At 41.1% G+C, this 72089-nt stretch overlaps 2 protein-coding genes and 2 long non-coding RNA genes across 4 annotated transcripts; 3 read left to right on the forward strand and 1 right to left on the reverse strand.

The window, feature by feature from the left end:
- The first annotated feature begins 1820 nt into the window (after positions 1-1820).
- LOC115776606 (uncharacterized) lies at positions 1821-4459 on the forward strand. Its single transcript, XR_004019484.1, has 3 exons — positions 1821-1986; positions 2101-2171; positions 4293-4459. It is a non-coding gene; the product is annotated as an uncharacterized LOC115776606 (long non-coding RNA).
- A 7892-nt stretch (positions 4460-12351) lies between these two features.
- On the reverse strand, positions 12352-20773 carry LOC115776605 (uncharacterized). The gene is made up of 4 exons (XR_004019483.1): positions 20682-20773; positions 18120-18218; positions 17252-17338; positions 12352-12485 (listed from the first exon to the last, which is right to left on the reverse strand). It is a non-coding gene; the product is annotated as an uncharacterized LOC115776605 (long non-coding RNA).
- Positions 20774-26801: 6028 nt separating this feature from the next.
- On the forward strand, positions 26802-55934 carry LOC115776618 (CD226 antigen-like). Its single transcript, XM_030724343.1, has 4 exons — positions 26802-27002; positions 28500-28856; positions 55150-55506; positions 55744-55934. The coding sequence occupies exons 1-4, from the start codon at positions 26936-26938 to the stop codon at positions 55932-55934; spliced, it is 972 nt and encodes a 323-aa protein (XP_030580203.1). The 5' UTR covers positions 26802-26935.
- Positions 55935-61481: 5547 nt separating this feature from the next.
- Positions 61482-64441, forward strand: LOC115776597 (programmed cell death 1 ligand 1-like). The gene is made up of 3 exons (XM_030724328.1): positions 61482-61766; positions 63339-63707; positions 63945-64441. Exons 1-3 carry the CDS (start codon positions 61691-61693, stop codon positions 64133-64135), a joined length of 636 nt encoding a protein of 211 aa, XP_030580188.1. The 5' UTR covers positions 61482-61690; the 3' UTR covers positions 64136-64441.
- The last annotated feature ends 7648 nt before the right edge of the window (positions 64442-72089 follow it).

The following is a 72089-nucleotide window of genomic DNA, read 5'->3' on the forward strand; positions in this document are numbered from 1 at the left end:
AAATGAAATGTGCTGTAAGCAGTTCTATCAGTGTCTGTGGATGGAAGTCTGATCTCACAGCAGTCAGCAGCTCATTTTTCATCATTGACTTTTATTTTGAAATCAAAGCATGAAGCGAGCCTTGATGAATGTTTTCATTGGCATTAACACAAACACAATCCACCATTTCTCTTTAGTTCTGATCTCACTGCTGAGCTGCACCACAGACCAAGGTCAGTAACCTTCTTCTGTCTGTTTCTCTCCTTTAAATGCTTTTTCACCATCAATGCTTTCAGTCGGGATCTTGCTTTCAGCAGTTGGTGTTGAGCACAATAACTCACCATTATGACTGTGGAGAACAGGCTGCTGTTGCTCACATTTGTTCTGCACTTTGAGACGTCAGGCTTCACTAATTTAAACGACTGGATCCTCATGTGTTGAAGTTCAGTCACATTTAATCTGACAGAAAAACAATCACTGAATTTATTTTAGGTTTAGAGTTTTGTGTATAACTCAGATCCCCTCGGTCTTTCCCTGTATACCATCGTTGCAATTTCACGGTACACACAAGCTCTTGCTTTGATATGTCGTCATGTATGTGTGTCTGTATGTGTGTGTGTATATATATATACATATATATATATATATACATATATATATATATATATATATATATATATATATATATATATATATATATATATATATATATATATATATATATATATATATATATATATATATAAAATGGATGTGTCTCTATGCTCTTTCCTCTTATTTCTTCTGTGTTCTCCCTTCTAACCTTGTTTCTCTCTGTTGTCTTTTCACTCTTTCCTTCCTGCCTTTCAGACCTGGCAGTCATATTCTGTGGACAATAATAGAAATGAATGAATAAATGAAATAAAAAGATAAGCATGAATAAAAGTAGCCTATAGAGAACTTACAGAGCTCTTCTTGTAAAAGCAAATTGGCAAATTGGTACAACAACAAATTCGGATCATGATTGTGAAAACTGTCAGACTAAATAACAAAAAGTTTAGATTTTAAAAACGTTGTCTTTTTAATCCATGAATTTTGGATTATATTAATTAACAACAATAAAATTATAATCATGCTTTTTTCACTGTAACCCTCACAGCTCATCTGACTGTGAGTCCCAGCAGCTCTCAGTTCTTTAAAAATGACTTTGTGTCTCTGAGCTGTGAGGAGGACGACAGCTCTGCTGGATGGACTCTGAGGAGAAACACAAGCAAAGACACCAGTAGTCAGTGTACACATTGGTGGGGATTGGCAGGTGTTTCTTCCTGTTACTTGTATGTTGTTCCCAAATGGGACAGTGGAGTTTACTGGTGTGAGTCCAGAGAGGGTGCCATCAGTAACATGGTTAAGCTCACAGTCTCTGGTAAGCTGAGTGTGTGGAGTTAGTGTTGATGAAGCTGTGTGTAAATGGATGAAATGCTGTAGTTTGTCTCTGTGTTGAGGTGGATCAGTGATCCTGCAGAGTCCTGTCCTCCCTGTGATGGAGGGAGATGACGTCACTCTGCTCTGTCAAACAAAGACCACTCCCTCCAACCTCCCAGCTGCTTTCTATAAAGATGGCTCCCTCATCAGGAAGCAGCCTACAGGTCACATGACCATCCAGCATGTTTCCAGGTCTGATGAAGGCCTCTACAAGTGTGACATCAGCGGTCATGGAGAGTCTCCATCCAGCTGGATCACTGTCACAGGTGACACACTCACCTGTCTGTGTTTCTGCAGGTTTCAACATTCACAATGTGACCATAACTTAATGACTGTGTTTGCTTTATTTAGAGAGAAACACCACCACACCTCCACCTCCATCCACACCTCCACCTACATCCAAACCTGCACCCACACCTCCACCTACATCTACATCACTCTCCTCTCCTGTTCTCTCTGTGATGCTGTTGCTTAAATCAGTCTGTATCGGGGTCCTGCTGCTGTTACTGGTTCAAATGGTGAGACGTGTTTGTAGGAAACCTGAAGGTGAGACTCAGACTTCTGGATTTTTCTCTTTCAGACTTTGTTTTTCAGAATAAAATTATTGTAAATGATTGTGTAAATGTAAATTAATTTGCTCTTCATTCTGGTTCCTTTCAGCCGATGGGGGAGAAGTTGGAGAGATGACATCAAAATCTCAAATCATCAGCAGCCAATCAGAGGAAGCAGAGGTAAAGTTTGATGGGTTCATGTTCATGTTCAAAGCAAAGATCAAACTTGGTTTGCAGCTCAGAGATTTACTTTGATACTAAGATGCAGCTTAAACAGGTCAGTGTGCTGAAACACATACAGCAGCCTGCAGTAGTTACCACTGTTGCCGAAAGCTTCCTGGTTTGAACCTCCTGGTTGGTTGGTGCCTTTCTGTGAGCACTTTGATGTTCTCCCCTCTGTGAGTTCTCTCTGAGCTTCCAGAGTCATGAGTGTGAGCTTCATGGTAGGTTCTAAACTGGCCATCGGTGAGGAAGACTGTTTAGTTGTCTGTCTCTCTTTGTTAGTTGTGTTTGTAGATCATAAAGCACCTTAATTCAACTGTTTGTTGTGATGAGGCGCTTTATAAATAAAATAAAACTGAATTGAATCAGTGAGTGCTGTTCTTCTGAGCTTGTCTGCGTCTGTGGTTAGTCTGTTAACAGAAGCTAACGTCTCTGTGGTCGTCATGTTTCCTGGTTCTCGCTCAGGTTTTGCTGCAGGACTCTACGTTCATCCTGTTTCAGCAGCTTTGATGTTAGCAGTTAGCAGCTCTGTGCTCAGTCACTTCAAATGCTTCACAGCAGCAGAATTTTTGAAAAAAGGAAAAAAAACTGTCACTCTTTCATGTCTACTTCAGTGCCTCTCACCCCCCTGTTCACCTTTTTTATTCTCCATGTTTCTGCCTCAGCCAGCGTGGTGTTTAGCATGTTTGCATGTTCTCCCCGTCTCTGTGTGGGTTTTCTCTGGATTCCTCCCACAGTCCAAAGACCTGCAGTTACTGGGGTTAGGTTAATTGGTGATTCTAAATTGCCCATAGGTGTGAAAGAGAGTGTGAGTGTTGTCTGTCTCTCTGTGTTCACCCTGCGACAGGCTGGTGACCTGTACAGGTGTACCCTGCCTTTCACCCTATGATAGCTGGGATAGGCTGCAGCTCACTGTGTGTCAGTCTTTTAGCTTCAGTCCATCCTCTGATGCTTCATCTTCACATTTTCCTCGTTTCACTCCATCTTTGACTGCAGAGCTAAACTCAACCTCACAGTTTTTGCATCACAAGGAGGAGAATTATTACTGTTCTTCAGCATCATATCAAGAAAAAGATCATAAATGATGAAGATTCACGTTTAATATAATTTTTCACAAATATTTGCTCTTGACTAATGATCAGAAACATTTTGCTCTACAGCAATAATCTGGGTTAGATGCTGGAATTTGTCTTTGGATATTGTACAAAAACTGGGAGCATAAAATTTGAGTTGTTTTGCTCTCATAGTTATAATAACAGTGTTACCATCTGCACGTCTGTGTCACAGTGAGACATTAGAACTCTGCATGAAAATCAAACCTGTTTCTAACATCTCAAACTCTGCATGTGAAACTACAGCAGCTACTTCCTCTTGTTTCCACTGAACTGAGGGTGCACAAAGTGATAAAGTGCAGATCTGTTTGATACTTTGTGGTTTCTCTTCTTCTGATCTTAATCACAAATTACCAAATATAACTGGTGATTTTTTCCAAAACAAAACAGAGCTGCAGAAAGTTTGTTTGTGATGTTTGTGTGAGGGTGGAGCCATGAAGGAGCACCACAGTCTAAAATCAGGCTGCCACACAGCCAGTGATGAAGGGTTAGGGTTATTAAACGCTCACAGAAAAGCTGATATTGAAATAAAGAGCAGGTAAAGGAATCAGAGGGGATTAAATGCTGCAACAGTTCACATGATAACTGAGATTAATGTTCATATTTACAGCTGCAGAGTCACCACTCTGCTCAGACTAACACTTCCTGCTGAGGTTCTTTCACATTAAAACTCACTGATGAACAAAAGCAGCAAGACCTTTAATGTGACAGCTGTGGAGGAAGTGCTGCATTTCACTGATGGCAGTTTGATGTTGTTCAGGGAGGTGTGTGAGTCAGCTGATGTGAGTCTTAATGAGTCCGTGCAGGAAGCAGTTTCTACCTGAAAGGTGTTACAGGAAGAATGAGCTTTATATTATTGAACTCTGATTGGTTTGATGTGTTCAGTGTCGTCTCCTCATTCTGTCACTTTGCTGTATGAAACCTGTTTTTCTCATGTTGTTTGAACTGTGTGTGTTTGTGTGTTCAGACTTTAAACCAGAGCCAGACGTCATCGACTCCTCACTGAAGCTCCACCAGTCCAACCACTGGAATCCAGCTGCTGCTCTCTGACTGCTGCACACACACCTGAGGACACTGACTTGGAGATATTCTGTGTTTTCTTCTCAATATATTAATCTTGTACAACCACAGAGGCACAGAAAGTCTAATGAGAACAGGATGATTTTTGTAAAGAAAATGTAGAAACTCAATAAACTGTCTCACTCGTTCTTCTCGTGTGGTTTTGTGGGTTTCAGAAAGATCTTTGAGGGCAAATGTGAACTGTTGGTCTTGATACACAAAGCAGATACAGAGGAACAAACATTAAACCATAACTGCAGCCTAAAAGCAGGAACATCAGTCTGTGTTTAGAAACTTAAAACATTCAGAACAAAGTGTGAGTGAATGTTTGAAGAGTTTGGATTGAAGGAAACTAAAATTGTGAGACTTTATATATCTGATGTTTTGTTATTGGACTTCTGTGCAGACCACAGTTTGTCCATAACAAACACCATGTTTGAACACAAGGATGTCCATAAGTGCACGTGGCACCAGGACACCCTAGGTCACAGGTCGATGATCATTTTATAATCGTATCATCAGATCTGCAGCCGGATGTTCTAGACACTCGGGTGAAGAGAGGAGCTGAGCTGCCACCTGATCACCACCTGGTGTTGAGTTGGATCAGGTGGAGATGGTGGACAGACCCAGCACACCTAAACTTACCATGAGGGTGTGCTGGAAACATCTGGATAAGCCCCCAGTCCCTGAGATCTTCAACTCCCACCTCCAGCAGAACTTCAACAGCATTCCGAGGGAGGCTATGGACACTGAGTCTGAATGGACCATGTTCCTCACCTCCATTGTTGAGGCTGCTGCTCAGAGCTGTGGCTGCAAGGTGGTTGATGCCTATCGTGTTGTAATCCCTGAACTAGATGGTGGTCACTGGAGGTGAAGAGAGCATCAAGCTGAAGGAGGAGTATCATCAGGCTTGGTTGGCCTGTGGGACTCTGGAAACAGCTGATGGCTACCGGCAGGAATTAGAACGCAGCTCGGGCGGGGACCAATGCAAAAATTTGGGTGTGGGAGGAGTTTGGTGAGACCATGGGAAAATACTTTTGGACGTCCTCGAAATGATTCTGTCAAACTGTCAGGTGATGAGGAAGCACTGCTCTACTCACACGGTGTTTAGTGCAGGTGGGACTCTCCTGAGGATTTAATATAGGATACAGATAGGATAGGATACAAAAATTGAAGCCAATTATTAGCCCCCCCCCCCCCCCCCCCATGCTAACAGTCAGCTGTGCACTCTGTTTGAGGCTGCTGTGATAAACATGGAGGAAAGGCAAAATGCTCCTTTTGTGTCTTTTTAAATAAATTTGAATGTATTAATAATTGTTTCCTCCTTTCATATTTCCTGAGTTGCTCTGAGTCGTGTCTTAGTCCCTCTTCAGGAGCTGAGAGTAGAAGAGGAGAGAAAGAGTCACAGAGAGGAGACGAGGGAACAGAATGAGACAAAGCTTCATTTTACAGCTGCATTTTAGGATCTCAGGTGTTCATCACATGTTTCTATTTAGAGACACTTTAATTATATTCTCAGCAGTGATGATGGAGTTTGTTTTCACTTAATATTTACAGTTTTTTCCTCCTGTGACATTAAAGGTCAGAGGTCAGATGAAACTGAAGCGCCTCTGCTGCCACCTACTGGCTTTTGTTATTATGTGACTGATGCCTTCATACACAGTGCATACACTCACTGGCCACTTTATTAGGCACACTTTGCTGATCCTGTCCTGGACACCTTTTCCTTCAGAGCCTGCTTTAATTCTTCATGGCTTTGATTCAAAGAGGAGCTGGAAACACTCCTCAGACCTTTTGGTCCACACTGATGTGACAACATCACACAGCTGCTGCCAGTGGCGGTTTCTGATATGGGCGACATGGGCAGCCGCCCAGGGCGGCATTTCATCTAGGGCGGCATGACCGCCCCCCTCCCCCCAACGCATTGCGATCGCCGCAGCAGCGCCTACCGCACTGCTCCACTTGTGGGATAATGGGCGCCCTCTGCTTGCTGTGTATTGCATGTAGCTTTCTGCCATGGTCAGACAGGTTGTAACAGAAGAAAAAGGGCAGGCGGGGGATTCTCTCTCTGTCTCGCTGTCACTGCTTCACTCGATCGTCACACACACAGCGCTGCCCCGCCCCCTTCTCCTCTCAGCCTGGGGTGCGAGTCGAGTGAAGCAGTGATGGCGTGAGAGTGAGACTGTCAGCCGGGTTCATTCATTCATGCCTGTACAGTTTGGGCCTGGTTACAGCCAACAGTAACCGCTGAATTATAAATAAAGGCGACTTTTGCTGGCAGTCTCTCGCCAAACCTTTCATCCTCACGGACACTGCCATATCAAGATTAACGCGAAGTGTATGTCCTAATATTGAAAAGTTTTGCGAGATCTCGCAAAAGTAACTCAGGATCTCGCAAAACTTTTGCGAGATATGCAAAACTGACTCTTTTTTTTTTTTTTTCCTCCCATGTTCCACAGAATGAATCTGTGCGTCTAATAAAATTAGATGCACACAACTGATAGAACACAAAGCCAATTTCATTTATAATACTGTAAATATGGTCATTAAATCACAGTATTTGTGTGAACCCGAATCCTGATAAAAAAAATAACACAAATACGAATCTAGACAGTTTGGACATATGTTGGTGGATGGCGCAGTGTTGCCAGATTGGGCAGCTTGTGAACACATTGGGGTGGAATATTATATAGATATTTCTATATAATTATAAAATTATATAGATATATAATTTTACAATAAAAACTTCCTAAAAACCTACCAAATATGGTGAAAAGCAGCCAAAATTTTAACAAGTTACCCAAAGCTTGTATATTTAAATATATATCACACCTGGTGCTATTAACATGAGTTTCAGTGGAGGTTTTGTTGTGTTGGGCTGGCAACTGTCAGTCAGATCTGACAACCCTGGGGATGGGCGGTGGTGGTGGCGAATTGTGGCAGATGGAAAGGAAAAGGTCAAAGCCATCAGGTGCACAGTTTAGGAAAAAGAGAAAAGAAGAAGAGGAGAAACAAGCAAAGATAAAGGTAAGCAGAAGCTGTGTAATATTTCAGTTTCTTCCATGTTTTTTCAAATAAAAATTTAAAAGAAGGCCCTGTGACAGGCTGGCGACCTGTTCAGGGTGTACCCTGCCTCTCGCCCTATGACAGCTGGGATAGGCTCCAGCCCCCCCGCGACCCTGACCAGGATAAGCGGAAGCGAATGGATGGATGGATGGAAATTTAAAAAGAAATTCTGAGTGTGCCTGTGATGGTGGGGGGACCTTCTGTTAAAGCCTGTCTGTCAGACCATGGCAGAAAGCTACATACACCACACAGCAGTCGCTCATTACCCCCCCAAGTGTAGTAGTGCGCGATCGCTATTGTGTGTGTGTGTGTGTGGGGGGGGGGGGGGGCGCCGGCGGGGATGCTCGCCCAGGGCGCCAAACAGGCTAGGACCGCCACTGGCTGCTGCAGATTTGTTGGCTGCACATCCATGATGTGAACCTCTCATCCCACCACATCCCAAATATAGGATTTATAAGCATTCACTGTGTTTCAAATGTTAGAACTGTATTTATGATAAAGGTCCTGAAGGTGAAGTAAATGTGTAGCTTTTAAAGGCAAAATTTTTTATCTTATGTTGAAAGTAACTCTGAAAATGAATCTTAGAAATATGCAGCAGCTTTTCTGTGACATTGTGCTGGAAAAACTGAGTGTAAAATGTACAAAGTGACGGGATTCCTCCATCATTTGAACCAGTTTACCGTCCTGTCAGAGTCTGAAACTGGGCTGCAGATTATTCAGTGGTTGGAACATTTCAGTGTCACTAGAGGGCAGCATGATACCGTGTTTTAGGCATTAACAAGCATGGAAGATGTATCTGATGAGTACTTCACTGCCCATCTGGATATCTGACAATCTTCTGCTGCCCAACCAAACGTTTATCAGCAGCTCTGATCATCTCATGAACCTGAGAGGAAGAATTTCCTTCTTCGTGTTCAGGATTTTAAATGATCTGAAATAAATAAACGTGTCTTTTTCCTTTTAGTTTATAAACCTGTTTCTTACATATTTAGCTGAAATTTTAAATTGAATTGTTCTGTTTGTTTGTGAGCAGCTTCTTGCGCCCACCTGCAGTACCTTCACAGCCCACCAGGTGTTCACAGGTCGCACTGGCGCCATTCTGTGTTTGCGCTGGAGTGTACAACAAGTTTTCAAATCAGTTACTCATGTAATCAGTGTAGAAATACTCAGATGCAACTTTATTTGATGCTGGATGGTTTGCAAATGGAAAACCTTCACTCATCTCATCCAATAATAACACATGAATATGAAAAGTAGCAGAAGGTAAAACACAGCTGGAGTTACAGGATCAAACATCAGGAAACTGAAACAAAGTGGCTCATGTTTGCTCCTGATTGGTTTGTATGAATTCATAAAACAGGAAAAACTGCTGCTGCTCTGTCAGGAAAAATGAAAAGCACTGCTGTTGTTGTTCTTTGCAGGCCTGGTGGATTATAATGATCAGTAAAGTAAAGCACCTCCTTTTGCTGATGGTGGTTTATTTCATATAGAACGTGTGTCACACTATAATGATCACAGCTCAAACTTAGATGAGAAGAAACTGTAAAGAAAGTCACATGAAGGGAATTAAACGAGTCTCAGTCAGTGCAGTTGTTGGTGTGCTTTAGTGTCAGTCGATGGCGACACCACACTGTGTGGTTGGTGATTTTTCTGTGGAGGCTGCAGAAATGCAGCTGTTTACAATATTTAACTGAACTGAGTGTTCATTAATTCCATTTGATTAATGTGGCACAAATCTGACTTGGTTACATTTACAGACGGATAATTATTTGGGTCAGAATCAAAGATATTTGTAGCCTACAATAATACAAATGCTGCAGCCACATTAAATATTTATTCACCAAAATAAACGTGTTCCTAACACTGTGAGAGCAGAATTAAACTTAGGATTAAAAACCACTGAAGGTCAAACCCTGAAAGGTACATCAGGACAGTGACTGCATCACAAACTTCACCAAAGAAACAAGATTGAGAGAAAGCAGAGACAGAAGCTCTAGATAAACATCACTCATTAACGAGCACCAGGAGCTGCTCTGAAAACTAAAGGACACCACAAACCAAACTGCTGCTAACCTGCTGCTAACTGCAACGCTCATGTTTCCTGTTCAATCCATTTATCATTAAAGATCAGATTTATTCAAAATTACAACCTAAAATATTACCTACTTCAAGGTGCCCCCCCTCCTCCCACCCGAAAAAGCACACCCCATACAGTTGTAGTCAGGGCACCAGTGGTCACCTTTGGTATTGCAACAAGAAAAAAATTCCCTGCAGAACAGAAAGTGTTACTATGAAAATTTTATTGATTATTTGATATAAAGATTAAAATAAGAGTTCAGTATCCATGTAACAAATGTATCAGTATATAAGTAGATAAATATCATTTACAATAACTTAGTGAGTGCTCCCGCTTTATTAGTTATGTTAATAATTGATCTGTTCACACAAACAGAATGAATGCATAAACTTGTTCACATGCAAATATCACATTCATAAACTCATTAAATTCTTTCACAGCTCTATGGGACTATATTAATTTATGTTTTTCTCTGTCAGAAACTTGACTGATGTAAGTGATCATTATGGCCTCATTAACTGATTCAGATTGTGACTGAATTGAAACAGATCCTCTGAGGCTGAATGAGGACAGACGTCACAGATGACCTCACTACATCACCTGAGAGTCCAGCAGACCCTGAACCACAGCCATCAACAACACAGTAGCTGAGAGGCATGTGTGCAGCTTCCTAATCTGAAGAATATCTATCGATGGAGACGTCTTTACTTTAAACAGCATCTAAAGTTTCTTTGAAACAAAACTTTTTAACCACACTCACATTCGCACTTTGTTCTGAAGCTTTACTGTGAAGTTTCCATCCACTGAATGATGTTTTCAGTCTGCGGTTGTGGTTTTATTTATGTTTGTTCTTTGTTATCTGCTCTGCAGAGAGGCATGCATCGGTTAGCCACAGCAACTCACATTTTCCATTAGAGAACTTGGTGAAACCCACAGAACCACACAACAACAACAACACAACAAGTCAGACCAAAGTTTACTGAGCCTGCAGACACCAGATCACTGCTGTGGAGACGACAGCAGAGTCCCACAAGTTACTAAGTATATTAAATACACTGGAGTACATTTGTATATTATTTTTAGACTAGATATTGTTTATTTGTTGTTTTTATATTGGGAATTATGGGGAGTCTTCTTCGCACAGGAAGGTTAATTATGGAGTTCCACAGGGTTCTGTGCTAGGGCCTATTTTATTTACAATATACATGCTTCCCTTAGGGGAAGGAGGCAACAGTTTGTTGAGAATTGGTGCTATATAAATAAAAATGAATTTAATATATAAAAATATCTTGCTGTTCTGCCCATACTGAGACACTGAAAGGCAGGGTGGAAAATATTTTTAAAATGTTTTTACTCTTAATTTTTACATTTACATACAGCTACTAAAATTCTGAGGTTTTCTGTTTCTGTGGTTGTGTGAGTATATTTAATAAAAAGAACAAACAGAATATCCAGTTTACAGTGAATGTCCTTAGGTCTGAGGGCCTGTGTGGACCAGAAGCTGGATTCCAATGGTTGGACTGGCGGATTACTTCAGTGAGGAGTAGACCACGACTGGCTCTGGTGGAAACTCTGCAAACACAAACACACACACGCACCAATTTATCAGAACACAAACCACATCAGCTGTTCCACAACAATGGAAATCAGCTTTTCACATTAAAAGTCTTACAGTCAAACAGCTTTTAATGTGAAAGAGATTCGCAGGGAGTGTTCAGTTGTTCAATTCATTTTTATTTATATAGCGCCAAATAACCTCAAGACACTTTATATTGTAAGGTAAAGACCCTACAATAGTTACACAGAAAACTCAACAGTCAAACGACCCAGTATGACCAAGGACTTGGCAACAGTGGGAAGGAAAAATTCCCTTTTAAGAGGAAGAAACCTCCGGCATCTCAAAGGGAACATATTCAAATCTCTTGTTTTGTATGAACAGTGCAAATCCAAAGAAATTAAAACCTGAAAATACTTTCATCTGAACAAGTCAGAACACAAACAGCTGATCCAAGAAAGCTGCATCGATCGATCAAAGTGCAAAAACACAGAATACAGTGAGGTCGGGTCTCCACCCCAACAGCCTGATGTTTTAGACTTTTACCCAACTTCACTTCAAACTCTGCACACACTTCCTGTGCTCACACTGAACATTAATGCATAAAACTCATAAAATATGAGCAGAAATCCAAAGATTCTGCCCTCATCTCAGAAAAAGTCTTGATCCAAAGCCTAATATTTTTACTGAAATCAGCCTGTGAGTGAACCTTTTCTAAAGTGTTTGTGTATTTGGAGTCTGTGTGTTGTAGTTTGCACCAGTGCAGGAGATGCTCGGACAGGAAACATTCACATCATTACAAAGTTACCAAACAATCCGTTCAAATACAGCTGTGTAGGGAAAACTTTGGTTAAAGGCTGGGGGGGGGGGGGGGGGGGGGGGGGGGTTACTGGACATAACTTCAGTTCTATGAGTAGCTGCCTAAAAGGCTTCACTACTGGCTGCACGGGGTGGCCAGTCTTTAGTCATTGGTGGCTGACTAAAGACTGGCCACCCCCCAGCAGGATCAATAATATATTAATCCTGCTGTATGGTCATGACATTGGTTGTCACCTGCACCAACTGTGATGTTACCACAACCACAGTTTATATTGATGTTGAAGATGTGCCAGACTCAACAACAGAATAAAACATCTAAAAACTGACGTGACCTTTCTGGCCACTGGTGTAATTTATTGACTCTCTAAATCTCTTTGAACATGAGGTTTTCTAACTTTTCTAGCTCACATTTAAAAAATAATTTTAAAAAAAGGGTCCAGTTCAGCCTGTCAGGAAGTTCACTTGTTTTCTTTTTACTGAATGCGGAGCAGCTGTACCTCTGGGCCTGTTGGGTCTGATGGCTTTTTGTCCATAACTGACGTCTTCAGTTCTCACTGCTGAGTAGACTGCAGCTGGATCACACTCTGCACAATAAAACACACACAGAGGACATCACTGCAGAGTTATTATTTCCCAGGTTGCTTCATAAAAAGATTTCTTAGAAACGTTCAGCAGCTCTGTGGTCGTCGTTCCTGTTTTGGACAAACAATTATTTCTGGTCATTCGTCATTAACTCCGGAAGAAGACACTTGTTTTACCACAAACAGTCAAACAGACGCACTCTGTGTAGCTTCACACATCAGTTCAGTGGAAACAACAGGAGGAAGTAGCTGCTGCGGTTTTTCATGCTGACTTTAAAAATATTAATGTTCACACGTTTTTTCATGCAGAAAACACACAAGGTCCATTTCCTTCAGCTAAAGGTCAAAGGTCCAATGCGTCTATTTAACTGAAGACCTGTTAAGTTCTGTTTCTTGTTTTATATCAATATTCACCATCCAGTGATTACTGATGGAGCTCACTGAAAAACTTTATCAGCAGCTAAAACTAAACTAGGCTCCGCTGGACTTCAAGACTCTTAAACAGATCCATCAGTGTGAACTGGGAATCTAGTGTCAGTGCAGCCAAAGTGTTCACCTGATCATAATGGAAAAAGTGAGAGAGTTCCTCCATCATTCAAATGAGTCCTTTAGGGCCAGATTTGCTAAATAATGTGATGCAAGACTGGATACCAGAGCAGTAATAAAACCAAATCTGCATGAACCATCAGACGCTTTGATTGTGGACTGATCTCAGGAGGAAAGATTGTCTGTCTCTGTGTTAGCCCAGCAACGGCCTCCTGCAACCCTGAGTTGGATAAGAGGATGGATGGTCTGAGCCAATCATCAGACCCACGAGCAGCAGCAGAGAAGCCTGGAGGTGACGTCCATGTGTTTATATTTATGGTAGGAGGTATTCTAATAGCAGTGGAACAACCATAAAGACCAAATGGTTATTTTCCAGATACCAGCAGCTCAATTATTCCACCAAATATCAGGGGTTGGTTTTATGGTGGTGGAAAACTGATGAAGAATCTCACCCATTTTCCTTTTAAGCATTTCATGACTTCATGTTCTGTATGAACACAGACTAATTTCTGAACCCTCATTGGCCTCATACTCAAGAAAAGACTATGCCGCCGCTGCTGCATGTGAGCAAAGTGCTAACAGCAAAGAAATGGTTAAACAAACCAAAGGAAACAGTTCTGCTGACTAAGAGCTGCTAACTAGCAGCACAAACACACTGCTAAACAATATTCAGCAGTTTTATAAAGGAAGAATGGGCAGACGCACATCTTGATAAATGATGTGTCAGGTAATGCTACAACATCACCTGCTGTGTGAGGTGAAACGTGTGAGGATCCCACAGTTTAATGTATTTAAATACTTCATGATTTTTGCCCTGTGTAAATAAAGCTCGGCTGATTCTTTTATTTAAATGGGACGTAGATCAGCGCAATGCTGCATCAGCAGGTTCATATCTATGTCCACAGCTAACTTTATAAAGTAGTTAACAGCAACACTGAGCTGAAGACAGATCTATAAGATCTCAACCACCTGAAAACACAGCATTAACTGCAGTATAATGTTGCACCATATGAAGTGAATGAAATATGACAAAATTATTCTCACTAAAATCATTAAATATTCAAGATAATCATTTTGGACATAATTGTGTGAAACACAGGAAAGGGAAGAGTAAACTTGCACGGAGACTTTGTCGCACATACAAACACACACACACACACACACTCACACTCAAACACAAACACGGGTCTCACTAAAAAAGACTAAAGTAAAGTAAACAGTTTAAAGTTTCACTTCTTCTTCACAGGTCTATTGTTAAAATGAAAACCCCGAAGTGACTCAATTCAAACCAGACAACTGAAAATGCAGTAAAGGTTAAGTTGTCTAGATAAAATCATAGAAGCTAGGCTATTTGCTAATATTAGGTCTGTTTCCACTGATCTCAGAGCAGTGACAGCAGCCGGTGGAAGCAGTGTTGCCAAGTCCGCTTATTATAAGCGACTTTGGGCTTGTTTTTTTTTAAAGTAGCTTGCAAATCTCGTGAGTCGTGGGTTGCTGCTTTTTGGGCTTGTTTTTGAACGTGGTTATTTGGGTTTGACTTTCTTTCCGAGTGAAACTCGTTGAATATCTCTCGGCGCCCCATTATAAAGCAAAAGACGAGTGGTAGGTAGTTTGTCCCTTCCAAGCCCCCGTTTCCTGTTCATCGCTCCCAGGCGCACACCCAAACAAACACTGATAACAGCCCAGAGTGAGGAGGCAGCGCAAGAATGAACGGGGAAAATATAGAAAAAAATATAAAGAGTGGGAGAAAGAGAGCGCACTTAAAGAATGGATCCGAGCTCAGATGGGAGACAGAGGCGCTAAAAGTGGGTGTGCACTATCTGCAATGCATGGGGGCGCCGCACAAGAGGGGGCACCAAAACGATGCGGCGAGATTATTTCTGTAGTCGGCATTTTCTGTGTTTAACAGCTGTGCATATGATATGATCAGTATCAAAGGAATTCTGCAGATTTTGCAAGTGTGAAATATGTGCTCACCGTGCTGATTTAATTCAACATGCTAATACCTAGAAGCACACACACACACACACACACAAAAAACTGTACACCCTTCTCTTCTATGAGGCTAAGAAACATGGGTTACACTGCTCCAAAACACAATGAGACAAAAAAAAGAAACAATCTATACTGTTTAAAAGCGGCCTCAGTTTTACAAAATGTTGTGGGTTGCCAGTTGTTCTTATTTTGGGCTTGTTTTCATAGAGCTGGTTGTTTGTTTATATCGCAAGATCTGGCAACACTGGGTGGAAGCTTTTCTAGGCTGCTAATCTACTGTTGGCTCTGGTCTCCTCACGGCTCCATCCCTGTGCATCAGGGTCAATAACCTATTAATTCTAGTTTATACTCAGCACAGAGGTTGTTGTACGTGTTGACTATGATGCTGAGGTGTGCGCGACTCAAAGGGGAGAAAAACCAGGAGGAGAGAAATCTGTAAAAATCAGCACCGCTCATGTCTTCACCCCCAGGTGCACCAAGTTCTGCATCCCCCAGGATACAAGTGTGGAGGCGTGTATAACGTCAGAGTTTGCAAGGACATCACTGCAGGTAGTGAAGCCTCTAAAAGCACTGTCAGTATACAGGACGCGTGCTAAAAGAAGAGTTATTATTTATCAGGTAGCATCATGGAACGATTTCTTAGAACCTGTCAGCAGGTTTCAGAAGCTCTGTGGTCTCCTTTCCTGTTTCACACAAACACCAAGTACTTATGGTCAGTATCACAGTACCATCAATGTAATGCAAAGTCAGTCTTCACATGTACACATGGGTTCAGTGGAAACAACAGCAGGAAGTAGCTGCTGTGGTTTTACATACAAAACTGTTAATGTTACTAGCAAACACTTTCAGATGCAGAAAATGCACAAAGGCCATTTAAATTTTACTTATTACTTACATGCAGAGTTCTACTGACTTTTTTTTCTATTTAATTCTTAAAGAGCCATTAAAGAGTTCTATTTTTTATTTTATGCAAATATTGACCATCCAGTTATTACAGGAAGCTCGATGAAAGATTTTCTGGGGTGAACCAAACTAGACTCTGGTTTTGTTCTCTGGTTCTTGTTTGTCAGTGAAAAGATCTCAGTGTGATCTGATAATGTAGCTGGGAGGAAGCGCTGCCCGTCGGACACTCTGAGGTTACACGTATGTTCATGAAGAAGTTTTCAAACAGAAATGTTTCATCTATGAAGACAGTAACTGTGATAACTCTATAACTATTACAACTATAATAGTTATAGAGTTCTAATGTCTAAACCAGGGGTGGGCAAACTACGGCCCGTGGGCAACACCTGGCCCGTTGGTCTTTTTAATCCAGCCCGCTGAAGATTGGTACAGAACTGCCCAAATCAAATCATATCATAATTATGACTGATGTCGAGGATTCTGAGGATTGCTACAACAAAACTAACACCAGACTCCGATGCACTGGCATCGAAGTCCCACTAAAAGTAAATGTATTAACACTCTAATGCCTTTTTTATGTTAGATATGTACGTTAGATTAAACTCATTGTCATTGTGCGCACAAGGCACACAACGAAATGATGGTTCCAGATCACTCATCCACAGACAAGCATCTGCGGTCATGCAGCCAGAGACCAGCGCTATCGTTAGGCAATGTGGTTTAAGTGTCTTGCCCAAGGACACAATGCAGCACAGGGACAGGGGCTCGAACCTGCAACCTTCCAGCTGCAAAGCGAGTGCCTACCCACTGCATCACTGCCACTTGACAGTACATGCATCTGCTGCTGGCCCAGCCCATTCGTCAAATTTCAAAAAGTCAATGTGGCCCCAGAGCCAAATCTAAACTGAGTCCTAGAAATATGTATCAATCTTTTTTGTGATGCTTTGCTGTAAAAAATGATGACTCATTTAGTGTCATTAACTCAATGAATATCTAACTTTGTCAATAAACATGCACGTGAACAAAGCTCAGGTTTCTGGAGCTCATAGAGGGTCTCATAGAGACAAACACCCTGCAGCTCATTTATTCCAACAAAGCTCACTGGCTGTGGTAATGTTGGCCTCACACTCAAAGAATTCCACGTATGCAGCAACATGTGAGCAAACCACTGACAGAATGCACCACAGATACTCTCAGCATCTCAGTATTAACAACTAACACCAACTGTATGAACTACGAACAACCTCCATCAGGTCTGCTGTCTTTGCTCTGCTGGATTCCTGCTGTGGTTCTGAACCATGATGGAGACAGAAGAGCAGCCGTACCTCTCAGCTTTGATGCTTTTCTCTTGTTTGGTCCATAACTGACGTCTTCAGTTCTCACTGCTGAGTAGACTGCAGCTGGATCACACTCTGCACAGTGAAGCACACACAGAGGACATCACTGCAGTGGTGCAATCATTTAGGTACTTCGCATTAGACACAAAAATCATTGAGACTGTTTATAATCCTGTTTTGTAGTTTTCACAAACAGTGGGAAAGAAATCGGAGTTATGCTACAGCAGCAAACAGACAAAAATGTTAAGCAGCAAAAACACACATTTATATAGTATTTGAGTTTCTAAAAAAACTAACAAGAATTGTTTCTTGATATTTCAGTCAAAAACCATTTTAACAGTTTTCTGTGAAAGACAAGAACAGAACAGATACATGAACAGCCTCCTATATTTGAACTAGACACCTGACCTCACTGACCTTTCCATGAAATCATGCTAAAATCACAGGATACATGTATGCCACACAAACTACAAAATTATTACCAAAGCTGTGCTTCTTCTTTGCTCTTATTGTTATTTCTATGTCTCATAGCCTGTGGTGCAAATAGGGATTTAAATGCAAATAATAAAATAATCAAAGGTAAGTGGTAACAGAGTTGAAACTTCACCTTCTTCCAAGTTACAGGAAGAAGATGAAAACAGTCTGAGATGATGGCACTAACCAACCCAAGCAAACAATAAAGCTGATGCACACTTTGAGTGTTGCTGGAGCTTCTGGGGTGGAAATCATGCTTGTGCATGTGAGCAATAACCACAAGTTATATAAAGCAGAAGCACACATACTGTACACACCACTTTGTAAATCTGATAAAAGAAACGTGTCTGCATGTTTTCCAACATCATTTCTGATACTGTACCTCTCAGCTTTGATTTTCTTTGCTTGTCTCTGATGATGATTGGTCCATAACTGACGTCTTCAGTTCTCACTGCTGAGTAGACTGCAGCTGGATCACACTCTGCACAACAAAACACACACAGAAGACATCACTGCAGTCATATACGTGCTGCTGCTGCTGCTGCTGCTGCTAACATGTTTAAATCTTAAGTAAAATTATTTCTGCGCCTTATTTTTTGTGCAATATTCAAAGTGAACATGATGGAAAACTGAATTTTGTACATCAGCATTACATCAGGGAGGCAGGGCTTAACCTGTGTAGATGCTGCAGGCACCTTCTCCTGGGTACAAGTAAGATAAGTCTGAATACAAGTACTGAAGAACTGGAGTGCATTTTAAACATTGATAGTTTTATTTACACTTACACTCTTGTGTAAATAAAGACAAAGCTGATACTGAAACAGACCTGAGTGACCCTACAGCATTCAAAGATGCTGATAGCAGGAATGTGTGAAGTGGTCAAGATGTCAGGATGTCAGAACTTACAAAATAATTAAGTTCATAAAAATTGAAATCCAAAATTTGAACATCAATAACTTAAAACTGTACACTTAATATTTTTAATATCTATCATGTCCACACACAGAAACTATGTGAACGGCCTGGGAGTAAAACCTGAGCAGCTGAAGTGTTTTCATCAGCAACAGGAAACCGGACGACCACAGAGCCGTTAGCGTCTGTTAGCAGACTAACCACAGGCTGAAAAACATGCAGTCCAGCATGCAAAGAACAACCGTGTGAACATTTATGGACTGCCTAAGTTTTAGATGCATCACTGAAACACATCCAATCTAATATAAATACAGTGAATTATTTAAGATTAATGTGAAATTAAAGGATATAAATTCAGCCATTTGTGCAGCAGAAAGGTTCAGTTTGTTTTCACTTTGGGGTCCATAACCATCAAAACAGGACTGTGGGCCCTACAACAACCAGACTGCTTTGTGATCAGTTGCTTCCTCAGTAACAGGCCTCTGCTGTTACATAAAGTACTGACCCCAGACTTCCTGAGGTTTGACACAACACAAACACATACAGGGTGTTTCTCATTTCTGTGCTTTGCGCCTCTTTGTCTCGTCCTGTTTTTGACCCAGAAAACAGTTTGAAGTTTGTCTCAGTTCCTACAAAGCATCCTGAGGAGAGCGGCTGCTGCAGGATGAGCTGCTGCTGATGTGACAAATACAGTGAAGGTACGAGTCCACTGATGTGAATATACTGAAGGACCCGGTGTGTTCATTCACAGGTTTCTATTCATTTTAACATTATTTGATTTTTTAAAAAAACTTTTTAATTAAATGTCATCAGGACTGAAACAAGAGCTGTGGATTTAACTCCATCCCAGGTCACTCCTATCTGTTATCTGTTAACCTTATCTGTTTTCTATTGAAATTAAATTTAAAATAGATTCCTGCTATCAGTCAGCTGTGTGTTTGTCTCTTTCCTGTGAATGCATTAGACTCAGAATAAGGGTGGATGGAGGTGGAGACTCTATAAAGCTACAAAAGATGTTCCAAAGAAAACCCACTGAACAATTTAAGGACACTAAATGTGTGATTAACATGTTTATTTTTAAAGATCAGTTATCTTCTGTACAACAAGCTCTGTAGAAATAAACTGTCTGTGTGGGAGGAGAATTATGCAAATTAAAAATACTGAAAGTTTGGACAAATAGATGAGACTGAACCTAGTTTTCAATGTTTGCTGAGGCCAAAGCTTTCTTCCTCTATTTTAATTCACAATGTGGCATTCTGTTTTTATTTACCTTTTTATTTTGTTTTTATTAATATATTTACCTTTCACACAGCATCCCGTTTTTTTTTTATTATTATTATCTTAATTGTGGTTGACATATTTTTAGAGTTTGAGAGGAGCTGCAGCAGTAAGAAATATTTATTCCCTGTTCCAGAGCTGCTGCTTTCTGAGACGTTGAGCATAGGAAAAATATTCATGCACACTCTGACCTTTGACCTATACTGACTCACACAACTGTTTGTATGTTGCCTAAGGAAACATTGATTGAAGCTTAAGAACTCATGAAGTGAGTTTTAATGAGAAACTGGATTTTTTTTTTTTTTCCTTTTCATGTGCCAAAACAAAATTTCCCCTGAATGTCTGCAGGTCGTTCAGAACGCTGCTGCGAGACCTCTGAGTCCTCGAGGTACTCGTGTGTCACAGAGTTGCACTGGCTCCGCATTAATTCAGAGTTCACTTCAAGATTCTGGTTCTGATTTTAGAGCTCACCATAGACAAAAACCAGCATAAGAACTTCCCCAGCAGCTCCCTGAGGTCATGTGAGGTCAGGTTTTACAGCCTGCTGCTAAAATAAGGCTGAAAACTAAAGGCTACGGAGACCATCGAGTCCAGAGAATCATTTAAAAAGCAGCTAAAAACTGATGTTAAACCTGCCTCTGGGTAACTTTCTGTGTCAGTGTTTGTGTTTTTGTTGTGAAGCACCAAGTTTTCCCCTTATTCTGAATATTGTTTGAAACTAACATAAACCATCACACAGGACATAAAACACTACCTCTGCATTGCCTCACTGGCTGTTGGTGATGATTTGAGATTTTGATGTCACTGTATATGATGTCATCTGTGATGTCATCTTCTTCAACTTCTGATAAATGAAAAAATGAACAGCAATAAAATTTATTTTAAGAGTATTCATGGGCATTTTGTTTATGGGAAAGAAGAACAGAAGATGTTTCAAAAGTAAAATAAAAATATGCAACTTTATAGACAAATTAGTCTAAAAAATGAAATGGAAAGAGGAAAACACAGAAATCTCCTCACCTTCAGGTTTCCTGTGAACACAACGTCTCACCAGCAGAACCAGTAACACCAGTAGAACCACAACACAGACTGATCCAACAGAAGAGATCACAGAGAGAACAAGAGGAGTAGTGGATGTAGGTGGAGGTGTGGTGGTGTGTCTCTCTAAAATAAAGCAAACACAGTCATTAAGTTATGGTCACATTGTGAATGTTGAAACCTGCAGAAACACAGACAGGTGAGTGTGTCACCTGTGACAGTGATCCAGCTGGATGGAGACTCTCCATGACCGCTGATGTTACACTTGTAGAGGCCTTCATCAGACCTGGAAACATGCTGGATGGTCATGTGACCTGTAGTCTGCTTCCTGATGAGGGAGCCATCTTTATAGAAAGCAGCTGGGAGGTTGGAGGGAGTGGTCTTTGTTTGACAGAGCAGAGTGACGTCATCTCCCTCCATCACAGGGAGGACAGGACTCTGCAGGATCACTGATCCACCTCAACACAGAGACAAACTACAGCATTTCATCCATTTACACACAGCTTCATCAACACTAACTCCACACACTCAGCTTACCAGAGACTGTGAGATTAACCATGTTACTGATGGCACCCTCTCTGGACTCACACCAGTAAACTCCACTGTCCAACAGATATGTGTTACTGATGTTGCAGTTAGAACTAGACCATCTTCCCCACTCATCTCCACACTGAGTCCTCTGTTTTTTGCTTGTGTTCCTCCTCAGAGTCCATCCAGCAGAGCTGTCGTCCTCCTCACAGCTCAGAGACAAAAACTCATCTTTAAAGAACTGAGAGCTGCTGGGACTCACAGTCAGACGAGCTGTGAGGGTTAAAAATCCTCATTAATTCTTGTTACCTCTAATAATACCACGAGTCCAAGAGAACAGGAGGTGAAAGTAATAGACAAAATGTGGTGGAACGAGAAATTTCCACCTCCACTACTCCTTATCTGCTTAATTTATCATCCAGTATATATATATATATATATATATATATATATATATATATATATATATATATATATATATATATATATATATATATATATATATATATATATATATATATATATATATATATATATATATATATATATATATCTTAGATAGATAGATATTTTTTTTTTCTAAATGAAGTGTCTTTGTCCAGCAAATTATGGTCCTGACTGTAAATACGGACTAGTTTAACTTGAGAATAATGCACTAAATTGTTTTGATCCTGAAACACCAGCTGTCAAAGCTCTTAGAAATATTCCAAATCTGAACCTTCAGTATTTGAGTAATTTCAGGACATCTATATGTTTTGTAAACAAGATCATAAAGAAATTGGTGTAAAAAAAAAAACTAAACAGTAGAATAACTAAAACTGAACTACCTAAATGTAAACTATATATTTGAAGATTTTCAGTTTGGGCTTCACTTCACAGTTCTGAAACAGTATTGTCCACCACCCAGTAGATGAACAGAATTAAAGCTAAATATAATCACTGCTGTGACACGGGCCATGTATTGCAAAGCCACAGCTTCTAACTCAGAGGTTAAAGACACCTTTGTTCATTTAAAACTAGAACTGAGTCAACAGTTACATTTCTTTGTGTCTGGCTTTCACGTAAGAATGCAACACATTCTCTTCAGACCTTTGTAGCAGTTCTATCCTGGGTTCAGTAAACCTTTTTCCTGTTCTCTCTATCATCATCTCATCCACTGTCATCAGTTACCAACCACAGCAGACAGAGTGCAAAGACATTTAAAGATTTTAATTTTTACTTACAGAGATGAGAATGTGTTGATGTGTTCATCATCCTTCTCACTAATTTGACTTTTTTCATATTTTTTAGTGACACCAAGTAAAGCCCGCCCTCTTCCTCTGCATGTATGTTATGCACCCTCCCCTTGTGTTTGCTTCTTCCTCGCTCTGTCTCGCCTGTGTGTGTGTGTGTGTGTGTGTGTGTGTGTGTGTGTGTGTGTGTGTGTGTGTGTGTGTGTGTGTGTGTGTGTGTGTGTGTGTGTGCCCGTGCGTGCGTGCGTGTGTGTGTGTAAAAATGTTCTCTCTCCCTCTCTCAGGTGCACCAGGTGGGAGTGAATAATGATTGCTCTGTCCTTTAATTAACAGAGTATGGGAATGGTCTGTCTCCCAGTTCAACCAGTCTTATTCTATTAGAATCTAACACAATAAGACCTTGACCATCTAATAATTAGACAGTAAAGGTTTCAAAATTGTTACACCCATCTCCACCACGACACCTACTGGCCACTTTTCTGTTGTCACATTTTGATAATGTGACAACAGAAAAGTGTTGCACAATTCTAAGCAATCTGTACAAACATGTTTTGTCTGTGGTAGATTTTTTCTTACAATTTACTTCTCCAGTGTTAGAAATAAAAAGCATTCACATGGCACACTTGTCAGTTTATGCATGTATTTCTTTTTTCTTTTTGTTACTGTTCTTTTCTTTTCTTACATAACGCTTATCCCTTACAAACCATTCGGGTCCAATCAGACCTGTTTTAACATTTACAGCAGTTAAACTGTGATCACTGTCATTCTTTTTGCCTTTAAAATGATGACTTTCCCTAAAATGAGCCAAAATACATTTTTTTAAAATATTTTTACTATTGTACAGGTGCCTCAAACATTTTATACACTGAAGTTGTTACAGCTCAGTTTTTAACCCTATCTATTGAGATGGATTTTAGATCCACTCTTGTGTTTCAAATGAAGGAAACTTGTGGTTTTACTGATCATCGAGGAAACACAAAGACAGACAGTATTAAAGAAAACTTTAGATGCTCCACACAGGTCTAAAGGGATCTTCCAAGAATGGTGACACTAATTTCTGGAGACTTCATTGGTCAGTGGGCAATTATATTTCTTCTATTCCAAATGAGGTCTGCTGTAAGGCTGAGCGTGAGCTACACATAAAAATATCAATTTCTAAGCTGCTGCTCTATTTTGTATGAATCACTAGAGGGCAGCAAAAGCCCATAAAAAAAACTAGTAACGTTTGGTACCACAGATATCCTTTCCGATGCAATACTGAGTAAAATTCAAGCTGGTATCAGCGATAGTATTCCGATACTGATACTTTGCAAAATTCTTAAATGAAATAAAATCACAGGGCAAAACAAATGATTGAGCTATTCAACACTTTTTGCTTAGTCTTATTTAGATTGAACTATATGCAGCCTCTCCAAATATCCTACAATACCGGAATACAAACTCAAATTAAAATGGCCAGTAAAACATATTAACAAATAAATGCCACAATAATTGCATGTTTGTTGATATATCTATATTTTAAAATGATCATTTAACAAATAACACAAAGTAGACTGATAATAAATAATGAGATATATTTTATTGGTAAAATGTTATTTTTTTATTCATCTTTTCCAGTATAAATTTTTTATATTTCACTTTAGCAGTTTTTTCTCTGTATTATTTAAGGACACCTATGTAAATCACTTTCAGTTATCTTACACTTTAGGAAATTTTACTTGAATAAATCTCGACTTGTTTTCCTCTGTGAGATTATCTCATGTAGGCATGATGCAAATATTACTCCAAGCTGAAATCATGCAGTAGTGCAGCCACTGCTTAACAAACCTGGCCTTGATCCTGCTGTGCTGGCTAATTATCGGCCTATTTCCAAGCTGCCTTTTCTTTCTAAGGTTTTAGAAAAAAATGCATCCTGTCAGCTGAAGCAGTTTTTAGATGAGAACAGCACCCTGGAGGTTTTTCAGTCAGGTTTTAAAACCCTTCATAGCACAGAATCTGCTTTAATAGGGGTTTTTAATGACATCCTTCTTGCATGTGATTCTGGGAACCATGTTGTTCTGGTCTTACTTGACCTAACTGCTGCCTTTGATACAGTAGACCACAACATTTTAATATCTCGATTACAGGTAGGTAGGTACTTTTGGCACTGTTCTTAAATGGTTCAGTTCTTACCTGGCACAGAGAACTTTTTCTGTGAACATTCTTGATGCTGAATCATCTGCTGCTTCTCTCCACAGGGCTCAATTCTGGGCCCACTGCTTTTCTTGCTGTATTTACTGCCTCTGGGTTCTATCCTCAGAAAACATGGAATCTCATTTCATGGTTATGCTGACGATTGCTAAATTTATTTGCCTTTGAAGCAGAAGGATGTCAATTCCATTAAACATCTCCTGGCATGTGTAGGTGATATTAAAGCTTGGCTGGCCTTGAACTTTTTAAACTTTAATGAAAAGAAAATAGAGGTCTGAGTCCTGCTCTGTTGACTTTGAATCCTTGGAGGTGTATTTTAAACCTGTTATTACTGATCTTGGTTTTAGGGTGGACAGTGATTTTGAACTGGACAGCCAACTCAGAGCCGTGGATGATGTCCAGCTTTTATCATATGAAGCGATTGGCATCAGTAAAAACATTTCTACCTTGGCAGCACTTTGAAACAGTGATCCACGCTTTTATTTCATCTCAACTGGATTACTGTAATTCACTGTATTTTGGAGTCAGTCAATCGCTACTCTCGTGTCTGCAGCTGGTACAAAATGCACTTGACCTCTGTCCTGGCCTCACTTCACTGGTTGCCTGTATATTTTAGGATTCATTTTAAAATTCTTATTGTTGTTTTTAAGTCTTGCACACTCTTGCCCCGCCTTACCTCTCTGCTTCTTCACCCCTACATACTTTGTCGGTTTCTCAGGTCAGCAGAGCAGCTGCTCCTGAAGTACTGAGATCAAGAAGGAAGCTCAGAGGGGACAGAGCTTTCTCTATCATTGGTCCTAAGCTATGGAATGACTTGCCTTTGCAGATTAGAGAGGCCCCTTCACTGTCCACCTTCAAAGTTCATCTTAAAACCCATCTCTTTTACTTGACTTTCAACTTCAGCAAGATCTAGTTTTAAACTGTATGTTTTTGTTTTTTTTTTAACTAGAAAGAGTTATTTAATTGATATTTATTTGTGTTTTAATGTACAATACTTTGTGTCAGCTGTGCTTGTTTTAAAGTGCTTTATAAATAAAGATGATGGATGGTGTGGTACCACAACTTCTCACTTTTTCCCACTAACAGTTTGCGTCTTGGCTATTTGTGGAGCTGAAGTAGCTCCACACGTGACCATTTGCCATTGTGTCTGCGTTTGAGTGAGTGAGCGAGGATGAGCAGCAGCACGCTGCGCCTGGGCATTACGTCCTTACACATTACGCACTTACCAGGCGGAAGAAAAAGTAGTTCCCATCAAGGTCGTCTCATTTAGGCAAGATCTCAATAATTAATTTACTCTCTAACGTGTTCTTGTTATGATACATTATCTCAAATGACTGAAGTATTGAAAGTGTAGATACTTGGATTTGAGAATCGATTTTAAAGGGTAAAGATCTGGTATCGGAAGTATCGAAATTTCAGTATCGATCCGCACATCACTATAAAAAAAAAAAACAACGCCACACTTGCAGAAGTGTATCCTCACTGAATATGTGCTTGGCTACAGCCTTCCACAGTGCGGCCATCACAGTGAAACTGAAATGTACTAACAAAAAAAAAATCACAGTATGTGGGCTTGATGCAATTTCAGGCTCTTAAACATTTTGGTGGGTTAAAGTCGTTTAATCAAATGATACTTTGACGTATTTAACAGCTAAGTGTCGCTACAGGCGACATACACCCATTAATGCTCATCACAGCACAATCACCGGTTCCTGGTGTGTAAAAAGTAAGCAGAATATTACAGATGACAGTGATAGCATCGGGCTGCTGTTTGACGATTAAATATTAATATGTAAACCATATTTTATTTAAAAATTTCGGATTCAACATGACTCGGCAGTCACGTGATTTACAGGAACGTACGTACGCGCGCTCCCGTGCACACTGCCAACAGACTTTCAGGAAACTGCGAAGGAGCGGTCGCAGCTTCTCCACGGCTCCTAACTGCAGTTTAATAAGTTAATATAACTTATTAAACTGCAGTTATCTGGAGAATACAGTGGATCTCAAACATAATGTGATGAAAAGGAAAATGAAGCAGTTACTGGTTTTCACGTTTTTCTGTCTGAGCGTGTCCTCGGCACAAGGTGAGTACAGATCTGTAGATAAATGTGAATACTGAACAACTAAAACAGTAAGTTGATGTGTTTTATTCGTATCTGAGAGTTACACTCACTGCTGTTGATCTGATGGCCTTTTTTTTTCATCATAAAAAAACTTAACTTGTTAAGTTAACAAAAGTCAATGTGACGCTACGTATGCCTGGAACGAGACGCAAAATATGAACGTATAAAGCTATAAGACTTAAACTATAAGACAGTTTCACTATAGTTTTCATACTTAATATTTTTCAACATTAATTTATGTTTATTTTATTTTTAATTTTAAGTATTTAATTGTAATTTCATTGTAATTGTAAAGCATGTGAAAATAATGATATTTTATTTTTTAATTCTTACTTTTTCAAAGCTACATCACATTCCATCTCCTGTTTAGTCTAAACATTCGCGTTTACATCTAATCAGGAGTATCGGTGGAACCTCTACTGAGGAACGACTGCTCATTATTGAGATCACACCTTATTTTGTTGGTATCTTAAAATTTGCTCTACAATGAACTTTACTTGCTTAGCTCAGTTACTGATATTCACTGTTGTATTTACATTACATTTTCTTTCGCGCTGCATACTGGGCCGATAAAAAGGGGGGGAACATTATTTTTTTCTTCCTGCGCAGAAACAAAGAGCAGGAAGCAGGAAATACAGGCGTGATCTGCAGCTTTTGAGAAGTTGACATTCATTTTATTGTTATTGCGATAAAATGCAAACTGTCTCCAGGACAGAAACAAATGCATCATACTGCTAACACAACTCTTTGCAAGCACTTGTAGAGAAAGGACGCTAACACAAAGGAATATAAACGGAAAACAACCAGCTGATACCCAGTAGAGTCGAGTCCCCCCAGAGTTGTGCTCATTGACAAAGACTCATTTATTTGCAGTCCCGTCGCCAGATCTCAGTCTTAAGGGGGGCTTATGAAGTCCAACAGGGGGGCACCACTATTATTAGCTTGATTAGTGATCTGGCTTGGGTGGGCGGGCCAGGGCGGGCCCAAGCGTATCAGTGGGCGGGCACGGCCCCCTAGGGGCCCGTATTTGCATACCTCCAGCAGTCTGTCTGGGTGTGACGGCAGTCAGTCCAATTTGGTATCCACAAGTTGCAATGCGAAAAAAATTCAATACAGTCACCAGGTAGCCACAGATTTGTTTTGTTTTGCTTTTTAATGGAGATACAGGGAGGTTGCATTCATCTTTTTTTACTTAGCCATTAGCTTGCTCTGAATAAGAAAGTAGCTTTGTCAAGCTGAGTGTCCATTGTTGAATGTTTTTTGGTTAAAAAAGGATGGTAGTGAATGGAGTGAGCTCTCTTGTTCTCTTGTATTTTAATTTGTTTTAATAAAATATTGATATTTGGTGTCCCTGTATCGATACAAATCCATCAAGTAAAATATCATAATACTATGATGTATCAATTCAGTTGTACTTTGACCTTTAACCTGTCTGCTCTGTGTTGTTTTCTCCTTCAGACCAGATAACCATCAAATCTGAGTCTGGAAAGACCGTTATTCTGCCATGTCGAGCTCCAAATGACAACAAGATCCTCACAGGTGTGGAGTGGAGCAGACCTGACCTGCAGCCAGAATATGTCCTTCTGCTCCGAGATGGGCACATTATTTCAGACAACCAGCAACCTTCTTTTAAAGACCGGGCGTATCTCCAGGACAGACGGATGGAGGGTCGAGATATGTCTCTCATACTGGAGAATGTGTCGACTGCTGATGAAGGAAGATATGAATGTCAAGTCCTCACACCAGGAAGAAAACGTGAGAAGAGAGCTGTTGAAACCGTCAGCATCATCAACCTGAGAGTTGCTCCTCCTCCAGGTGAGTGAGCAGAGTTCAGTGTGTCTGTGATCAGAGGTGAAGCTGCTTCCTGGTTGTTGATGTTTGTTTCTAAAGATGTTGTTGATGAGACTTTGTAGAAAGCAGCTGGTCTGAGTGATGTGATCAGAGTGCAGTAGATAATGTCTGACAGCAGTTTGAAGAGGAAATGGATTCTGTTCTGTTCTTCACTCATCACCTACCTGACAGCTGACACCTCACCCCTGTTTCTACCTGCAGCTCAGCCACGAGGATTCATAGAGGATGGAGGGAAGGAGGATGGAGGCAAGGAGGGAGGATCTGCTGGCCTGGCAGCTGGTGTGGCAGTTTGTGTTGTGGTTCTTGTTGCTGTTGCTGCTGCTGTTGGCTTTGTGTTCTACAAAAAACGCACCAGGAACCAGAGTGTGGATTCATCCCAGCCTTCTTCTATTGAACTTCAGCCTCTTGAAAGTGTTTAAAAGCTTTCTCCCGCCTGTGAGTCTCCTGCTGCTGTTCCAAGTTGTCAGAGCTGACATTCAGCATGTGGAAATACGATCCAGGTCCTGAACTATGAAGCAAGTTCAACATATCCAGGGTTCTTTCCATTATCCGAATCAATTTAGCCTAAAACTGGCAATCAGGATGAGCTGTCACACGAAGCTAGCTATCAGCTCACTAAGGTAACTCAGAGTTTCCCGATCTAGGAACAAGAGGTGGCTTTGACAACATCTGACCAGCCACATAGATTATTGTACCTGTAGCAGCCGATTTTATGGAGGAAGTGTAAACTATAAAAAAAATGAGGAGGTTAAACACAAAATACAGAGGTGACAGTAACACAGCTGCTGCAGATTAATCAGGTGTGTGAGAGGAAAGCAGTGCACAGTATGTTTGTGTTAGGAGTCTCTGGAGCTCAGGGAAAAAAGTGACTGGACTTTCAGATTCCTGAAGATGCTTCTCGTCCCATTTGAAAGGTTTCCTCAGTTCTAAAATCAGTTGGTGGCAAGTTCCAGGTATTCAAACCCCAGGGACAAACACCACTGGGGTTTAAATACTTGGGACTCTCCACGCTTTGGTTTGAGACCTGAAGAAACCTGTCGGATGAGACGTGAAACATCTTCAAGGACCTTAAAGTCCAGTCGCTTTTTTTCCCCTGAGCTCCAGAGACTCCTAACACTAAACTACTGTGCACTGCTTTTCCTCTCACACACCTGATTAATCTGCAGCAGCTATGTTAACTGCATCCTGCACTCTTTTTTTTAAGATCCAAAGACTTTGATGACTGAGAACCAGATGTTTACTGTTACTTAATGAAAGTGCTTAATGAATGTGTGCTTTAGATGTTTTGGGCAGGAAGACTAGAAAAGAGCTGCTTTACTGATAAAGTATTACCTTTGTGAAGGCAGAAAGAAAAGCTTGTGTGAGTAAACAGACTTAAAATCTTTATCAGTAAAACTGAGAATGTGATATCTGAGTGTTTGTCTGGTTTGAGAGAAGTACAGAATTAATATGACAGCAGAATTCAAATGTAGGCTGAGTCCACAGGTTCAAATAGGTGTCCCAATTTATATGTTAATGTGATGCTGTATGTCTTACGGTGCTCACTCAGGAAACAGAGACTTCAGAGAGCGCCTATCCATGCACAAAGGTCAGAGGTCTTCGGGGAACGGTGACCTTATTTACCAGAGATCTGATTGGTCAGTAAATTCATATGTGTTGAACTAAGATTAGTGATGTACCCCAGAGAGAAGTGAACCACTTACCTGGTTCACTTCAGAGTTAACCCTGATAAGACAAAAACCTGCTTCACAGTAAAGAGTTAGTGATGCACCTCATCAACATTTTCAACGTCCTCCTCATCCTCAAACAAACTGCAGAGCTGAGGAAAGACTGACATAATTTGGTTATCAATGTTCATTTTGTACTTGTTGTGAACAATGAAAAATGAGTGTTAGCAGAAAAAGAAACAACAAAAGAAAAATAAATACAAGTAAAAGTTAAAAAATCTCAATTAAAAATATTAAAAAATAATATCAGCTCATTATGGATCAGCCTGAACAATGCAATTCATCACTTTGGGTCAGGAACTGAAACTTATGAATGTCATACTTGAAACAACAGCAGTTTTTAAGGCCGAAATTATAAATATATAAAAAACCTTTTCATTTCTATATCTTGTTTTCTGTACTGATGGCTATTAGTTATTGCTACAAGTTATGATTTCAGTGTTCTGATTTCAGGGATTTACTATGAATAATAATATGCAGACATTTACTGTACTTTAATCAGATGTACTTAAACATACTTTCATATTTTCTGCTTCATACATTATTATTTAGCCCTGGCTTGCAGTTCATAAAATTAAGCTGGAACTAAAAAGCCCTATACTTTACTCATGACTGTGTCAAAGAGTTTAAACATAGAAACTGTGTTTATGAAGAAATTAAGCAGTAACAGATATTAAAGAGTCCAACTGAAGGACAGGTGATCTGCTCATGGCCTCTCACACCTTTAGAGCTGGAGTGCTCTGGTGTTTTTTTCATGCCTGATCATATAAGTTATGTTCGTTAGCGGTCTCTGTGGATGTTACCATGGGTAATGGAGGAGATTAGCAAAAGTGCATTCTGATTTAAAAGAAAACTTAATCCAATCATCTTCTTCCACTTATCCAACTCAGGGTTGCTGGGAGGGTCGGACTCCATCCCAGGTGTAATTAGGGAGAAGCAGGGTACACCTGTACAGGTCACCAGCCTGTCAGGGCTAACACACAGAGACTGACAACCATTCCCACCTATGGGCAATTAAGAACCACAAATTAACCCCAGTAATTTGTGGTTCGCGGGGTGAACATGCAAACTGCACACAGAGAGGCCTCAGACAGCCGGTGAACTCACTGACTTTGAAACCAACAAACTAACAAATGTGTTTAAAATGATCACAGATGTAGCGAGGAGCTTTAGCAGCTAATGATAGCTTCATGAAAAACTGCTGCAGCCTCAACCTTTAATTCAGTTCAACTTTATTTCTGTAGCACAGTCACCTCAAACCACTTTATATTGTTAGAGTGCCCTTTTAAATGTTTCATGACCATAAAGACCTGTAACATATAAATAAGCCAGATTCTGCAAAATAAAACATGTTGATGTTAAAATCCTCTGTTTCTGTTTTATTTATGTGGTCTGCTTTTTCAAAATTATTTTTTCATCTTTAACTTCTTTTGTTCAGAAGTGATTGCGATAAAGTTTCGTGATCACGCAGGTCTAAACTCCCTGGAAAACTGCTGATCCGGTCCCAGAGGGACAAACTGCCCACCTGATCTCCGCTCCAGCAGCAGGTGAAGAAACACACACAGAGAGACTGAAGCCTCAAACATGTTTGTTTAGCTTTCTTTATGTGATGTTTCTCCTTTCAGCTTATATCAGATGGTCATAAACCAGGTTTCAGATATGTTATCTACTGGACAAAGGTCCAACTTTACATCACGTTTGTTTCTTTTCCTGTAAAAACCGAAGATAAAACCTGAACATTAACCTGTAAGTGCAGCATGTGATACAGAAAGAGAAGCTGGGCTCCAACTGCTGATGTGGCTGTAAGCTGACAAGAAGATGGAGGGCTGTGGTTGGAAGTTTAGCTCTGCCTCCACCCCATCTGTTTTTCAGTTTAAAAGAGGAAGTGGTTTCTATCATCATGAAACTATGCAGAATCGTTTCTACTTTAGAACAAGTTCCTGATTCAGGTCCAAATAATGTCAGCGTCACAGATTATGAGTGATCATATCAAACATGTGCTGTCACTTTATCCTTTTGTTCCTTTTCCTGTAATCTGGCTCAGGCTGGAGGTCGTGGGACTCATCACCTCAGTAACTCAATAAAATGGTTTTAAATATCAGGCAGAACTGTGGGATGAATTCTTATTTTATTATTTATAATGTATTTATTTATAATGTTCAACTTTTGTCTCATAACTGACGTCACTGAGTGAGTCAGGATCCTTCTCTGAGGTCAGACTTCAGGTGTGTCGTGATATTCACGCCTCACCCACATAACACTCACTAATTTTAGAGCCATCTTGTGTCTTTAGGCCCACACAACTTTTCCAGAGCCGTCAGTGAACCCTGAGTGGACCGGTTACAGCCGCATGTTCCTGCTGTGTGGGGCTGGTTTGTACGGTGAGTTCCTCTGTGACTCAAAGATGAAACAGAAATACTGCAGAAAAAAATTCCTCATATTTCCCTCAGAAAACACAAAAGTAAAACCCCGTTTTTCACTGAGTGAGAATGAAAACTGAAGTGTGTTTGGGCCTGTCCCTGCCAGAGAGCAGAGATGACAAAATGGAGGAACACACACACACACACACACACACAGTGCAGTGTGTGCAGTTCAGACTTGCTTTGCTCCTCCTCCCACACCACACACTGAATCAGGAAGCAGCTTTCTCCACAGACAAAGGGCTCGTTTCTGACAGACTTTAAGAGTTAAATTAACATTTTTAAAATGGTTTAATGTTAAATTTGTTCATTTAACTCAGTAAATAAAACCAGGTCACAGCCACACAGTTTTACTGAGGTCTGCATGACACATGAACTTGGTATTTTTTTGGATCAGCTGCTGTCTCAGACTGAGTCACATTAAAAGTCCCGAGTGTCACCGCGAGTCCTGTGAACTCTGACTCAGATCTGCCCCTGAGGTCAGAGTGTAACAGCCATCACTGAGAGGCTCTGTGCATGAGGAGGAAACAGGGAAGAGTGGCAGAGGACATTTGAAGCATGCAGAGCAGCTGATTGGCTCACAGAAACAGTGCTTGAAAATGATTGGACAGAAACACTGTAACAGGGCGGGAAAGCAGAAGTGCTGTAAACAGTAGGGTGGAGGCCCGGCCCTGCAGCAGTTAACTGACCACAGGTCTGCCTCGCTGAACCTGTTCAGACTCCTCTTTTCATGTTTGCACACGTAAAGTGGAGAAAAACTCTCAGGATAATAACACACGTTTCCTGCTGTGTGCTTCATGTGATTCCTGCAAATGCTCCGTGTTGTTTTGGACAATAGTTTCTAAATTCTTTGCACAAACAAACATGTAACATCTGAAATGACATAAATATATAAAAATAAACTGCTGGCTTGTGGGCTGCACCTCTGTGGTGCTGCATAGACTGTCTGTAGTTGATTTGCAGAGGACACCTTGATGTGAAACTGATATTCAGCAGAATGTGTTTGTACCTGAGATAAGAGGACAAACTGGATTCAACAATGTGCGTATAAGGTGTCGCCTGTTCTCCACCCTGTTTGCATAATCAAAAGAAAGACACTGAAATGAAACACAAACAATAGATTCTGCAGGGTGAGCAGCACCCTGCGGCATCTCACGTATCCTGAGAATTTCTCAGTTAGAAACTAAAACAAATCCAATGTAGATTACACAGAAATCAAGATAAGAGTTGGTTGACTTATTTAAATAGTATTCAAACATGTTTCAGTGGCTCCTGTATCGCCTCTTTCAGCAGCGTAAACACTCGAGCATCCTTCGTGGAAGCAGAGGAGTAAGAACATCTCACATCTTTCCTTCAGCTCATGATGATTTTTCTTCTGATGAGCCAAAGACAGTTAGGGAGGTTTGGGGCTGTTTGAGAACAGCCGTGGCCTGAAAGGGTTAAAGAGCATGCAGATTGTGACAGGTTTAATGGCAGGAAATTACTGCTTATCATACTGGAACGGAACAGGAAGCAAATTGTTTGTGTGCTCAACAAGGGAAAACCTGCTGTTGCTGTTACAGAAACTGAAGTCATATAAAAACCAAAAGCAGCCTCTCAGAGACTAAAAACAGAGCAGCTGAGGATGATTTAGTCAGATCAGTGGATCTCTGATTAAAACAGGCCCTGTACCTCTGACTGATCTGAATCATAGCTGCAAACTGATGTGTTCACTCTCCTCTGTGCGTGTTTGCTCCATTAAACTCAGAACAAACAAAACAAACGAGTTTAAATGACATTGTTTGGGATTCTGCAGATTATTATAAGTTATTATGAATTATTCAAAAGAAAGCAAGAGAGAAACAAACTGCAGTAGGTTCTGTTTTCCACAAAACGAAAGCGGGAGCGGGAGGCCCCGCCCCCGAGCCGTTTGTTTATCAGTGGAAAGTTTCCAGCATTATTTCTGGGATCTTTCTCTTTTAAGACATCTGAATGATATAAAGAGTGTTTTTCATGGCTCACATGGAGGAGCATAAACTCCGCTGCAGGTTTTTTTTTCTGGTGATTAAGCAGAAAAAAAGAGAATCGGTTAAAACAAATGAGCTCGATAGAGAAGAAGAGCTGGAGCATTAGCGCCCTCTGGAGGGCTCATTTACTCACTCTGAGTCATTGATTATGGATTTATAGCAATTATCCTGATCTTTAACTGTATTTACAAAAGAGGTGGGTGTGTATTGTTATGAAACACACAAAGCTTTACTAACACTGACACACACACACACACACACACCCAGTAAACATGCCTTTACATGCCTGGACTGCAGTTGAGCCTGAGGTGAAGTCACATGTTCAGTGTTTCGTATCATAACATGTTTGAACATCTTGTTTATATTTAAATCTCTCCTTGGACCGTCTCCCTCCTGTCGCTGTGAATCCTGTCATCAGTACGACCTTCAGTGATGTCAGAGAGGTCAGAGAGCAGCTCAGGCAGTCAGAGCTGCTACTGTGGGACAATTTCACTGACATTTAATTTGTCCTTCACATGTTACAGCACATAGTCTGGATATGACTGGTTATTACACTCGGTGTCTGCTGAAATAAAATGAGCTGAAGCAGCTCATTTTATTTTGAAATTCAGCGATTGTTTAACTTCTCTGATGGTTACACAGTTTTTCTCCTTTTCTTTAATTCATCTCATTAGAGGTCAGAGGTCACGGTGAAAGCCTTCATGCTGCCGGCCTGACAGACTCTCCTGTGCTGCCACCTGCTGGTGACATGCTGCCAAAGTGTCACAGTGACATTCACACACCAGTGTGAGCATTTTAGAGCCTGAGACACGAACTGCTCTCAGTGCAGCTCAACAGTGGATTAAAAAAAAAGGTAAAATAAGTTTCAGTTTAACTAAATTAAAAATGGACCCTGTGTTTGTGTTTGATCTGTTTGTGTATCAGACTTCATAATCTGATATAAAGGGTTGTTATAGCGTCCCACAGCCTGCGGTCATGTATTCAGGTCCACAGTTTGAAGCATTTTTCTCCTCCAGTAATACCATGAAAGAATCAGAGGAGTCAGTGAGCAGCTGCTGCTGTGTTCAACAATGGGTCTTTTATTACTCACAAATAATGAAGTACGAGTTCATACCTGCTCTGAATCGTTTGTGGTGGATCTTATTACTCACAGAGTCGGTCTGAAGCAGCACAGAGACAAACATCATGAATATCTCTGATTCCAGATCTGTTTTATTCAGACGATGCTCCCTGTTCTGGTTGTTTTCAGTCAGACTCCGAGATCAACACGATTCCCAGACAGAGCAGAAGAAAACGTAAGCAGAGATTTGGCTGGAACAGATCTCAGCCGTGCAGGTTATGAATTCATTCATGAACAGGTGGACGTGCATCTTTAAAGAAACATCAGTGACCTGATATCAGGCTGAGAGTCCAGCTGTTTACCCTCTGACTCTGAGGTCACAGTCATCATGTCTGCATGAGCGCTGACTCAGCAGAGATAACAGCATACGAGGGAAGCTCAGGATGCCTGACAGCGTCACTGTGGTTCACCTGGTGTCTGAGTCACTTTATTTAAATAACATCCACTAAACTGACGTAAAATTGTTGCAAAAGTAGATCAGTGTCTGACACTCAGCCAGAGGCTGAGTTTAAACAAACTTTATTGAATGATCTGTGTTCAGTCCTGCTGGGGATCCAGACTGTAAACCACTTTCATATCTTCATGCAGCATCTTTACCCACTTTAACACGCACGCTCTGCTGCTTTCAATCAGTTTTATGTGTTTAACCTCAGGTATTTTTCTCATGCTACAGTTTGATCTTCACCTGGCTGAGTCATGGAGCTGATGTGAAGCACATTACTCCCTCTAGCGGGCAGAGGCTATAACTGCATCCTCTTCTTTACAAACAGCAGCTGTGAAGTTAAAATGAACTCTGGAGAAGATCAGTGGGTATGAACGAGGAGCAGCTGCACCTCTGCATCAGCTGTTTGTCCTGATGGAGAATAAACTGCAGCTGCGTCGCTCTCTGCAAAACCAGACAAACTCGTGTCACTGATGCAGCTCTGATCTGTGAGGATACGAGAAAGTGTAAAAGTGCAGAGCTGACTTTTAGTCTGAGAATTGATACAACAAAACTAACACCAGACTTCGATGCACTGGCAAAAACAACGCTGTTGCCACTATAAGTAGTGCTGGCCTGTCTGTCAAATTTCAAAAAGTCAATGTGGCCCCAGAGCCAAAAAGTTTGCCCACCCCTGACTTTAAGTAACGCCCACCCTACAAGAATCAAAACATCTGAACCACAGCATGCTTCAAAGTTTCTAAATAACTCCAAACATGAACATTGTGGAACTTTTTGGGCAAAGGTGAAAAATTCCTGTTATTGTGTATTTTATCTGCTCCTGTTCTTCTCACTGATGAACAGCTGCTCCAGAATCAAGTCAGATTTCCCACTGATATCTTTTAATGCTGCCGCTTCAACATTTGGAAAATTAATGTTAATAAAGCAGGTAATTGTGTTTTTAATATATAGATTAAAATGGCAAGTTTCTCAGTTCTGTGATGAGACAACATGTCAAAGATTTTTTTTTCTATTTTAACTAATATTTGATTCATTTAACTGAATAAAGGTTGCTGCCCTGCTTTTAAATATAAGGTTTGTCTGCGGTCCGGCAGAGAGAGCAGGTGTTGGAGCAGTTCGGAGCCAGTAGATGGCAGCAGCGTGTTTCTGTCACAGGATGGCAGTAAGGAGGGCAGGGTCGGTGCTTTCTCATCATGATTTAACAGAAACTATCCAAATCTGTCTTCTCATTTCTTATAATCTGTGTGAGAGCTGCAGGCCTGCATGTGTTTTACTGTATAAACACCACTGAGAACTCAACAATATAAATTTATTTTAATTGACTTAACCAGAAAAACTCGGCTGATGATTTTCTTTCAAGACTGGGCGCAAATCTTCTTACTTATTTATTTATAAAGTCCTGAGATTTTCATCAAATACAACAACAACAAACCAACCCCACACCCCCTCCCCTCACCCACCCACATCATTCAGCAACACTAAACAGGAATAACAGTCAAAGGTTAAAATCCTGTGACTGTTTCATATTTCTAAGAAGTAAAACAGAAACAAATTAAAAAGTGGAAATACCAACATAGTAACAGGTTTTCGTTCTTTGTTCTCTGCTCTGAACAGAGGCGTGCATCAGTTAGCCACAACAATTCACTTTTTCTCTCAGAGCTCTTCATGAAACCCACAGAACCACAAGAAGAACAAGTGAGACCAAAGTTTATTGATCCTGCAGAGAAAGCAGAGACCTGCTGTGGAGACCTCAGCAGGTCTGACAGTTAGAAATGTAAATAACAGGAGGCATTAAATTCATGTAATTATGTATGGAAAATGTATTATAATTTCTATATTATGGAAGAAATGTTGCTGAATTTCAGCTCATGAATAGTGAACCTTTTGTCCAGATCAGGGTTATTATAGTTAACGAAAACGAACGAAATAACGAAAACTGAAATTGAAAAAACATTGTCGTTAACTGAAATAAATAAAAACTATAATTAAAAGGAAAAAAACGATAACTAATTAAAACTGAATTGTGAGTTTACAAAACTAACTAAAACTAACTGAAATAATCGATAAACTTACTTTCATTTACTTGTTTTTTTGGGGGGTTTTTTAAGCCTTGTGGATTGATATGAAATCATTGTTTCCGCTCTCCGAGTTTAAGCTGGGAGCGCCACAGGACAACTGTGTGAGTGTGTGAGTGTGTGCGCATGTGCGTGCGCTCACCGCGCTGGTCCGCAAAGTAATGGCTGCGGTCTGCCGAGTCCCGTATGGAGGTTCTTTGAGTACAAACACCTGCACACGACCACAAGGTAATTAACACACACAATCCAGCTACACAAGCATAAATGCGGACATGAGGTCGGCAACTTCTGTAGGTTGTGTACAGAGGCCGCAAAGACCCTGCAGGTTTAATTAGCGAGCATCTAACCAAGCTAGCTCCAAAACAGAAGCAGCTTCAGGTGGTGAGAACATCAGGATGCAGCTGGATTTGAGCTTTGACTCCTTCAAAGAGTTTGTTTTTGTTTAACACCACATGTAGGTGTTCTTAATCTACTGCACTGATGCTGAACTTTATTGTGGAGTTTATTGTAGAATTTATTGAGTTTGGGAGTTCATGTTTTTCTTTGTTTCTCCCTGGTTATGCTCATGTGTGTCCTTAATATTACACAAATTTAGCATGTCTTGTGAACAGTTGGTTGTTGACTATATTTCTTTAAACTGTATCTTTTGTCAAGTTTTCATTACACAATAGTCACTTTTGCACCTTGAATCTTGCACCTGATTAGGTATGAAAATACTAAAACTAATACTGAAACTAACTGAAACTAACTAAAACTAAGCATGAAACCAAAAATAAAAACTAATAAAAACGAGCAAAACCACTCTGAAAACTAATTAAAACTAACTGAATTAGAGAAAAAAAGTAAAAACTAACTAAAACTAAACTATAATGTAAAATCCAAAACTATTATAACCCTGGTCCAGATGTTTTACCACGATCTTGGAGAGTGAGAGGAAGCCTGAAGAATGGGGAGGACGTGTTACTGGTACTAATTTTCAAGAATGAGGGTGTTAAGCAAAGCTGTAGTAACTGCAGGGGGTTAAAGCTGACGAGCCGTACCATGAAGATCTGGGAAAGAGTTGATGAAGCCAGGCTAAGAAGAGGTGATGATCAGCGAGCAGCAGAATGGCTTCATGCTGAGAAAGAGTGCTACAGGCGTGATGAAGAATCAGGAGAGACAGGTGGATTAAAGGTTCCTGTTTGGGGTGATGTACAGGCTGACAGGTGAGGTCAGGCAGGAGTTTCTGTGGACTATGATGTTTGCAGATGACACTGTGATCTGTAGTGAGAGCGGAGCAGGTGGAGACGAGTGTCAGGGGTGATTAATGACAGAAGGAGAGCAGAAAGAGTGAAAGGGACAGTTTACAAGATGGTAGTGAGACCTGCTGTGATGGATGGTTAGGAGGTTAAGATTGTCACTGGGACTGAAGGTCCATCAGAGGAACAGCTCATGGAGACAAAGTCACAGAGGAGAGGCTGAGCTGGTTTGGATATGAGCAGAGGAGGGATAGTGGATATACTGGACCAAGGATGTTGAAGATGGAGCTGCCAGGCAGGAGGAAAAGAGGAAGACCACAGAGAAGACTCATGTATATAGCGAAGGAGGACATGCAGACGGTTGTTGTGACAGAGGAGAATGCTGGGATAGGGTGAGATTGAGGCAGCTGATTGGCTATGGTGACAAAAGAAGTCAAAAGAAGGAGAAGAGATGTGGCCATTTTGAGTCACTTTTCTCCCAGTGGTTATACAGTATCTGTTTGACTAGAGAACGTCCTCAGATCTGAGGGTCTGGATGGACCAGTTAGAGACCAGCAGCTGGATTCCAGTGGTTAGACTGGGGGACTACAGCACTGAGGAGTAGATGACGTTTGGCTCTGGAAGAAACTCTGAAAACACAAACACACACAGGGTTCAAATATAGTATACAAAATGTTAAAACAAAGCCCATCAGTTATGTTTATACACAGCAGGTCAACAGGAAGAGGAAATGTTACCAAATCTATCAGATTAATCACTGCTAAAATATTATTATGATCCTTTTTTGGGACAGATTCATATTGAGGAAAGGAAATATTCAATACTTCTCAATAGTTCCTTGATTTTTTCCTAAATTTTAACTGATCTAATTTATGAGAATAAAAACCACATCAAGCATTGCACAAGATTATAAAATACACAAAATCCACGAGCATTTTCCAGCCTGCTTCACCTAAAACAGTCCAGATTCATCTCCAGTAACATGATCAGTGCTGTCCTGATCCTGGGTCTTTTGTTTCATTTTCTTATTTTGCTGTGTTATACATTATATTTTGAAACATAACATACTTTCACTGTGTTACAGTAAAATTTATCATCCAGGCAAAATCTGCTGGAATAATAATCATCTGTAACTATGTGAGCAGACTCCTTCAGGACCTCATTATTGGAAGCCTGTTGTGGTCTGACTGTGGGCTCCTCGTGGCTCCACACTTCTGTACGATGATCAATGATCTACTTCATGGTCACCACATTGTGTGCCAAGCCTCACCACAGCCCTATCACCAGTTGTAGTGTTATGGTCATACATAGGTCACACACACCAGGTTAGAAACATGGAGGAGAAATCGTTGATACTTTTACTTGAGAAACAGCTGTCGGTACTTTCCCACAGCTTGTGTAACTTCTAGACTTTCGATTTCTCTTTCAGCACGAAGTTTGTGTGTTCTCATGCTTTTCTGGCTGCTTTTACACTTCTTTATATTCTTTATACACTTCTATATAACAGTTTGTCTTTTCAGGAAGTAGCCTTGTTTTCTTTTTACTGAGTAAGGAGCAGCTGTACCTCTGGGCCTGTTTGGGCCGATGGCTATTTGTCCATAACTGATGTCTTCAGTTCTCACTGCTGAGTAGACTGTTGCTGGATCAGTCTCTGCACAGACAACACACACAGAGGACATCGCTGCAGGCTTATAAACATGTCGTCAGTTTAGAGGAGTTATTATTTATTTCAGAGGTAGTGTTATAAAAAGGTTCCTTAGAGACCATCGGGGGGTTTCAGGAGCTCAGTGCTCATCGTTCCTGACTCACACAAACATCCCCTCAGTTACTTTTGGTCATTAACATCAAAGGAAAAACACATATTTTACCAAAAACTATCACAAATGGATCGACTCTTTGTCACATTGCACACACCATGAGGACAAATCACACATCAGTTTAGTGTAAAAAACAGGAGGAAGTAGCTGCTGTTCTTTATGAGGAGATTTTAAAACAGAAGATTATATTAATGTTGTTTGAGGGCAGTTTGTCCTGTAAACATCTGACTTGAAGTAGAGCTGCAAACAACTCCTTTAGTGTCTTTTGCCTCATGAACATCTAACTTCATCACAACACGTCCACATGAACAGCACTGAGCAGCTCTGCAGGTTTCTGGAGTTCAGGCTCAGCCTGTTTCTGTGCATCACCTTAGAGCCATCAACCACATTCAAATGTGCTTTCCTGCATCTTTCTGAGAAATAATTTAGTGTCAGGACTTAATTATGCCAGGTTAAAAGAAGGATTGTTTATTGTGATAGTGTAAAACGACTTCCTGTATGTGGACCATTATTACTTCCAGCTTAGATTTGCTATTTGGCCTCCAACAGTCCAAAGTAATGCATTTAGGTTAGATTTTCTGACTTTGCTGCATGTGTGAATGTGAGTCTGTCTCTTGTGTTAGCCCTGCAATGAACTCCAACCCCAATGACCCTGAACTCAGTAAGCAGATGGATGGTCTGAGCCAATCATCAGAGCCCCTGAGCAGCTGCAAAGATGCGTCTCACAAACCTGGATGTGCATCTACATATGAGAGCAGGTGCGTCAGAGGTTATCACACAATCATAGAAACAAACTCCCTGCACGCTTCCTGCAGCTCATTTATCTCATCTGTGTTCTTATAAGCACATTGTTATGAGTCCTGTAGGAATAATACTCTCAGTGACCTCAAACCCATGAAGAAATCCAGCTACGCTGCAGCATGTGAGCAAACTGCTAACAGAGTCCACCACAGATAACCAACATCATCATATCTGCAGCAAACCTCATGAACCACTCCTGCTGTTTCTGAACCACGATGGAGGCAAAGAAGAGCAGCCGTACCTCTCAGCTCAGATTGTTTTTGGTTGTCTGTGATGATGATTGGTCCATAATTGACATCTTCTGTTTTCACTGTGGAGTAGACTGGATCCCTCTCTGCACAATAAAGCACACATAGAAGACATCACTGCAGTCGAAAAGTCAAATCAGCACTTACTATTGCATTAATTACAATAACAAAAGAATTTTGTTATTGTTTTTTTAAAAGCCATGAATTTGTGGAATCACACAAAATGCCACCAGATGACATCGTGCAAACAGGAAGCATCAGGCCACAAAATGAAACCACAGCACAACGACTCGGTCAGATGAGTCTGCAGCCCAAACTTTCTTTCCAGTGAAAGCTGCTCAGTGATGGAAACCCGTGCAATGAAGCTCTCGGTTCACATTTTTTCTGCTGATGTTAATGCCAGGAGGTAAGTAAGTGCAGTAAGTGCAGCTGAGCACTTACTGAGTGTTGGTAATGCTCTTTTAAGAAAACAGAGGCTTGGAGCCCATCTGCACACTTGAAGCTACCCTTTATGGTGGGGACATTGGGTGCTGGCCTCAGGCACAGTGGTGCTCTGGGATGTTATTACTGTGGGAATTGAGGTTATTACTGAGCCAGGCGGTTATCCAGCTCTCTCCTCCCAGGATAATCTTCCACGTCCTGGTCTTATTATCCTGCCCTTTATTTTTTTTCTCTCTCTCAGCTCTGGTCTCACTGTGTTGAACATGTATATATGTGAATACTAAGAAAATGAACCGTAAATGATTCACATCATGATTCTGATTGCAAAAGCTGCCACAAACGTTATAAAAAAAAGGAGAGCAGAGGCTTTCTCCGAGCAACCCTTCCACACAAGCATGTGAAACATGACAGTCACGTCAGAGCTGTTCCTTCGAGGCCATCAGCAGTTTTATTTCTTCAAACAGTACTGCTGTGGGAACTTAAAGCAGAACTGATACAGAAAAGTATTGACTGACTGACCACAGTGCCGAAGCTGCAGGGAGCGTGGCAGAATGTCACGTAAACTACAAAATCTTTAACTACTTAAAAATAAAATCTAAAACTGACACACAGGTGAGCAGTACTGAGAGGAGTTTACACTGATTAGAGTTATTTTACAGGTGTTTTTTTTTGTTTGTTTGTTTTCCTGCAGTAAATCCTGAGCTGCTCAGGTATAATATCAGAAACAGGAAACTGGGAAATCACAGGGCCGTTAGTTTCTGTCACCAGATTAACTACAGGCTCAAAAACATGAAGTCTGACATGCAAAGAACAACTTTCATTTTTAACGGTCATCGATAAACAGACAACAAATACAGTGTGATCATTTTTAGACTCTGAAGTTTTGGGGGGAAAATTACCAAACAAACTGAATCTAAAATAATAATGAATTGTTTAGGTTGCATGTTAGTGTGAGGTGCATTAAAGTTTAAAGCATGACAAAACTTTTCCTGATGGTTTGAGATGTACAAATTCCTACTTCAATGATCACTCACACTTGGATACAATCTGTGAACTGGAGTCTGGATTTGAAAATTCAATACAAGTTAATAAGGAGACAGCAGTGCAGGTGATGCACAGTCAATGAGACGTTCTTCATATAGACATGCATCCCATTTTAAAAGGATAGAAAACATGTTGAAGTGTAAACACATGACCTCAGTTATGTCTACAGATATTGTTCACTGGCTTCTGCTGTTTGGAGCTATAAAACCTGAATGATGAAGTCTTTCTCCAATAGAGTCAATTCAATTCAAATTTAGGACAAATCAGAACAAGAGTATCCCCGGGGGGACTTATTCAGCTGGATGCAGTGGTGTAAAGTACGCCGCCACTGGACTCCAGAGCAGTGGAGACGTGTTCTCTGGAGGAAGAATCACACTTCTGACAATCCAATGGATGAGCCTGGGTTTGGTGGTCAGGAGAATGGTACCTGTCTGACTGCTTTGTGCCAAGTGTAAAGTTTGGTGGAGGGGGGTTATAGTGTGGGGGTGTTTTTCAGGAGTTGGGCTCAGCCCCTTAGTTCCAGTGAAAGGAACTCTTAATGCTTCAGCATACCAAGACATTTGGGACAAGTTCATGCTCCCAACTTTGTGGGAGCAGTTTGGGGATGGCCCCTTCCTGTTCCAACATGACTGCACAGCAGTGCACAAAGCAGCTCCATAAAGACCTGGATGAGCCAGTTTGGTGTGGAAGAACTTGACTGGCCTGCACAGAGTCCTGACCTCAGCCTGATAGAACACCTTTGGGATGAATTAGAGTGGAGACTGTGAGCCAGGCCTTCTCACCAACATCAGTGACCTCACAGATGTGCTTCTGGAAGAATGGTCAAAAATTCCCATCAACACTCCTAAACCTGTGGAAAGACTTCCCAGAAGAGTTGAAGCTGCTATAGCTGCAAAGGGTGGACCTACATATTATTAAACCCTCTGGATTAAGAATGGGATGTTACTCAGGTTCATATGAAGGCAGACAAACTCAGGAGAACTTTCCACACGGAAGGAGACATGCTCAGAAGATCTTGGTTTTCTTTGGACCTACCTTCACAGGTGAAATACTTGAACTTTCACAGTGATGAAATGTTAAAAAATACAGATCTGAATCTGTTAAATCCTCAGACATTGAACCTGATTTTAATGCTGTTCAAGCCAAAAAAAAAAAAAAGATTAAACCTCCATCACTGAATAAAATAAAACAAAGAACTGAAAAAGTGTCCTCTACTACCTTTACCAATAGCAGTACTGCTGGTAAAGGTACTGAGAAGATACCTTTACTGAGCAGAACTGGGTTCAGCTTTTTGGTGCAGTCCTTCACAACATAGTCTCAGTTTCTCATGTTGTCCTCGTGTTAGACAATGAATTGCTCATCCCTGCTCTAGCTCCAAACAAACAAAATAGCAGATACCAATGTGTGGGATTATGTCCATCTTTTATATACAGTCTATGGCCTCAGTGCAGGTGAGTCTTTAATCATCAGTGATGTAAACAATGCAGATTTTGAAATATTTAAGAAAAATTAAATGTAATTAAACATGTTTGTTTCCATGGGAACTTTTAATCTAAAATAAAAATCTTAGCCTTTGAACAGTCCTTTGTTTTAAACACACACACACAGGATATACTGTACATACACACACAGGACATACAACGCTACCTGTGCTCTGTTTGATTGGCTCTTGCTGGTGATGTAATATTTTGAGATCACTGTACATGATGTCATCTTCTCCAACTTTTCCACAATCAGCTGAAATGCACAAAAATGAACACCAATATAATTTATGTCAATGTTCTTAATGAAGACTTCATTGAGGAAAACAGTTCAGTGCGTTTGTAAATAACATGTTAAAAATAATTTACATAAGTTTCTGAAGTCTGAGTCTCACCTTCAGATTTCATCCAAACACAACGTCTCACCATCAGAACCACTAACACCACAACACACACTGATCCAACAGGCAACAACACAATGAGAAGCAAGAAGGTATCAGGAGGGGAGGTGGTTATAATGATGGAGGCTGATGTGGATGTAGGTGGAGGTGTGGGAGGAGGTGTGGATGTAGGTGGAGGTGTGGTGGTGTGTCTCTCTAAAATAAAGCAAACACAGTCATTAAGTTATGGTCACATTGTGAATGTTGAAACCTGCAGAAACACAGACAGGTGAGTGTCTCACCTGTGACAGTGATCCAGCTGGATGGAGACTCTCCATGACCGCTGATGTCACACTTGTAGAGGCCTTCATCAGACCTGGAAACATGCTGGATGGTCATGTGACCTGTAGGCTGCTTCCTGATGAGGGAGCCATCTTTATAGAAAGCAGCTGGGAGGTTGGAGGGAGTGGTCTTTGTTTGACAGAGCAGAGTGACGTCATCTCCCTCCATCACAGGGAGGACAGGACTCTGCAGGATCACTGATCCACCTCAACACAGAGACAAACTACAGCATTTCATCCATTTACACACAGCTTCATCAACACTAACTCCACACACTCAGCTTACCAGAGACTGTGAGCTTAACCATGTTACTGATGGCACCCTCTCTGGACTCACACCAGTAAACTCCACTGTCCCATGTTACTATGGCAGTGAGGTTACAGGAAGAACCAGACCATTTTCCCCAACCATGTGTTCCACACTGAGTCCTCTGTCGTTTGCTTGTGTTTCTCGTCAGAGTCCATCCAGCAGAGCTGTCGTCCTCCTCACAGCTCAGAGACACAAAGTCTCCTTTAAAGAACTGAGAGCTGCTGGGACTCACAGTCAGACGAACTTGCTTTGTTGTAATAAACAGCAGTGATGTCATAACTACAGAGAAATGACACTCATTGTAGATGAAATGGAAAACAAGACTACGCTAAAAATAAAGGATGCCTCTATGTCTCACTGTCTGAATCATTTCATGAGTGAGAGAGTTGAGAATCATCTTCAGATTTTTATTTATTTCATAGTTGAACTGATTTAAGTTTTTCACAGCCTGTTTTTATCCAGTTTCCTGGTTAAGACGGTCAAAGTTCCTTTTTGGACCTGCAGTGTGTCCTCACATTATTTTAACTGGAATTCAATCTGATTTGTTTTTCACTTCTTTTCCTCCATCATGTTGCAAACAGGTGACAGTACAAGAGTACAAGAGATAAGCAGACATTAAAAATTCAGTACTTACAGAGCAGAAGTTGCAGAGATGATTCCTTCATTGTGCTACTCGGTGACATTTTTCATAATCTGTCAGTGCTGGCCCGCCTTCTTCCTCTTTGTGTGTGTGTGTGTGTGTGTGTGTGTGTGTGTGTGTGTGTGTGTGTGTGTGTGTGTGTGTGTGTGTGTGTGTGTGTGTGTGTGTGTGTGTGTGTGTGTTCCTTTTCTTGTAACTGAATTCAAAAAGTTAAGCTTGCATATATCCTTTATTCATTGTTCACTGTTATAATTCAAAATTCATTAAATCAAAGATATTTCAATTTATTATATATTTTGTTTTCAGTTTGATGATTATGGATTGTAGCTCATAGAAGTTAGATTAATTAATAAACCTCTGATGTTGTCTCTGGTATTAGGAGCTTCTTTCCAGTGTGTGGAGTCTCCTGATGCACTGACATCAGCCTCAGTCTGCTGCTCGTGAAGCTCTCACAGATTCTTGAACTAAGTGTGCTCTCGATGCTCTCGAGGCTACAGTCATTCCTGGGGTTTGTGCATCTGTTGTTACCACACTTTTCTATTCCAGTCAACTTCCTACTGATATGCTTCGATGGAGTGCTCTGAGAACAGCCACTGTTCTCCTCAACAACCTCCTGTGGTTTACCATCCTTGTGGCGAGTGTCCACAGCTGTCACCCAGTCAGGTCAACAGTCTTCCTCATGACTGTGGTTATTTGTACTGAACCAGGCCGAGTGACTCAGGGAATTTACACTGCTTGTAATTTACTGCCTTTACTGAATGCAAACCCTTCATCTTCAGTTAAACAATAAACAACTGTAAGTTAACTTAACAGTAAGCAGTCCTAACACAGACTGTCACATGAAATTATTAGCAGCAACATGAAACTGTGTTGGCTTATTCTCACACAAATATTACTGAGGATGAGCAACTCTCTAAATACAGTGAAGCACAAACTCTAATATAACTTATTTAACAAGCTTTCAATCATTTCTTCAGGCTTGCAGTTTTCATTCCTCAGCACAATCACCCCATCTGCAGGAGAGAAGCGGTTCTGTTATTTACTCTTGAAAATAATTTGCACATCTACATCACCATGTACGGTTTAATACATGCACCTAGTTTAGTTAATAAATTTACACTGATTTATGATAGTTTTGTGGGGAAAGGGGCACCACGGCACACATGCTGTCCAGGTGTAAAAGAGCACTCATTCAAGGAAGGTACAGGTGGTGCCACGACAAAGTGCTCATGACACTTGCTAACATCTTGGAGCAGGAGAGAAGCAAGAAATGCCAACCACCCTGGAAAACAACATTAATCCAGTTTGTAAGGAAGGGGGAAAGCCACCAACCACAGCAATTACAGGGAACAGTCTGCTACAAAAGGCCAAGTCTGGGAAATTAAGGTTGTGAGAAGTAGTTCTCAAACGTTTTACCTGGTAAAATAAAGGTTTAAAAAAAAAAAAAGACTTGTGATGAAGGTTGCAGTTCCCCCAGGTTGTTCAGACAACCCTGAGGGCAGATGTGGTCTGAAGAGCATCCTCACAGAACCTTCAGTCCAATGGGAAGAGGGTCTGAACCAGCCTTTGAAAGGAAGAGCATCAAATACCAAAAGCTTCTGCATGACTGCAGGGGCAAAGGATGGCAGGTGTGGCTGTTCCCAGTCGAGGTTGGCCGTATAGGATTCCCCGCTTAGTCACTGTGGAGAATGATCACAGATATTGGAGTGATGGGGGAGGCAGCAGAAGGAGCCTCTTGTTGGGTATGGAGCAGAAGAGAGGAGTTAAGCTATGGAAGGCAGTGATTTGGTGACCACTGACCCACCTTTGAGAGGGCGTTTTGCTGTGGAGGGTCAAAACACTCAATGAACGACAGTTACAGCCTGATGACATCAACTGCTTCTGGCCGAGGCTGCATTCACTTAAGGTGAATGAAGGTGAAACACCCTTAGATGTATTTGTAATCTGCAGCCTTCGGGAAATATTTGATAAGTCACCTGCATTATTATACCTGGACTCATATTTAGACACAAGATTATAATTATATTCAAAAATCAAGTCAAACTATTACAATTAACCCAATATTCTTGCTCAGCCTGTCTTCAGGTGGATCTGGGATCATTTTCAGGTTATGTAGCATTTTGAATTGATTAGCCTCCAAAATCCCAATATATCTCTTTATTCACTCGTGTATGAGCAGATATTTAAAAATTATTATAATAAATGATACATTTAATTATTTTCAACAAACACCACCATATTCTTGTTCAGCATCTCACTGAGTACCACTGTGATTATTTTCCATCTTGTTCAACTGCAGCATTTTTAAATAAATGGAGCAGAAGAGAATCAAGGGATGGATGGATGGGTTTGGACATTATTAGATTAAAGGGTAAATTAATGTTAAATGTATCTCTGTCTGTCTCTCCCTCACTCTTGTGGATTCATATCATTTTTACTTTACATGATAGATACACGGTCGCCTGCAGACCATCTGAACTGGACCGGCAACCAACGTTAGCAGGGGCGCACTCGGCTCAAGTCACTTTACTATTCCACAAATAGGTCCTGTGCATCATGATGTGATGTGAAACACAATTACTGTAATTCAGTTCAATAGCAGCGGTCTACCACACACACACACACACACAAAAAAAAAAAATTATGTGTTGTACTTGTTATGGTTGTGTTAGTTGCTACAAGTATTGTTTATTTTAGGAGAAGATGATGTTATCAGAAACCGGCTCTGAGGGCGGACGATTCTAAGCTGGGAACGCAGAACGTCTTTTTGTTTTCTCTCTGTCAAACTACAGGAAGCTCGTTTGCTCTAATTTATCAAAGTGAGAGATCAGCTGAGATAAACTCGCGGGAATGGTTCTAACACCTGTTTCAGTCTTCTGGACCTGTTTTATCGTCGTCGCTAGTGCGCAGCTTTCTGTCTCTACAGGTCAGTCATGATTTTATAAAGAGTTGTGATCAAGTGAGACCTCTTGGATTCTCTTGGTGTTCGCTAATAGATACACTTTTCTAAAGATGCAGCCGGTTAAATGACTTTCAGCATCTTTGCTGAGAGAGTCAAGCTGACTGTGGCTCTTTATCTTCGTTACATTAGATGCTCATATATACAAAGTGTTAGTGTAAAGTGGACGCATTATACGAGCCCCACTAATATGTTTAAGTCGTGATTTCATATTGTCGGCCAAAGCCTATAATTTTTCATTATGGACTGAATTGCAGGTGCATTTTATGCTCCACTGATTAAAATGCAACGTTTGTTAATTATGATGGAGGAGCATCATGCTGTGAAATATATCACTTGCACGTCATTGCACTTACTTCCTGTCATTAGTACAAAAGCCTTCAAACCTATTGCAGAACAGGTTCAGTAACATACCAGGATTTAAGCAGTGCTGTCAGTGCCTTTGCTGAGAGCAAAGCCTGAAACATGAAGGTCTGATGAGTGAACAGTTTGTGTTTTTCTAAAGGACTGAAACACTGTTGCCACTTCTAAGTTGAAAATCTGCACTCATACTGTTACATGTGTGTGTGTGTGTGATATATATAGAAGCTGGTCCACTGAAAATGATTGTTGAATGAAGAATTCTATAAATGAGTGTTAGGCTTGTCCCTGTGCAGCATGTGTGTGAGGATCTGTGGTTAGTGGGCTGCTCTCTTTGGTTCCACACTTACAGACATCACAGCTGTCTTTGTGTTACTTTAGCAGTAATCTGTTTGTATATGTAGCAGCCTGATAGAAGAAGATGGTGTTAAATGCTCTCTTAAAACACATTTCTTCTCTTTGGCTTTTAACTCTGTCTGAGATGTTGGTTCTTATTGTTTATTGTTTAAATTGTGGTTTTACTTTTTTATACATGTATTTTAAACCTGTTTGCTCTTACTTTTGTACAGCACTTTGGCCAATGGCATTGATTTTAAAGTGCTTTATGAATAAAGTTGGGCAGCACTGTGGAGCAGTGGTTAGCACTGCTGCTCTAGAATACCATCTGAAAGGACTGGGTTCGATTCCACCTTGGCCCAGTCCCCTCCCTCTCTCTGTGTGTGGAGTTTGTATGTTCTTGCTGTGTCTGAGTGGGTTTCCTCCCACAGTCCAAACACTTGCACTTACTGGTTAACTGGAAACTCTAAATTGCCCATAGGTGTGAATGTGAGTGTGGATGTTGTCTGTCTGTCTGTGTTGGCCCTGCGACAGGCTGGTGACCTGTACAGGGTGTACCCTGCCTCTCGCCCTATGTCATCTGGGATAGCTGACATAGGGCCCCCCCAAATCCTGAAGAGGATAAGCGGAGGTGAGTGGATGGATGGATATAAATAAAGTTGAGTTAAGTTTATAGTTTAAGCTTAAATAAATGTGTCCAGTCTGCTAACCACTCACTGCAACTGCTGTCCATGGTGCTGATTAAAAGCTGGGACAATGCTGTGCTGTTATTTTTGCACTGACATTGTGTGTTTTTCCTCTGTTTTCTGAGCTTCCAGGCTTGCAGCAAATAAACACAATGTAGTTTTATTTCATAAAATGCTAAAGTATAACGTTTTATTGATATGATTCTATAACAGCATGTCTCTTTAAAATCTTAATGTATTCATTTTCTTTGTGTGTTTGTTTGCACATCAGCAACAGGTGCCAAAATATTACCCAGTGTCTATTATATTTTCCCTTCACCGGTCTAGGATGGCTCAGTGGATACCACTTTATGTTCCCCCCGTATTTGTGTAGGTTGGTGATTCTGAATTGGCTGATGTGTAGGTGTACTCAGCCTACCCTAGTGACAGCTGAAGAGTATAAGGATTGTCACTCTGTATATTATAGCAACTCTGATCGGCTGCTGTACAAGTGAACAGCTGCACTTTGACCTTTAACCTCTCTGTTCTCTGTTGTTTCCTCTTTCAGAGCAGAAAACCATCACAGCTAAGTCTGGACAGAATGTGACTCTGACATGAGCTCCAGACAACAACAACATCATAGTTGTAGAGTGGAGCAGAGATGACCTGGAGACAGAACACGTCCTTTTGTACCGGGATGAGCAGTTTGATCCAGAACATCAGCATCCATCTTTTAAGAACACGGTGGATCTGCAGGACAGACAGATGAAGGATGGAGACGTGTCAGGGAGTTCAGTTCAGGCAGTGTCACAAAATATTCACAGACACTGTTTTTCCTCTAACCTTTATTTTTTAAGGTTTCACTAACACTGAGTTTCTCATAGAAACTTTTATTTATTTATTTACTTGAAATTTAACCACAGTTTAACATAATTTGCATGCAATACCTCAATTTGGGATGATAAAGGCATTAGTCTGTTATACTGGCTTTGTTTTATGAAAATCAATTAAAAACAATGAACTCCTGACTGTCCCTTTTTTTTTTTTTTTTGCAGCTTTATGTCCTTCAATAGTTGGCACTACTCACTTTGTATCAGGGCTAAACCTTACCTGTACATTGGGTGGTGTTATAATAAATTTATTAAGCATTGTATGTGAAGCTGCAAGATGCACCAAAGAAAACTTTCATAATTTTCCAGGTAGCTTCATAGAATAGAAACAAAAACTTCAACTCTGAGTAAGAACAGAATCTAAATGTATGTGAAAGTCTTGGGCAAGTCCCCATCAGACAGCACAGAATAAAACGGGGCTCGGAGACTGAACTGTTGGCAGTTTGAAGCTGTTTCACACTCTATCACACCTCCGAGCTAAACACACAGGAATGGTTCTAACACCTGTTTCAGTCTTGTGGACCTGTTTTATCGTCGTATGTAGCGCGCAGCTTTCTGTCTCTACAGGTGAGTCATGATTTTATTAAGATGTTGTGATCAAGTGAGACCTCTTAGATTCTCTTGTGTTGGCTAATAGATACACTTTTCTAAAGATGCAGCTGATTGAATGACTTTCATCGTCTCTGCTCAGAGAACAGGATGTAGGAGGCGCCCAGTCAAGCTGTGGCTCTTTCTATGACATCTTTTCTGAATGGTTATGATGGAGGACAGTCATGCTGGGAAGCATTTCACTTGTAGTTAATGACACTTACTTCCTGTAATTAGCTCAAAAGCCACCAAACCTGGACTCCGGATATGAGCAGTGCTGTCAGTGACTTTGCTGAGAGAAAAGCCTGAAACATGAAGGTCTGATGGGTGAGCAGTTTGTGTTTTTCTAAAGGACTGAAACAGGCTTGTTATGCAGTGTGTCTGTGAGGATCTGTGGTTAGTGGGCTTCTCTCTTTTGTTCCAAGCTTACACACAGTACAGCTGTCTTTGTGTTACTTCAGTAAGAATCCGTTTTGTGTATTTGGTAGCATGGTTGAAGAAGATGGGTTGTGTGTGTGTGCGTGTGTGTTTCTCTGGCTTCCTCACACAGTCCAAAGACATGACAGTAGATTAACTGGTGAGTGTAAATTGCCCATCAGCCATAGCAGATCCGCATGTTTGATTTGGCACAGATTACACTACATGCCCTCCTTGATGCAACTTTTCCATTTAACCATGCTTGGAATGCAAAGGTCATCACCAAACATTGAAATGATTGAAAAATGCACGTTTCTGTTTTCCTTTGTACTTTCTGTAGATTCTAGGCTTGTAGCAAATAAGCACAGTTTAGTTACATTTTAGAAAATACTAAAGTATACTGTTAGTTTTTTGGATATGATTCCATAACAGCGTGTCGGTTTAAAATCTTCCTGTAAATATATTTATTTTCTTTCTGTGTATGTTTGCATGTCAGACACAGGTGTCGTGGTCCTGGGCCTTTTGTCCAGTGTTTTTGTGTTTTTTGGGGATTGAAATTCTGTTATTGTTAATTCTTTCAGTCACACTGTAGGTATGAATGAAACACAGATAATAAATAAATAGATAAATAAAATTGTAATGCCGGTTATCACGACTAATAATACTAAGAAGAAATAGAACCAAGTCATTTAGACCAAATGAATCTGCTCACATTTTAGTGCCACAACATCCTGACAGACCCTGTACATGTACTCAAAAGCTTGGCATTAACATTGGTAGTGACATAAGGGACATTATTTGATATTCTCAGGATGTGCAGGCCAGGATATGGTGTGGATTTCCCACTAGATAATTAACGGCAATTAACCCATAATGCACCTGCAGAAACGTAAGTGCCTGCAACGTCACTGGCCACTTACGTAGGTGATGTTGTAGGTGCTCCAAAGATTCTGCAGAATAAATCACGGCTAAGAGTATACAGAGCATAACGAGACAAAATCATTTTAGTAATAATTGTTTTTTATCGATTGCACTGTTTTTGTGATCGTTTAGAGCCAAAATTGAAATCAGATTCCAATTAATTCCTTGTATTCTGTTTTGCTTCCTTTGTCCTGTTTGTAAGATGCTGCCTCACAGCAAGAAGGTAGTGGGTCTGAATCCTTTCTGTGTGGGGTTGCGTGTTCTCCCCATACATATGTGTTTGTATTGTCTCTGAGTACTCTGGCTTTTACCCCTGCATGGGTTTAGGTTCATTAGTGTTTCTAAATTGGCTGATGTGACTGGTTATATATTTCTCCGTGTTACCCTGTGACAGACTAGTGACATGACTGAGGTGTACCCAACCTATAACCCAGTGACAGTTAGGAAAGCCTCCAGCCACCGCGGGACTTTTAGGAGGATAAAGATGGTCACTCTATATTTAATTTTAGCAGCTCTGATTGGCTGCTGTAGAAGTGAACAGTTGTATTTTGACCTTTAACCTCTCTGCTCTGTGTTGTTTCCTCTTTCAGACCAGAAAAACATCACTGCTGAGTCTGGACAGACGGTCACTCTGACATGTCGAGCTCCAAACAACAGCATCACAGTTGTAGAGTGGAGCAGAGCTGACCTGGAGCCAGAATATGTCCTTTTGTACCGGGATGATCAGATTGACCCAGAAGAGCAGCATCCAGCTTTCAAGAACCGCACGGATTTGCAGGACAGACAGATGAAGGATGGAGACGTGTCTGTGATTCTGAAGAACGTGACGATTAATGACACTGGAACATATGAGTGTCGTGTCTTCATGAGAGGAACAAACCGCAGGAAGAGAGCTTATCAAAAGATTCATCCCATCAGCATCATCAACCTGACTGTTGATCCTCCAGGTGAGTGAGCAGAGTTCAGTGTGTCTGTGATCAGAGGTGAAGCTGCTTCCTGGTTGTTGATGTTTGTTTCTAAAGATGTTGTTGATGAGACTTTGTAGAAAGCAGCTGGTCTGAGTGATGTGATCAGAGTGCAGTAGATAATGTCTGACAGCAGTTTGAAGAGGAAATGGATTCTGTTCTGTTCTTCACTCATCACCTACCTGACAGCTGACACCTCACACCTGTTTCTACCTGCAGGTCCAACAGGAGGAACCACAGAGGATGGAGGGAAGGAGGATGGAGTCAGTAGAGGTCGTCCTGGGCTGATAGTGATTCTGTCAGTTCCTGCTGTGCTTATTGCTGCTGCTGTTTTTGTTTTGATTTACAGAAAACATAAACAGCAGCGTCGGGATTCATACCAGCCTCCTTCTGAACTGCAGACTGTTTGAAATGTCTCAGAGATTTTTACTCAAGGATTCAAAGACTTCATTCTTCTCATGTAAAATAGGACAGGAACAAAATTCAGATTCCGAGCTCCTCCAGTGCAAGTCACAGAAGAAACTGTGTAGAGTGTACATTTACAAATCAATAGAATAATAATAATAGAATACAATAAATACCCAACTAGAAAGAAAGAAAGCTGGTCTGGTACCAGAGCAGTTTGCACTGCATCATGTTTTTATCTCTTAAATGTGAAGGTTTTTGAATAACAACAATAATTATATTTTACCAATAAAAACATAATTTGTCTTTAGAAGCTTGCACATACTGGTGACTTAAAATTACAGAAACTTAAAAGAATTATTTTGGTAATTAATATTGTTAATTTAGGGCAGCTGTGACATAAAGCTTACACTGGGTGGTCTAATAAATTGATGAAGTACTCTATATGAAGCTGTAAAATGCACCGAGGAAAGTTTTCAAAATTTTCCAGGTAGCAATAAATGTGACCCACTGACAGGTTGAACTCAGAAATCTAGATTTAGCTTCAGTGTTTCTGTGGTAACTAAGCAGATAAATGCTCAGCCTGTGTATCTGCTGATCTGTAGGTTCATAGAAGAGAAACACCCTTCAGCTCTCTGAGTAAAAACAGAATCTAAATGAGTGTGAAGGTCTTTCTGGGCCTGTCCCTGTCAGACAGCAGAGGATTAAATTTGGCTGATGTTACTGAACTGTTGGCAATTTGAAGCTGTTGCCCACTCTATCACACCTGCCCCACCACACTCCTCACATCCGTTTCTCCACTTCATGCATAACTGTCAGTTGTGAGTCATTTCTCAGAAACTTTCTGCTTTATCGGTTTTCTTTCTTTCCTGTCTGGCAGTTTTTGCAATCAGAATGATGATCCAAATGCATTGTTTTACCAAACATATTTGCTTTTACAACAACAGTTTTCTATAGGCTGTTCATGTTAGTGTTTGTAATTTTATTTATTCATGCCAGGCCTGACGAGCAGGGGGGAAAGGGTTTCAGAAGACAGATAGAGAGAAAGAAAAGAAAGGAAAAAAAAAAGGGGTAGAAAACAGAAAAATCCTGCAGCTGTGTGCTCAATCATGTGTTTATTTTGTTACTTAAACTATCTTAATTAATCTGTCCAACTCAAACAGTGACCGTGTTTATCGCCCCGTAAAGCTCCACATTTCCTTCCTCTGTACCTGGATAGTTCCTGCCTGCAGCACCAAAGGACTCCGTCTGTCCTGCTCTAACAGCAGCACCTGATATTTGGCTCTCCTCCTCAGTCCGCGTCATCATGTATGCCTCATATTCAGTATTGTGGTGTATTCTGAGGTGTTTAATGGGGTTTGTTGTGTTACCACAACTTCTCACTGTTTTCCCACAAACAGTTTGCATCTTGGCTATTTGTGAAGCTGAAGTAGCTCCACACGTGACCATTTGCCACTGTGTCTATGTTTGAGTGAGTGAGCAGCATCATCATGCTGTGCTTGGGCATTACGTCCTTACGCATTACAGACTTACCAGGCGGGAGAAAAAGTAGTTCCCTTCAACCCGTCTCATTTAAGCACGATCTCAGTAATTTAGTTACTTCCTAATGTGTTCTTGGTAAGATACATTATCTCAAATGACTGAAGTATTGAAAGTATTGATACTTGGATTTGAGAATCGATTTTAAAACATAAAGGTCTGGTAATGGAAGTATCAATATTTCAGTATCAATCCGCACATCACTAGTAAAAAACGGTAGGCAGAGGGAGAATGAGGATGTTGATACATATATCTCGGGACTGTGCTCCTTTGTGTAGCTTTTTGTCTGATGTGCTACGTTAAATAAATGCACTGACTTGTACGAGGATGGGTTTTATCCGTCACACATTACAAAATGTAAATTTGCACCTGACACAAAAGACCCAAGTCACTGACATGAATAATGAATAAAAGAGAGCCTAATCACTCGGCACCTCCTTTTGGACAGTACCAATTTCAGAGCACAGGTCATCATGTTTAGTGCACTGTATCCTATAATGACATAATTTGTGAACTAAGCGACTGCATTCTTGGAGAAACCTGAATGAAAGAGTCTAAGGTTTAAAATATCATGGTCCACAGTGTCAAATGCTTCTGATAAATCAATAAAAAGTGATGCAGAATGTTATTTCTTGTCAAGAGCCACAATAGTATCATTTACCACCTTTAATTCAGCTGTGATGGTACTTTGCTTTTTTCTGAAGCCTGACTTATTGTTTGATAAGATGTTATTGTGAGATCTATGTGAGAGCTGAAGGCCTGTACATGTTTCATATACTGTATATCCACCTTACTGTCAACTGAACAATATCTATTCCTTTAACTGAAGTGATCTGAAACACTCTGGTGATGATTAGTTCTCAATTATGGCCATACAAACAGCTAATTTACCATTATTTATGTTCTTTGTTTTCTGCTCTGAACAGAGGTGAGCATCAGTTAGCCACAACTATTCACATTTTCTCTCAGAGCTCGTCATGAAACCCACAGAATCACGAGAAGAAGAACAAGTGAGACCAAAGTTTCCAGATCCTGCAGAGAAAGCAGAGCGCTGCTGTGGAGACGACAGCAGGGTCTGAGAGTTAGAAATATAAATAATAGGAAAGATACTGGAGGCATTAAATTCATGTAATCATGAATTATTGATAGAATATGTATTCTAATTTCTATATTATGGAAGACATGTTGCTGAAGAAGAAACAGAGAGAGAAGAGGTGGATGGATGGATGGATGGATGGATTGAGGAAGTGTGGTTGGTCCAGATGACTTACCTGTGGAGGTACGGAGGTGTCTATGAGGGACGGCGGAGGACTTTTGCCCAGATCATTTACCACAATCCTGAGAGTGAGAGGAAGTCTGAGGACTGGAGAGGAGGTGTACTGGTGATGTGCAGAGCTGTAGTAACTACAGAGGGATAAAGCTGATGAGCCGTACCATGAAGATCTGGGAAAGAGTTGTTGAAGCCAGGCTAAGAAGAGATGATGATCAGTGAGCAGCAGTATGGCTTCATGCTGAGACAGATCACTGCAGATGTGATGTTTGCTTTAAGAGAGTTGATGGAGAAACACAGAGAAGGTCAGAAGGACCTGCACTGAGTCTTTGTGGATCAGGAGAAAGCAGGTGACAGGGTGCCAAGAAAGGAACTGTGCTGCTGGATGAGGAATTCAGGAGCGGCAGGGAAGTATGTGAAGGTGGTGCAGGACATGTAGGAGGACAGTGAGACAGCACTGCGGTAGGAGTGACAGAGTGGTTCGAGGTGGGGGTGGGGCTACATCAGTGGTCATCTCTGAGCCCCTTCTTGTTTGCAGTGGTGAAGGACAGGTTGATAGACGAGGTCAGGCAGGAGCCTCTGTGGATTATGATGTTTGCAGATGACACTGTGATCTGTAAGGAGAGTGGGGAGAAGGTGGAAGAGAACCTGGAGAGGTGGAGGTATGCTCTGGAGAGAAGAAGAATGAAAGTATGTAGAAGTAAGATAGAATACATGTGTGATAATGAGAGGGAGACAGGTGGAAAGGTGAAGACGCAAGAAGTAGAGACAGTGAAGGCAGATGAGTTTAAATAGCTGGGATCAACCATCCAAAGCAGCAGAGAGCACAAGAGAGGTGAAGAAGAGAGTGCAGACAGGTGGAGTGGGTGGAGACGAGTGTCAGGAGTGAGTTATGACGGAAGGACGGCAGCAAGAGTGAAAAGGAAAGTTTACAAGGTGGCAGTGAGACCTGCTATGATGATGGTTTGGAGATATTAGCACTGATGCAAAGACAAGAGGCAGAGCTGAAGATGTTAAAATTTTCACTGGGAGTGAGCAGAATGGAGAACATGAGGTCTGGATAAATATAAAACTGCATTCCACAATAACTGTGGGCGCTCTTATATTCAATATGGAGCTTTTTCTGTGAGATTTGTCTTAATGTGAACAGTCACAGTAATGTCTCTGCCTTTTATACTGTGGTTATCAGTGTTCTGTCCTGCTCCTGTTTCACAGCCACACATCACAGGGACATCGAGCACATGTGTTTGTGATACAAGTGTCTGTTGTTAAATATGACAAATTCTTTTTAAACCTGACTTGTCTGTCAGGTTCTACAGGCAGGATTATGATCTGAATGTGCTGTTGTGCTGAACATGTTTGCTCTTCCAAGATGAGCTCTATATAAAGGCTCTTCTTGTTAGTGTTTGTCCTCTTGTTTATTTATTAGTGTTATTTTTCACATACATGTATATATATTGTAGCAATGTAGAGTTGACAAGCTGAAAAAGCAAGAAAGAAAAAAAGGGAAAGGGGGAGAAAACAGAAAAAGGGGGCAGAGAGGACAGACCACCCGCAGCCCACCAGGAGCAGTGAAGACCCAGGGCCACACGTTCCAACGACAGCCGCATGCCCCCAGCAGAAGGGAGAGGGAGGCCCTAGATGGAGCTCCTCCATTTGAGGGGCAAGAGCCCCAGAGAACCCAAGGCAACAAGAAGCCAGCCCCCACAGAGACCAGCCCCCACACTGGTTGGTGGTGGAACATTTAGGCCCTGTTACCGAGGTGTAGGACATAGGGGTGTAGGATGTCCCCCCAAACCCTCCTCCAACTTGTCAGTGGCATGATGAGTGCATGTATTTCTGTATGTGAATGCATGGGGTGTACAGTGTGCTGTCAAAATTGAGGAGACAGTTGTGACACAAGCGTTCAACTGCTGATGCTCATCCACTGTTGCAGCACTGCCCCCTATCGGTGCAGCACGGTACTTTCTGTGTATTTTCACCGTGCATTTATGACCGATCACAAAGAATAAACATGTCACACACATTCATTCAGTATATTAGACAGACTGTGGAACATCAGCATGTGCAGCACATGTGTAATCAAACATACATATTGGTGATATAAAGAGAGACAGCAATGGGCATGCGCCAACCACCTGATTCATTTATTGTATGTGACACAGCGCCACTGGCTCACCCCGCATTTCTTTAATGTGTTTGAACAGGTAATGCGTAAATTCCGCGATTTTGACCATTAAAGTGTTGAAATAATTCAGAAAACAGTTTTATAAAACAGTTTTATAGAACAGTCAAGTGGTCAAACGTATTTTCTCTGATCATTTTTAGTATTTTACTTGTTATGATGACAGGGGAGGCACTGCCTCACCTGCGTCCGCTGACTGCACGTCACTGACACGTTGTGGTTGTGATAGTTGGTACAAGTATTGTTTATTTTAGGAGAGGGAGATGTTATCAGTAAGAGTGTGTTGTAACCGGCTCTGTGGGTGGATGGTTCAAAGTTGTGAGCGCAGTCACTAAAAAATCTCCGTCCTAAAACTCTTCACTCATCCAGAGCAGAGCCGCATTATTACAAGCATGAAGCTGAAATCTGCGGAACAGCAACAACAGCAGCATCAACCTGTACCACGTAACATTATTTATAGTCAGATTACTGTGGCACAAGTGGGAGGGAGGTGGGAGGAGCTTTCGGAACATGTTATCATCTTCATCCGCTTAGAGACGGAAGAAAGCGAGAGGTCAGACGACTCTTCTCGGCAGTGGCGCTCCTTCATTGTAGACCTAAGTGTCATCGGTAGCCCAAAATTTACCGATTAAACTTAGGAGTCTTTTTGTTTGTTTGATTTTTGGGATTTTTTTTTTTTCGTAATTTATTTGTTCTGTTTGTTTTCTGTCAAACTCAAGGAGGCTCGTTTGCTCAAGTTCATCAAAGTGAGAGATAAGCGCGCGGGAATGGTTCTAACACCTGTTTCAGCCTTCTGGACCTGTTTTATCATCGTCATTTGTGCGCAGCTTTCTGTCTCTACAGGTGAGTCATGATTTTATAAAGATGCTGTGATCAAGTGAGACCTCGTAGACTCTCTTGGTGTTGGCTAATGGATACACTTTTCTAAAGATGCAGCCGGTTAAATGACTTTCAGGATCTCTGCTGAGAGAACAGGATGTAGGAAACGCCTAGTCAAGCTGACTGTGGCTCTTTATCTTCGTTACATCAGGTGCTCATATGTACAAAGTGTTAGTGTAAAGTGGACGCCTTATACGAGCCCCACTGATGTGTTTAAGTCGTGATTTCATATTGTGGGCCAAAGGCTACAACTTTTCCTTTTGGAATGAATTGCAGGTGCATATAATCAGTCATTTTATGCTCTACTGATTAAAATATAATTCTTTTTCTTATGATGGAGGAGAGGAATGCTGGGAAGTATTTCACTGGTATTTCTTGACCTTACTACCTGTCATTAGTACAAAAGCCTTCAAACCTATTGTAGAGCAGGTCCAGTAATATACCAGGATTTAATCAGTGCTGTCAGTGACTTTGATGAGACCAAAGCCTGAAACATGAAGGTCTGATGAGTGAACAGTTTGTATTTTTCTAAAGGACTGAAACACTGTTGCCACTTCTAAGTTGAAAATCTGCACTCATACTGTAACATGTGTGTGTGTGATATATGTAGAAGCTGGTCCTCTGGAAATGATTGTTGAATGAAGAATTCTATAAATGAGTGTTAGACTTGTTATAGGGTGACCCCTGTGCAGTGAGGATCTGTGGTTAGTGGGCTGCTCTCTTTGGTTCCACACTTACAGACATCACAGCTGTCTTTGTGTTACTTTAGCAGTAATCTGTTTTGTGTATGTAGCAGCCTGGGTGAAGAAGATGAGTTGAGTTTATAATTTAAGCTTAAATAAATGTGTCCAGTCTGCTGACCACTGACTGCAGCTGCTGTCCATGGTGCTGATTAAAACCTGGGATGATGCTGTGCTGTGTTTTTCCTCTGTTTTCTGTAGCTTACAGGCTTGCAGCAAATAAACACAATGTAGTTATATTTTAAAAAATGAGTATAATGTTTAATTATTCCATAACAGCATGTCTGTATAAAATCTTAATGTATTCATTTTCTTTGTGTGTATGTTTGCACATCAGCAACAGGTGCCAAAATATTAGTGTCTGTTATATTTTTCCTTCACCGGTCTAGGGTGGCACGGGGGTTCAGTGGTTAGCTCTGCTGCCTCACAGCAAGAAGGTGGTGGGTTTGAATTCTTTCCGTGGTTAGGTTGCATGCCCCCCCGTATCTGTGTGGGTTGTCTCTGAGTACTCTGGCTTCGTTCCCCTGTGTGGGTTTAGGTTAAGTAGTGATTCTAAATTGGCTGGTGTGAATGGTTGTCTGTTTCTCTGTGTTAGCCCCGTGACAGCCTGGACATGTCCCAGGTGTACCCAGCCTATTTGCCAGTGACAGCTGGGAAGTCTCCAGCCACCCCATGACCTTGAAGAGGATAAAAATGGTCACTCCATATTGGATTTTAGGAACTCTGATTGGGTGCTGTAGAAGTGAACAGTTGTTCTCTGAACTTTAACCTCTCTGCTCTGCGTTTCCTCTTTCAGACCAGAAAAACATCACAGCTGCATTTGGACAGAACGTCACTCTGACATGTCGAGCTCCAAACAGCAACATCACTGTCATTGCTGTAGAGTGGAGCAGAGCTGACCTGGAGTCAGAATATGTCCTTTTGTACCGGGATGAGCAGTTTGATCCAGAACACCAGCATCCATCCTTTAAGAACCGTGTGGATCTGCAGGACAGACAGATGAAGGATGGAGACGTGTCTTTGATCCTGAAGGATGTGACGATTAATGACACTGGAACATACGAGTGTCACATCATCCAGAGAAGAACAAACCGCAGGAAGAGAGCTGTTTATGATACTGAGCCCATCAAAATTATCAGCCTGAGAGTTGTTGATCCTCCTCCAGGTGAGTGAGCAGAGTTCAGTGTGTCTGTGATCAGAGGTGAAGCTGCTTCCTGGTTGTTGATGTTTGTTTCTAAAGATGTTGTTGATGAGACTTTGTAGAAAGCAGCTGGTCTGAGTGATGTGATCAGAGTGCAGTAGATAATGTCTGACAGCAGTTTGAAGAGGAAATGGATTCTGTTCTGTTCTTCACTCGTCACCTACCTGACAGCTGACACCTCACACCTGTTTCTACCTGCAGGTCCATCAGGAGGACTCAGAGAAGGTGGAGGGAAGAAGGATGGAGTCAGTACAGGACGTCCTGGGCTGATAGTGATTCTGTCAGTTTCTGCTGTGATTATTGCTGCTGCTGTTTTTGTTTTGATCTACAGAAAACATAAACAGCAGAATCAGGATTCATACCAGTATTCTTCTGAACAGCAGCTTGTTTGAAATGTCTCAGAGGTTTTTACTCAAAGATTCAAAGACTTCAGTCTTCTCATGTAAACAGGACTGGAATTCACATTCTGAGGTTCCTCCAATGCAAGTCCCAAAAGAAACTATGTACAGTCTACATTTACAAATAAATAGAATAATAATAATTATAGAAAACAATAGAGCAGTTTGCACTGTTATCATATTTTACAGATGCTCTTTGTGTTGCCATGGTAACACCACACTAAGTTTTGGGGGTGTTTTTGTGCAGCAGTACCTCAATTATAAATATGTTTTACATATTACTGTACATATTACTTATTTGTTGTATCTCAGTTATTGATTGTGCTCTGTGTCCTCATCAGTGCATTAATAAAAGGATTTCTTATCTTTTTATCTCTTAAATGTGGAGGTTTATCAATAACAGCAATAATTATATTTTAGCATTTAAAACATCATTTGTCTTAAGTAGCTTGCACATACTGGAGAGTTGACATTACAGAAACATCAAAAATGATTTTGGTAGTTAACAATATCATTAATTTAGGGCAGCTGTGACATAAAGCTTACACTGGGTGGTCTAATAAATTTATTAAGTGCTGTATGTGAAGCTGCAAAATGCACTGAGGAAAGTTTTCAAAATTTTCCAGGCAGCAATAAATGTGACTCACTGACAGGTCAAACAAATGGGAATTTATCTTCAGGGTTTCTGTGGTAACGATGCAGATAAAATAAACAAATGAGCTCAGCCTGTTTATCTGCTGCTCTGTAGATTGATAGGTCAGAAACAAAAGCTCTCTGAGTAAGAACAGAATCTAAATGAGTGTGAAGGTCTTTCTGGGCCTGTCAGACAGCAGAGACTAAAATGGAGCTCAGTGTTGAAGCTGTTTCACACTCTATCACCCCCCCCTCCCCCCACAGTCCCCCCACCACTTTCTTCACATAAATGTCAGTGGTCATTTCTCAGAAACTTCTCCAGAGTTCACTGTTTGATCTGTTTACTTCGTACTGTTCAGGCCATCACAGGGCGAGGGGGAGGATACAGCCTGGACAGTACCCAGTCTGTCACAGGGCTGTGGTCCAATCAAAGAGCTGATATATGTGTACGGTTACTCCCCAGTGGACCTCAGCTCACAATAATATGGACTTAAAAATTTGTAACATTGAAACTTCAACACTCTTATTTTCACTTCTTATTATATTCATTGCAAATGCAGTGAGGTCAACAGAATGAGCTCAGCTGCTGTGTGGAAATACCCACAGAGCTGTGGCTCTCACCTTTGAGTCACCTGGTGAAACGGAAACTCTGAGAGCATCAATCCCCCCACAGACACTCACACCTCCCCCCAGAGACCAGGATAGGAAATTATACCATTCAGCTGTGATGCATGACACCATTGTGTTTTCCTACCACAGCGTGTGACACGGTTTGTGCCTGCTCTGAGCTGTGTATGTTCATAGATTATACAACGACAATATTCACCTATTAAACCTGATTTTAAGCAGAGTTGTGGATAACAAGAAGCTCAAGTTGATTTCAAGCATGATTATGAGAAACTCGGGTCACGAGGTCACAGTGCAGAGCAAAGCAGGAAATAGACTGTTTCCTGCTTTGCTCTATAGAACGTGCAACTGTAAAGTGTTGTTTTTGCAAATTTTTACAAAATATGCTGATGTGTGCATGCTGTGAGTCTCATGATGTGCTGTAAGTTTCATACTGTTACTCAGCAGATCCTGTAATCAACAAGGGGAAATCTGCTGCTGATAAAGCATCACATCGTGTGACTATTGCTACTGAGAATGCATATAAGCACAGACAGTCAGGTGGATGTTAGTTAGGTAAATCAGCCACAGATCTCTGATTAAAACATTTAATTTTAAATGAGGGTGCAAAGTTTCTGCTCTGTGCTCGCTCGGTTTATTTTCTCTTTGCTCCAGGACTCTCTGGCAACATAAACTCAGAGCAGACAAGTTATTCTTATTTTCTTTTAAATAAAAGAGAAAGTAAAGCAGTAGGTTGGGTTTACAAGAAATTAAAGTGTGAGAGAGAGAGACTCACAGCCTGAAGCAATCTGTCAAAAGAAAGTTTCCAATATTTAGTCACTGCTAATCACCACATAGAGGTGCAGTGCCTCACAGAGAGAAGGCCTGAGTTTGCTTCCTCCTTGGCCCAGCCCTCTCTCTGTGTGGAGTTTACATGTTCTCTCCACGTCTGTGTGGGTTTCCTCCGGGTACTCCGGTTTCCTCCCACAGTCCAAAGACACACATGACCCTGAACGCAGACAAAGATGGATGGATGGAAGCATGGATTTTAACCCTTAAAGACATAGAAACCATTGTGTCCATCCAAGATGAACACAGTTTCTATAATCTCATAGATAATCTCAAACATTACCTCTAACCCAGACACAGACGTGTGTCACAAGTTTTCAGTGAGCAGAAAAACCCGAGGAGAGATCGCTGAAACAGAGCTCAGCTGTCGGGGTGAGGAGGATGAATCTTTGAACAGGTGAACATGCATATTTAAAGGACCTGAAACAACCTGATATCAGACTGAGATGTTGCTGTTGTTCCTTTGAGTGAACCATAGAGTCTGCAGGGACAATAAAATATGAGGTGAGTGGAGAGTACCTGAGAGCCTCACTGCACAGTTACCTGGCGACCAGTTTCCTTTACATGGATACTGTTTCCCAGCAACTCATGCTCAAACACAACCTTCATCTATGAATTTACACAAGACATCTGATTTGTTTCTGTTTCATTTTCTAAAGACAAGATCATTGATCAGAAACTGGAGATGTGTTGGAGGCAGCTGGGGACTTTTTTCTGCTCTCTAAAAAAGTCCTCAGTGATGTTTGTAAATAAATAGGACCTGCCGAGCAGTTCCCTGTCAAAAGGTCCTAAATGTACAGAAGAATATAAAAACATTTTGAAAGAAATCAACTTTCCCTGCAGGTTTTGGGGGTAGACCGAGTCCAGACAGCTGAGCTTGTTAAGAGTCATTAAAAATGTGTCTGCATACAGCTCAGAAAGTATATAGCAGAGAAGATGAGGTGAACACATTACGCCCTCTACAGGACACATGCTGTAATTGCATCCTCCCCTTTTCACTGTGGTTTTCACTGTGACAGCTGCAGGCTGAAATCTAAACCTTTTTTTAATGGTTAGAGTTTTTATTCTGGGTTCGTTGCAGTGCGAAGGGGACAAAGTGCTCCAACTGCCTCCTCCTCTACAAACAGCAGCTGTGCGGTTAAACTGAAACCAGCAGATGGTCAGTATAAAGGAGGAGCAGCTGCTGTTTGTCCTGATGGTGATAAGTGACGTCTCTGGTTTCCTGCACTGAAGAACAAACTGCAGCTGGATCGCTCTCTGCAAAAGCAGACAAACTGATGTCACTGAGACAGAGACAGTGCTGATCTGCAAGGATACGAGAAAATGTTGGCTTCATGAATTAGAGCTGCAAACATATGAGGCCACGGCACATCCTGTATGTAAACTGACCTTTTTAACACCTCTGCATGAAGTTTATTTAATAAGAGGTGTTTACACTTAACTACACTGTCATTGTCTTACAAATAAAGTGACATTAGTATGTCGGTGTAGGTTCTCAGTCATCCAGATCACAGTAGTCATCTATGTCCACTGTGAACAACCATCACTGAGGAGGTTGACTATTTCACCAACTTTAATGGTAATTGTCCTGTATGTAAATTTATCAGGTGATGAGCAGTCTGCAGTGAAGTTCCTAAAACACTGACTCTCTGCAGGTTTGTGGGTCATCACTCTCATTGCGTGTATTTCACATGTTCCACTTTCCACGAGCTTCTTTTTTTCCAGTGTGGTGCAGATCACATGTTGCACTTCTCATACAGGCTGTGCTCTGTGTGCAGTTTGTTTTCATCATGAATTACTGTAAACAAGCTGCCACAACAAAACAGCCCTGACCCTGCACGACCTCTGAAGGTGATGCAACATCGGTTTAAATGATTAAAAAAACTTGTGCATGTGTGGAGCGGAGCAGGAGGAGGTGGAGGAATGAGCAGTGACTGTTTTCAAAGATGAGCTCTGCAGGCTCACACGTGCACATTAAGGTTTCTTGATTCTGCTTCAGGGGAGAAAATAATCTCCTTCTGTGAATATCAGACTGAAGTTGCATGGATCTGCGTAATGACTGGGTGGCTGCATTATTTTATGTTTTCAAGATGTTTTATTTAAAAAAATCTACATGTACATTCAGGGTGTTTAGTCCAGTGCAGCTCTAAGACTGCAAACACACACACACACAGCATCTAATGAAATAAATATGCTGCACAGAGGTGTGCAGGCCTCTGTGTAACAGCCAGCTGCAGCTGTGGTTAAGATGTGCTCTTCGACTTCAGTGAGGAGTAGATGACCACCGACTCTGAGGGAGGATCTGAAACACACAGATTAAAGAAAGTTTACACCTGCAACAGTTTCCACAAAGAGAACGTCTGCTGACTGAGGTGGAAATGAGCAGCGACACTTTTGGTCAGATTTACTCACATAAATCCTCCCAAAGATCAAATCATTGTTCCCTGACTTTGAAGCTTTTGGTTTGAATAGACTCAGATTAACCTGTTCTGACTCCAGTGAACTGGTTTCACAGTTATCTTACTGGTAGAACTGGAGCAATAGCTGCAAACATCAGTGTGGTTTTCTTTCAGTCATTAAAGGTGTTCCACAGGGATCCACACTTGGTCCCCTCGTGTTTAACATCACTGACCTGGATCAGCTTTATTCAGCTTTACTCTGTACTCAGCAGCGCCCTCTATTCACATATTCCTCTATTTTTTTGATTATTCAAAAGGCTCTGCTTCAGTTAAATCCATGTAATTATATATATAATAATGCAACAATGTTTACTAATGTAACTAATATTAAAATGTATTTATTTTTTAAACTATCGTCTCAAATTCTGAGGAGCTGATCAGCAGATTCACTAAAACTGGGATGATTTCAGCTCCCATCATTGTGTCCTCACTGACCACTTTTACGCACAAAACCATCCTTAATAAACTAACATGTTAATTATGAACATGTATAGGGGTTACAGCTACAGAGTACAGTATGTGTTTCATGAACACAGAGCAGGGGAAAGCTCAGTTCTCCTATTAAAGACTTCAGGCCCCTCTCAGGTTAAACACGTCCTGCTAAAACAAGTTTAAGCTCCTGTTGAGTGAATTTTATATAATGAATGCTTTCTGTGTTCTTAATATGTTGGATTGACCCTGATCAATGAGAGTGTGTAACTTATTTTTTTAATCATCATTATTTTTATAACATTTATGCCTTTATGAGTTGACTTTTTTCTTTGAGGCAGCAGAACATTGTAACATGTTTCAGGGTCACTCATGAAGGCTTTATCTTAAAGGTCAAACATATTAGTCAGCCCACTCTCACATCCACAGCCAATTTAGCATCACCAGCTGATCCAACACGTGTGGAAATGTAAAAACTGCAGAGCCGACCAGGAGATTTGAACCCGGAGGCTGTGAGGTGACAGCACTGATATAAAGTTGGATCAGAGGCTCAGTAATAAATCATATCCATAAGAGATCAACAGGAACAAAACTACCACATGCTGACCAATCAGGTCTTTCTGGCTGAAACCTTCTTTAAGCCTTAAAATATTGATTTGATCCGACCTGCTGCATCATGGTGATGGTTTAAGGACCTTCTGTATTTAAATATTTGCAGTTTGATTTATAGGTCGTTTATTCTTTACAGCTGCTTAAAGTTTGTCTTCAGCGTTTTTGTTTCTCCAGTTCCTGGTTATGGTTTTGTTAATATGTCATTTATTGTTTCAGTTAATCATGCCTCCTCTGAGTTCCCCACATCTTATCAATCTCGGTCTCGTCACTTCCTGTTTTATTGTGATAGTTTTCATCTCTTGTGCCTCTCTGTAAGTGCTGCTTGCCTTCTCCCATCATCCCTGATTTGTTCCCACTGCTACTTCGTCTCCTTTGGGGTTTATAATCTCAGCCTCCCCCTCACTGTGTGTCGAGTCAGCCCACATAAGCAGCTGTGTGTTTCCACTCCCTGAGTTTCTGGCTCCTGGTTTTTTGCATTTCCTGGCTCTGCTCTCTGCACTGAATGCTGACCTTCTGCTCACTTCTGTCTCCTTCCACACAGCAGCGACACACTGACTTCTTACAGAACATGTAAATCAGCTGCAGCAGCTCTGCTACTTTCAGTCAGTTGAATGTGTTAAATGTCAAGCATTTAACTCATGGTACAGTTTGATCTTTACTGTAGTCCTGACTGACTTGTGAAGCTGGTGTGAACACATTACTCCCTCTACAGTGCAAATGCTGTAACTGCATCCTCCTCTTTTTATTCTGTGTTTCACTGCAGTCTGAAATCAAACCTCTTCTTCTTTTATTGGATTTAAGCTTCTCTCTTGTATTCAAAGGGGAGATTATGAGGAGGGGGTAAAGTGCTCTAACCGCCTCCTCCCATGCACAGGTCAGTGGGTATGAGAACAGCAGCTGTACCTTTGCGTCTGCTGTTTGTCCTGATGGCGATTTCTCCATAACTGACATCACTCGTTCTCTCCACTGAAGAATAAACTGCAGCCGGATCGCTCTCCGCAAAACCAGACAAACTGATGCAGTACTGATCTGCAAGGATACGAGAAAATGTTGGCTTCATGAATTAGAGCTGCAAACGCGAGGCCACAGCACATCCTGTCTTTAAACTGAAGAGACTTTTTTGAGCAGCTCTGCTCAGTTTAGTTCTCACAACAGGAAGTTTAATGAGTGCAGAGATGCTCACGTCTGTCAGTTTAACACTTTGCAAAACTTAAAGAAAACACTTTGCTAACCTGTGAAAGAAAAACTGACTTTTAGGCTGAGTGTTGCTGCCTCCACGCACATTCACCTCGTGTGGGACAGATGTGAGGTGTGCTGTGGCTTCTGGGCCTCGTCAGCCCCACGTAACACTCAGCAGTCCCATAACTGAGCCAGAACAACTGAAACTATACGTAGAGGAAAAGTGATGTTTCTGTGGAAGAATGACCTGCTTCGGTTTAAATATGTGAATAAAAATATTGCTGCTGTGTTTTCAGTGGCCTTACACAAAGTTTGGAAGCTCAAAGCTTCGTTATTCAAAGGGTTTAAACCACTTAAAGACAGCATCACCACATCAGAGGCAGTTCCTGTCTTTACAGTGAGACTGAGCACACTCTGAGGGTCCAGGGGACACACTTTAAGGCTTTTAGTGCAAGAAAAGAGGGTGAGTGTGGGTTAGTATCATGTTATCTGCAGATATAGTGGTCAGAGTGGTGTTATCATCATTAGAAAGGACCGGCTTCCTAAATATCAGGTTCCACAGACTTTCACTTCCCACCAAAGGAGGCAGAAGTGGATCCTAAAGAATGTGATTGTAACTGTGTTTAACGAGGCTGTCTTCTTGTTCTTGTAGCACAGAGAGAGACCGCAGAGCTGCTTCATCCAGCAGCTGTTCATGCTACACCTCCATCATCTGACTGAGAAATAAAAGCAGCACGTACAGAGCTGCATGAGTGATACAGGCAGCTGCAGACCAGATGTTCATAAGAATCAGAGGGGAAGTTCAACTTAGAGCGGAGCTGTTCTGCTTTTCCTTTGCTTCCTGTCCCGGTGGTGGATGCTCACGTTAAACATGACTGAAAGGCTGCACCAAGCATCAGATACAGGAGGATTCTTTTGAGAAGAAAAACTGGAAGTTAGAAACTTTTTTGTCAGTTGAGTCTGTGCCATCTTTGAGTGCAGCCTCTTGTTAGCAGTCTTTGTAATTTGCACCTCAGGTTAGTGACTGACGTGAAGTCCAGATCACCAACATCTGAATACAATACTTCCAGCACATGTTTAAAAAGCTCAGCCATGAACCTCATGAAGCCTCTGGTGGAAACATCGGAGGATGGAGAATGTTCTCGAGTTTAACCTGAAGGAAACCGTTCATACCTTTCATC

The sequence above is a fragment of the Archocentrus centrarchus genome, unplaced genomic scaffold (assembly GCF_007364275.1).
Source record: "Archocentrus centrarchus isolate MPI-CPG fArcCen1 unplaced genomic scaffold, fArcCen1 scaffold_35_ctg1, whole genome shotgun sequence".
Taxonomy (NCBI): domain Eukaryota; kingdom Metazoa; phylum Chordata; class Actinopteri; order Cichliformes; family Cichlidae; genus Archocentrus; species Archocentrus centrarchus.

Bases quoted from the DNA above. Each gene is read 5' to 3' on its own strand.
- LOC115776618 (XM_030724343.1), top strand. From the start codon at position 26,936: ATGAAAAGGAAAATGAAGCAGTTACTGGTTTTCACGTTTTTCTGTCTG. The intron at 27,003-28,499 runs GTGAGTACAGAT...TTTCTCCTTCAG, and splicing joins GAGCGTGTCCTCGGCACAAG to ACCAGATAACCATCAAATCT. The intron at 28,857-55,149 runs GTGAGTGAGCAG...TTCCTCTTTCAG, and splicing joins GAGAGTTGCTCCTCCTCCAG to ACCAGAAAAACATCACTGCT.
- LOC115776597 (XM_030724328.1), top strand. From the start codon at position 61,691: ATGGTTCTAACACCTGTTTCAGCCTTCTGGACCTGTTTTATCATCGTC. The intron at 61,767-63,338 runs GTGAGTCATGAT...TTCCTCTTTCAG, and splicing joins GCAGCTTTCTGTCTCTACAG to ACCAGAAAAACATCACAGCT. The intron at 63,708-63,944 runs GTGAGTGAGCAG...TTCTACCTGCAG, and splicing joins AGTTGTTGATCCTCCTCCAG to GTCCATCAGGAGGACTCAGA.